This window comes from Microtus pennsylvanicus, chromosome 4 (genome assembly GCF_037038515.1).
Source record: "Microtus pennsylvanicus isolate mMicPen1 chromosome 4, mMicPen1.hap1, whole genome shotgun sequence".
Lineage (NCBI taxonomy): Eukaryota > Metazoa > Chordata > Mammalia > Rodentia > Cricetidae > Microtus > Microtus pennsylvanicus.
In genome coordinates, this window is record NC_134582.1 from 57,471,430 (window position 1) to 57,532,377 (window position 60,948).

At 43.0% G+C, this 60,948-nt stretch overlaps 4 protein-coding genes across 17 annotated transcripts; 2 read left to right on the forward strand and 2 right to left on the reverse strand.

Annotated features, from left to right (window-relative positions):
• Positions 1 to 1,065: 1,065 nt before the first annotated feature.
• Positions 1,066 to 14,009, forward strand: Znf24 (zinc finger protein 24). 5 transcript variants are annotated; one of them, XM_075969182.1, is made up of 4 exons: positions 1,066 to 1,314; positions 4,272 to 4,776; positions 5,429 to 5,573; positions 8,848 to 14,009. In XM_075969182.1, the coding sequence occupies exons 2-4, from the start codon at positions 4,357 to 4,359 to the stop codon at positions 9,384 to 9,386; spliced, it is 1,104 nt and encodes a 367-aa protein (XP_075825297.1). In that variant the 5' UTR covers positions 1,066 to 1,314; positions 4,272 to 4,356; the 3' UTR covers positions 9,387 to 14,009. The 5 variants fall into 5 exon arrangements, with proteins under 5 accessions (XP_075825297.1, XP_075825301.1, XP_075825300.1 ...); XM_075969186.1 differs by having other exon boundaries at positions 1,125 to 1,296; XM_075969185.1 differs by lacking the exon at positions 1,066 to 1,314 and adding an exon at positions 1,369 to 1,586.
• Positions 14,010 to 16,445: 2,436 nt separating this feature from the next.
• LOC142847906 (uncharacterized) lies at positions 16,446 to 29,305 on the reverse strand. Its single transcript, XM_075969171.1, has 3 exons — positions 29,069 to 29,305; positions 28,629 to 28,838; positions 16,446 to 20,655 (listed from the first exon to the last, which is right to left on the reverse strand). The coding sequence occupies exon 3, from the start codon at positions 20,653 to 20,655 to the stop codon at positions 19,054 to 19,056; it is 1,602 nt and encodes a 533-aa protein (XP_075825286.1). The 5' UTR covers positions 28,629 to 28,838; positions 29,069 to 29,305; the 3' UTR covers positions 16,446 to 19,053.
• A 2,746-nt stretch (positions 29,306 to 32,051) lies between these two features.
• On the forward strand, positions 32,052 to 48,732 carry Zscan30 (zinc finger and SCAN domain containing 30). 9 transcript variants are annotated; one of them, XM_075969180.1, is made up of 5 exons: positions 32,061 to 32,115; positions 38,276 to 38,698; positions 38,989 to 39,148; positions 40,307 to 40,375; positions 42,847 to 42,932. In XM_075969180.1, the coding sequence occupies exons 2-4, from the start codon at positions 38,294 to 38,296 to the stop codon at positions 40,369 to 40,371; spliced, it is 630 nt and encodes a 209-aa protein (XP_075825295.1). In that variant the 5' UTR covers positions 32,061 to 32,115; positions 38,276 to 38,293; the 3' UTR covers positions 40,372 to 40,375; positions 42,847 to 42,932. The 9 variants fall into 9 exon arrangements, 7 of the variants coding, with proteins under 7 accessions (XP_075825290.1, XP_075825296.1, XP_075825295.1 ...); XM_075969175.1 differs by lacking the exon at positions 40,307 to 40,375 and having other exon boundaries at positions 32,052 to 32,115; positions 42,847 to 48,732; XR_012910322.1 differs by lacking the exon at positions 40,307 to 40,375 and having other exon boundaries at positions 32,058 to 32,115; positions 38,276 to 38,705; positions 42,847 to 42,928.
• Positions 47,943 to 55,155, reverse strand: LOC142847907 (zinc finger protein 397-like). 2 transcript variants are annotated; one of them, XM_075969174.1, is made up of 4 exons: positions 54,949 to 55,155; positions 53,045 to 53,520; positions 52,698 to 52,839; positions 47,943 to 50,131 (listed from the first exon to the last, which is right to left on the reverse strand). In XM_075969174.1, exons 2-4 carry the CDS (start codon positions 53,456 to 53,458, stop codon positions 49,104 to 49,106), a joined length of 1,584 nt encoding a protein of 527 aa, XP_075825289.1. In that variant the 5' UTR covers positions 53,459 to 53,520; positions 54,949 to 55,155; the 3' UTR covers positions 47,943 to 49,103. The 2 variants fall into 2 exon arrangements, with proteins under 2 accessions (XP_075825289.1, XP_075825288.1); XM_075969173.1 differs by having other exon boundaries at positions 54,919 to 55,155.
• Between the last annotated feature and the right edge of the window lie 5,793 nt (positions 55,156 to 60,948).

A 60,948-nucleotide genomic window follows, 5' to 3' on the forward strand; every position in this document is an offset into this window, starting at 1 on the left:
TCCTGGCTTGAGGCAAAAGCGAGTGAACTGCTGGACAAAAGCCTCACAGTGAAGGAAGGCCTTAGCAGGGGCTGTGGGAAGGTGAGCGCTTGCTGTGTGGCCAGCTGCTTGTTTACTGCTCCCATTCACTACCCCAGCAGAGGCCAGGACACTTCGCAGAGGCCCTTTCCCGAATGAGACAATGATGCAAAGCTTGGGATCTTTTAAATGTTCTGCAAGGCTTTCCAAAACAGGGCTCTTTTGTGCCATTTCTGAGACTTAACATGTGATCTAGCAAAGGTCGCAATGTGACCAGCTCGCAATTCATTCACTTATTCAAAGAAAATGTACTGAGTTTTCTGTGTACCAGCTGGCATCCTGAGACTAGGTGGGGGTGGCTGTGGAAACCAGGACAGAGACGACTCAACCTTCACAGTACTTTCAAAGCAAAACTATGTAATGCGATCACTTCTAAGAATGCCCCTAAGCATGTGGGGACGAACATTGGCCAGAGAGGCTTAGGCTCCACAACAAGCCCGAGTCATAGTCAAAGGGGAAAAGCAAGCAACAGACTATAGTCGACCTACCGGGCAGTGAAACACATTTTGGTGTCATAGTTAAGGTAGCTGAGATACACTGGACTTTAAATTGGGGAATGAGGCGCTCCGATTGATTACACATGCAGCTGCTTTGTGGCATGAAATAAAAAGCATGCGTAGATTCTATAAATTTCCCGTGACTACTAGCCGAAGTTCGCAGCTAGTCTCATCTGTTTTTTTTGATAACTTGAGGTCATTTTTGTAACACAGCTAGTGGGAGACAACAGTTTAAGCCATGTTTAGGTGCAAACCTTCCTACTTTCGGCCCTGAAGCGGGAATAGTCAAAGTTCCTGCACTATAGGATGTGGGGGTAAAGAAGATTTACACAAGAGAGCAACTGTGCCTGGCACAACTGTGACAGGCTTTCAGAAATGTTCACTTCCCTTAGTTACTTCAGAGGGCTCCTACGAGGAGTATGGGACACTCGGGAAACTGCCGCCCACCTTCCTCTTGCTCCCCTTTCCTGCTCGTCGAGTGGAACAGAGAGCAGAGCCCACTCCGGCAGAGGCGCAAGGCCAAGCTCGGCTTCAATGCGGCCATTGTCATCAAGCCGCACCTCCCCCGCTTGCCGCGCGTCCCCATGGCAACTCGGGGCTTCGTCTGCCCCCCCAATACCCCCGCCCCCAGTCCTGCGGACCGGAAGCCGGGCGCGCCGGGGGCTTGTGGGAAGAGGCTGTGAGCGACGGCGCAGCGTCTGCCCGGGACGGCGAGGCTGCGGTGGGTCCCGAGCCAGAGGTCAGCGGCGTGCGGAGCAGGGTTCGAGCAGGGGCGCGGGGCGGGGCGGGGCGGGGCGGTCGGACAGCGACCGGCGTCCTTCGGCGTCTCGGGCGTGCGCGGAGAAGGCCGCGGCGGAAGGGCGGCGGCGGCGGCTTGCCGTACTTCGGGTGTCCGCAGAACCCCAGCGCCCCGTCCTCGCCGTCATGTCCTCCCCTCCCCCACCGACCGGTTTTGTTCTATTTCGAGGCTCTATCGACTCGCGGAGGGTTCTGGGAATCGCTCAAGCCGAGGTGGGATCCGGTCGTTCTCGCGCACGGCCTTCTGGGATTTGTAGTCCCGCCGGTGCAGGACGGAAGCGCCAGTCCTGGGTGGTGGGGTGTTGTGGGGCCTCTGCGGCCCTTCGCGGTGGTTGCTGGGAAGAGGACATCGGCCAGAGTTTCTGGGGCTGGCTGGGCTCGGCGCTGTGAGGCGGGAGGTCTTTGAAGACCAGGATCCCGCCAGGTGCTCAACGGCGTTCCTCCTCGTCCCACGAGCCTGGTGCAGTACAAAATAGGAGAAAAAGCAATTTTTCTATTGCGTAGAAATGTTTGAGCCGTTGATAGGGTCGGGTCCAGGAATAGGAACAAATAACTTGGATTTTGCTATCAGGCCATCATTCCACTCAAGAATATTTAACGGATCTATATGGTCTGTCTGTTTGATACGGTGTTTTCTGATTCTTTGTCTTCACCTTGACAGGTTTCAGTAAGGTTTTAAGTTTCTGTTTTTTATATTCTTGGCGCTGATAAATAAATAGTGGCTGTAAAGGTTATTCTTCCTCTATTTTGTTTTTTTTCAAGGCAGGGTTTCTCTGTGTAACTCTGGCTGTCCTGGAACTCGCTCTATAGACCACCAGGCTGGCTTCGAACAAGATCCACCTGCCTTTGCCTCCTTAGTGCTGGGATTAAAAGCGTGCGCCACCACTGCCTAGCTAAGCTTATTATTCGTAATGTGCTGTGAACCGTGACACTGGTATGATTTTGCAAGTACTAAAAGGATGAGAAAGTAGCTCACAGATTTCCCCAAAGGAAAAGCTAGGGGAAGCTATTTAAGGAAAAAGACTCCAGGCCACCGTGAGAAGTTGTGAGTGCTTTTTCCCATAGCATTTGCTGCAGGGGATGAACTGTCGCTGTAAGTTTAAGTGCATGTATGGTGTGGTGGGTGCCTAAATGCCATTTGCTTTTTATGTGAAATAGTTTCTTCCCCAGTGTTACGTGATCCGTTACTGACCTGTGTAAAAGTGAATCTGTGGCAAAAGCCAGTAACGCAGTTAGCTTTGCTGTGTAAATGAGGACAGTCTTGCTTCACCCAGGTGCTGGACACCAGAACCAGCTACAAGTGAACAGAACATTTTCACAAATATTTTGTTTAAGGCGTTCCTAAACAATAATTTTTTTTAACTTTAAAGAAATAATGTGTGTTCATGTGTGCGCATGTGTTTTCATTCTGAGCAGTAGCTCAGCAGCAGAGCAGATTTGCACGGTCTTGTATACAGTCTCTAACCACGGGGGTGGGTGCGGACAGTCGACCTGTTTCCTAATCCAGATTTGTGAAGACAAAAAGAAAAGTGGGTATGGGGCTTGCTCCAGCCTGAACGCCCGTGCTGGACCCCAGATTCTGCACAGAACGGAAACGAACCCTGCATGCTGTCCTCTGACTTCCACACCTGCCTGAGATGTACAAACACAAGATCAATGTCAAAAAATATTTTAAGTGTCCTACAGTTCTGAATATTTAGCTTTTTTTTTTGATTTTTTTTTTATATTTTTAAATAAAAAAAAATACACTCTTCTCCCCCTCCTCCCACCCCTCTCCCCTTCCCCCCACTCGTCTCCCCCTCCCTCTCCAGTCCAAAGAGCAGTCAGGGTTCCCTGCCCTGTGGTAAGTCCTAGGTCCTCTCCGCTCTGTCCATTTAGCTTTTATTTTATGTATATGTGTACCATGTGTTGCCTGGTGCCTAAGGAGGCCAGAAGAGAGTTCTGGGGTGCTGGAATCAAATCTGAGTCCTCTCCAAGGGCAATAAGCCTTCTTACTTGCTGAACCAATTCTTCAACCCCAAGAGTTCAGAACATCTGGAGAACACTGCAGTTGACGGAGTCTTACATGGGTTCTTTGGGCTATTAATTTACCTTCTGTTGACTTCATGTCACAGACTGGCAATCTTTTTTTGGAAAGGGCCAGATAGTAAATATTAAGTTGCTTTAGATCTTAGCTGAAATTGTCGAACCCTGTGAACTCTTGCATTATTGCCTGAACTATGATTAAATGTAATGATTTATAGATATAAATTTAAAAAATACAGGGCTGGAGAGATGGCTCAGTGGTTAAGAGCACTGACTGCTCTTCAAGAGGTCCCAAGTTCAATTCCCAGCACCCACATGGTAGCTCTCAGCTGCCTGTAACTCCAGTTCCAGAGAATTCAACATCCTCACACAGATACACATATAGGCAAAAACCAGTGCACATAAAATAAACCATTTTTTTATTTAAAGTATTTTTTTAATTTTATGTGTGTGTGTGTATATGTGTGTGTAGGCCTCCACATATCATGTCATACTTGTGGAGGCCAGAGAATAACAGAAGAAGTAAGTTCTCTCCTATGGAATGCTGGTTGTCAGAGTCAAGTCATCAGGCTCGGCAGCAGGTGCCTTTGCTAATGGAGTGACTTTGCTGGTCCTAGACAGATATATCATATTTTCCTATCATAAAATGTTTCTATGCCTTTTAGCATTTAATATTCTTACTATGGCTAGTGTAAGTTTTTACACTACCCTCACTATAGGCAGCAGGCTAGATTTGGCTACCTGTGGTAGCATTTCAGTCAATATAAACTATTGATTGAAATTTTTAATCCAGTAAAAACAATTTTTTTCTGCTGCTTTCAAATATCTTGGGGTATTCGGTAATTTGTGTGCCTTTTATTTCTTATCCCTTAGGAGTACCTTTGAGGAAAGCAGAGTATTTCTGTGAGTACGTTCTATATCCTGCCTCGGCTGCCTTTCCTTGAAGGATTGTAACAGGATGTCTGCACAGTCGGTGGAAGAAGATTCAATACTTATAATCCCAAATCCAGATGAAGAAGAAAAAATTCTGAGAGTGAAACTAGAGGAGGACCCTGATGGTGAGGAGGGATCGAGCGTTTCCTGGAATCATCTCCCTGACCCAGAGGTTTTCCGACAGCGGTTCAGGCAGTTTGGATACCAGGACTCACCAGGTCCCCGAGAGGCTGTGAGCCAGCTCCGAAAACTTTGCCGCCTGTGGCTCAGACCAGAGACACACACTAAGGAACAGATCCTGGAGCTGGTAGTGTTAGAGCAGTTTGTTGCCATCCTACCTAAGGAGCTGCAGACTTGGGTTCGAGAACATCACCCAGAGAATGGAGAGGAGGCAGTGACCGTTCTAGAGGACTTGGAGCGTGAACTTGATGATCCTGGACAGCCGGTGAGCATGTTTGCCTCATTTTTCCCAAGTCAGAAACACTCATATAGCAGTGGACAAACTGTGATTAACTTCATTTGACTAAGTTAAATTATGTCTGTGCCTCCCTCCTGTTCATTTGCCACTCTGCAATACCTGTGCTGCTCTGTAGTTGGAATTTTCTTTGTGCCGCCAAACAGCTCCCAAATGAAGACACGGAGACATTATTAATTATGAGTGTTCCACTAACTCTTTTAACTTAACCTGTTTCTGTTCATCTACGTTGTGCCACGGGGCTTTTTACTTTTCTTTTTATTCTGTGTGTCCTACTTTCTTGCTTCCTTCCTGTCTGGCTGACTGGCCCTTGGTGTTTCCCTATCGTTTCCTTTTCTTCTCTGAGCCTAAATCCCTCCTCCTACTTACTCTCCTGCCCAGAAGTTCCTTCTACCTATACCTCCTCCCTCGCTGTTGGCCATTCAGCTTTTTATTAAACCAGTCAGTGCCTTAAGCAGGCAGAGGAAAACAGCAGCACATCTTTACAGAGTTAAACAAATACAACACTGCATAGTTAAACACTGCTCTGCTGTCTAGAACTTTGTATTGCATTTTTTTGTGGTATCTCTTATGTGCTTAGTATCAAAATTCCTTCTCAACCAAACTAAAACCATGTTTTCAGGTTTCTCTCCGCCGGCGGAAACGGGAAGTGCTTGTAGAAGAGATGTCTCAAGAAGACGCTCAGGGATTACCAAGTTCGGAGCTTGATGCTGTGGAGAACCAGCTCAAGTGGGCATCCTGGGAACTCAGCTCTCTGAGGCACTGTGGTGAGGACCAGAACTCTATGGGGCCGGCCTTTCCCAGAGTGCTTTGCTTGTTTTTTGGAGAAACAGTTTTAAACTGCTGTTTAGAAATTGCCATGCTGTGAAGAGCCTGACTTTCCTGGTGGCTGACTCAATGGCCTCGGGAGTTTTTACTCCTCGGTTTTAGCATCTCTAGCTTTTCTTTCATGACGACTGCCCATACTGGGGCTTCGGCCTGCCTGACTCTGCGCCAGTGCCTGTGGACCATGTCTGATTCACACATGCCACTGCTTGTCTGCCGCCTGCCTTGTGCTCTCTTGTTCTTGGGCTCCTGCCTAACTGTATTAATACGGTGAACTTACTGGAAGTCTCCTTCAACCTTTTTATTTTATTACTTGAATTACTTTCTAAGATTTCAGCTATTTCTGGTTTTTTTTTGTCTCAATATTTTACCCCTTTTTAATTAAGAAACTTTCCCCCCATATTTTTTTAATATTTATTTATTATGTATACAATATTCTGTCTGTGTGTATGCCTGCAGGGCAGAAGAGGGCACCAGACCCGATTACAGATGGTTGTGAGCCACCATGTGGTTGCTGGGAATTGAACTCAGGACCTTTGGAAGGGCAGGCAGTGCTCTTAACCTCTGAGCCATCTCTCCAGCCCCCTTCCCCCCATATTTTAATTTATTTTATGTGTATGGGTGTTTTGCCCTCATGTGTGTCTGTAGCATGTGCATGCTAGGTGCCCTTGGAACTCAGAAGAGGAAGTCAGACCCCCTGGAGCTGGAGTTACAGATGGTTGTGAGCTGCCCCGTGGGTGCAGGGGATTAAACCTGGGTCCTCTGGAAGAGCAGACAGTGCTCAACCACTGGGCCATCTCTGCAGACCCCTTAAGAAACTTTTTAAAAAGATCTTTTAAATCAAAAGTATGTGTGCTTGTGTGTGAGGTTGTGCATGTGCGTGCAGGTCTCAGGGCAGGGGAGAGCACTGGATCCCTGGAGCTGTCGGTGGGTAATGAGCCCAGTGAGGGTGCAGGGAGCTGAACTCGGCTTTTTTGCAAGAACTGTATGTGCTTTTAAGCACTGAATCATCTCTGCAGCCCTCTAGAACTTAAAAAATAAAAATAAAAACCTCAGAAATGAGACGAGGGTAAACTCTTTACTTTTTCCTAAGTATTTATTCAAACTAGGCTCCCAAGCTATAATATGGCTTAAATGCAGAAATATCAAAGTATAATTGTTATAATTCAGATTTTTTTGTTTCCAATATCCTGGCAGTTAATGCTGTGTACTTGTTTATATGCCCTAGGATACTAAACTTGCTGTGTTGGCGTTTTGTTTGTAGGAAGTTTGTTTGAGTGTGCGTCAGTCTCTGAGGTAGATGGAGATAATGTTGGTTTGCCACACATGAGGACATGAGCAGGTTTTCTTCCTGTGTGAGGGGATGGTACTGTAAATCAGACCCAAGGCAGAGGTGCGATCCGCTCACTATTGTAGTTTTCCCTAGCTCGTGGGATGTTGTTCAGTGTGCTCTTCAGAGGTGTACTTTCATGGGTCAAAGCTGTTCCCTTCCTAAATTTTGGGATGGCTTTCCATGGTTGGCCTCATTTGAGCAGTCTAGCCGCTTTCACGTTCAGAGAGTTCCATTTATTTCATGTCACGGGTCCTCACTTGCCCTTCATACTTGACTTTCCAAGTAGCTAAGCCGCATTAACCCTTTGAGCCCTTGGGTCTCCCTCCCCCCTGCTTTCCCGCTTGACTTTCCCGTGGTGGCTCCATCTTCGGCCGCTCTCGAGTGCTGCTGCTCACCGTAGTCCCTGTTATGCTGTGTGGCCTAAGCTCCAGGGGACTGTGGGTGAGTCTTGCTCTCTCTGCCTGTGAGTAGGCAGTGCTGCCACTGTAAAACCAAGGCTTTTTTCTAGACACATCTAGATTTACAAGGAACAATGTTTCTGCCTGCTGTGACAAATAGCAAATTGGGGCGAGCTTCTTTAATGCAGACTTTTCATTATGCTGTGTTGAAGCTCTGAGTGTCGGCTTTAGTTAACACGGGCTGCCTCAGGTCATCCTTGGCTGTACTGAAGCTCTGAGTGTCGGCTTTAGTTAACACAGGCTGCCTCAGGTCATCCTTGGCTGTTTTTGGTTTTATTTATTCTGGGTTATTTTGTTTTGTTTTGTATTTTTGTTTGTTTTGAGTCTTTGTCTCTGCCTGGTCTGAAGACGCCTGCCTCCTCTGGGTGCTGGAGTCTAAGGAATGTGCCACCACACCCAGTTCTTGACTTCTTATCAGGACTCTGTTCTGCTTTGAGTTCAGTATTGATTGTGACACATTAATTTATTTCAGCAGCAGCTGTTGTTTGACACCTTCTTTTTGTTATTCCTTCATTTTGATATAATCTCTTAAAAACTGTTTCCTAGTGGCCATCATTTTTCCTCCCGCAGTTCCCTTCAGACCTAGCCATAGCAGTTTGATTTTTCACTTTTGTTTTTAACCTGTCACCTTTTTGACTATGTTCTATTTAGAAAGTATTACATGTATGTGTGTATGTATGTGTGTGTATGTATGTATATGTATGTACGTCATTTGTTCAGTTGCCCAGAGAGTTCAGAAGAGGAAGTTGGACCCCCTAGACCTGGAGTTGTGATGGTGGTTGTGAGCCTCCCAGTGTGGGTGCTGGAACTGAACTTGGGTCCTCTGAAGGGCCATGTGCTCCTCATGACTGAGCAATCTCTCTAGCCCCTATGTTAAATTTAGATAAAACCAGCGCACACCTTTAATCCCAGCACTTGGGAGATAGGGGCTGTTGGATCTGAGTTTGAGGCCACCCTGGTCTACAGAATGAATTTCAGGACAGTCAGGGATGCACAAAGAAACTCTGTCTTGAAAAATGAAAAAACAAACAAAATAAATAAAATAAACAAACCAGATCAGATAAGACCTTGTGTGTCTTTTTGTTGTCAGGCAGCGGCTCACTGGCCTCACCCCCCTTCCTTTATTGAGAATTGTCAGCCTCATATATTCATAGATGTGTACGGGTTTGTTTGTTTTAGTTCATGAACAACTTTTTGTTTTGTTTTGTTTGTTTGTTTTTTTGCCAGGCATGGTGGTGCATAATTTTAATGCCAACATTAGGAGGCAGAAATAGGCTGAATTAGTCTATACATAGCAAGTTCCAGGCTGGCCGTGGCTACATAGTGAGACCTTGTCTCAACAACAAATAACCATTTTTTTTCCCTTTCAAGTTCTTTTCTCTTCAAGTAGGAACTGAGTGATACTTGTATTTTCTTTTATTTCAGATGATGATGTCAGGACAGAAAATGGAGCGCTGGCTCCAAAGCAGGAGATTGCTTCCGCCGTGGGATCTCAGGAAGTTCCTGGCACTCTTAATATAGGTGTTCCTCAGATTTTTAAATATGGAGAAACCTGTTTACCCAAGGGCAGATTTGAAAGAAAGAGAAATCCCTCTCGAAAGAAACAGCACATATGTGACGAATGTGGAAAACACTTCAGCCAGGGCTCAGCCCTTATTCTTCACCAGAGAATCCACAGTGGGGAGAAGCCTTACGGATGTGTCGAGTGCGGAAAAGCCTTCAGCAGAAGCTCCATCCTTGTGCAGCACCAGCGAGTCCACACTGGGGAGAAACCTTACAAGTGTCTTGAGTGTGGGAAAGCCTTCAGCCAGAATTCTGGGCTCATTAATCATCAGCGAATCCACACTGGGGAGAAACCTTATGAATGTGTTCAGTGTGGAAAGTCCTATAGTCAGAGCTCAAACCTTTTTAGACATCAGAGACGACACAATGCAGAAAAACTTTTAAATGTTGTGAAAGTTTAAGAGATTAGGGGGAAACAATGAGCACTCAGGTCTTTTTCTTCAGAAATGAAGACAATTAAAAACATGAAGTGATAGAGAAAAGTTTTTTTTCCCTGTTGACTGAGAAAATCCACTGGGAGATACAAAAAAAAAAAATCTTCATCATTGTTATCTCGAAAGAAATGCTGTTAGGCCTAAAAACTGAAATTTTAAATAATTCAGGTATTAATACCTAAAATTTCCATGTGATATTTATATTCTCTTTTCTCCCAAGTAATGAGCTACCTAATTCTTTGTCCCTTTCTTAACAATTTCCTTTTTCAGACAAAGAGTTTATTTCTGTGTTGGTCATTGGAATGTTGTTTTATAAGGATACATACCTTTCTATTTTAAAAGGCAATGTAAGAATTGTAAAATCTAAAAGCCCATCATTTAAAAACATCTTTGAACATTTAGTTTCCTTTTGTTCAGTTTGAGTATATTTGGGGAAACTAGAAGATAAAGGCTAGTCAAAGCCTCAATGTTAAATGCGCCTTAAGATCTCAGATGAGTGATGGTGGCAGAATTTTAAAGAGTGAGGGAAAAACTGGACAAGTTACACACTGAAGTGTATCAGTTACATACAGGCATCTTTCCTTAGGAAAACTTCAACAACAAAAAAACTGATTTTATCTAAGTTGTGGGCATCTTACTAATGAAGAGAGTTTCCTATGTAAAAATAGCACTTGTAAAGTGAAGATAAATATTACACTAAGGAAGAATGCTGGTGTTGAAAGGCAGATGTAAAATTAGGCACTTAGATGATGTGGCTTTTAGAAAATCTCCAGTCTAACTCATTTTGCTCTCATCCTAGTTAAGGATATAGAAAACTCCTTGAGGGGAGGCCAACAATATCAGGTTTGCTCTTATTCCTTTGGTACAAAAGGGTTGAACACCAGGCTAACACAGCCCTGCATTTGGTACTGAACATTTTACCGACAATGCACTGTGCTAGGTACTGTGATCCTGCTGTCAGCAGGTAGTATTTGTTCCAATGAAAGTCACGGGGGTTTCCCGTCAGCATTCCAGGTCACTCTGAGATTCCCGGAGTTTAGTTCTCTCAGCAGTGTGTTGTGTTTGGAGGGAGGTCAGCTCAGAAAGCTAGCTAGTCAGCTCTTCGCACTTTTCAGAGGTGAGCTCAAGATACCCTCTATTAGTTTAAACAGTTTTGAATCTTAAAAATCCAAATGTAATTTCTAGTAGTATTGTAGTTATAACTACATGTTAAGTTGAATGGACCTTTAAAAATAAATAACTAGGCTATGAATAACTAGTTTTATTAACTGGCAGAATTGATTGAATTTTTTAATTTACAGTCTTAACACATTTTTTAAAAAACATTAAAAGTAATACATTTTAGTAGTAGGATTCTGTATACCTGGCTAGGAATCCAGGTACTGTGGCTCTACTGTTTAGTGGCAAACTCTGGAAGTTAAAGCATCGAGGATAAGAAAATGTGGGGTTTTTTTGTTTGTTTGTTTTTATGTGAGACAGGCGTCATTACATGGAAAATGATCCACAGGAGGACAAATATTTCCAGCAATTTGGGTTATATCTGGTACTTGGTTGAATTTTAAACTGAAAAGTGAGATTTTTGCGTGAGTTATTGAAAACAGTTCTAAATGCAGTACAGCTGGTGAATGAGGCAGAATGAAGCTTGTTCATAGATTTCGGATAACAATTCTGAAAAACGTGCTTTATAGATTAAGATTTATTGAAGTATAAATATGTAGTAATGCTATAATGTATTTTTAAGTTATACAAGAAAAGTAGGGACTTTTGTTTGGGTCTTTTCTCTGTGGCTGAGAGGAAACACGTTAATGTCCAATAAAGCTGTAAACGCCTCTGCTCTAAGGTAGCGACCTGGAATCGTGTTACTTATTTGTTTATGGCTGGTTCTTTCCCAGTAGGTTTTTGAGGTGGCACATTTGATGACTGCTGGGATGACAGAGTAGGTAATAAGGTGGAATGCCAGACTTACCAATTTTAGGGGTAGATTTGGTAATGTGGAAGCACAGAAAAGGCGGTACTAGAGTTGGCAGATAGGTGTTGTCTTTCCGGCTCTGACCCTTGTGTATCTGTTGGGAAGGAATTTCAGACAAAGGACTGGTCTAAAACCCCTCATGGTGTAAAGGAAAAGGAAAGCAGTGGGATGTATATTTAACTGGCTCTGGCTAGGCGTAAGTCTCCACTAGACAGATTAATTTACAGTAGCAGGTAGTGATTGCTGTCTTCAGAACTGTCCCCACACAGATCATCATAATTTGGGGGTACCCAGTCTAATGAAGTAGACATGAGCAGGTTAACATGTGAGCACTTCTGTGAAGACATGCACACTAATGGGCCCAACAGGGTGTCTGGTGATTTCATAGTAACAGATGTTTGACCGTTAGCAGCCTGTCTTAGATTCGTGTGAGCTTCGGGGAGGGTGCCTGTTCTGAGAGAATGTGCATGCTAAACATGCTTGGAGTACTTAATCATCTAGAGTTGTGGACTAGGAAAACAAGACCCAACAATCTCGGAACTTGTGGCTTGGAAATGGCCACTTAGAACTGCAACACAATCCTGTGGATTCCACAGGCCAGTTTGTTTGTTTGTTTGCTTATTCTGTCAAGAGTGATGGTCTTAGCAGGGTGGTGGTGCACACCTTTAGTTCCAGCACTCCAGAGGCAGAGGTAGGTGGTTGTTTGTGAGTTCAAGGCTAACTTAGTCTACAGCGTGAGTTCCAGGACAGCGAGGAGTAGGACTACACAGAGAAACCCTGTCTCAAAAAACCAAATTAAAAAAAAAAAAAAAGATGGCAGTACAAGTTTAATAAACTTGAAAGTTATTATATATACCCATTTAATTTTTCCACAACGCAGAAACAAAAGATGAAAAAAGACATCAGATTTAGCCAGAAATGGTAATCTATCTGGTTTATTGTCCTTCCAAATTTAGCTCTATACACGTTTAAGCAAACACCTTTAAAATAACAGTCTTGGATTGAGTACAGGCACCAACTAAAGTGCCTTACTCTGCTTTAATCCTCAACAGACCTGAGGTCGTTACATAGCTCCATCTACCATAGAGAGACTGGTTTTCCCTCCCCCACTGCTGTGGGCATTTTCCATAGTTATAGTATTCCTTTGCATTATTACACTCAGTCCATCTAACCCATCCCTACTGATGGGTTTGTAGGTTCTTTATGCATAACAGATACAGTTGCTATCCATAAACATAGATTCTACTACCTATGTAGTTCTCCTTATAACACAAATAACTAGAAATGAATTCATTGGGTCAGGAAGTACATATTTGACATTTTTGAGGAAATACAACTTTAAAAGTTGGACCAATAATTCCATTAATAGTAAGAATGCCTGTTTGCCTGCTCTCCTGACAGTACTGCAGCCTGAAAAGGTTTTGCTCATCTTACAGACCAGGTCTTTTTTTCATTTTCTTTTTTCTTTGTGTGTGTGCATGCATGTATGTGTGTGTGCACGCGTGCATGTGCGCCTTTATTAGTAAGAAGGAACATTTTTTTTTGTTCATTGGCTGTTTTATGTCCTGCTTTGGTCTTGTTCTTTTCTTCTTTTGTTCTAATTATGAAAGTATAAATGACTACATTAACATCATAAGAGAGACAAATGTAAGACCATTTTCCCAGGTCAGTTCCATTTCCAGTTTACATAAAGTACAGTTTGTGCACATTTCCATGTGAACATACAGAAATGTGGACACCCTTTAAATAACGGGATTATTAGGAATTTTAAGATATCTTTGTCTTAGATATTCTGGTCTTCAAACCTCTGGAAGGTGGCTGGCTGGCTGTAAGGCACTTGTTGCCTGACACTCCCCTCCATCTTCTGACAGATAGCTGTAGAGTCTTCACACTGTAGAGTACTCATTGCCCACAGAGCCGCCTTACCCACACTGGACAGCCCTTATCTGTTTGGGAAAAGGAGAGAGAGGAAACCTTCCTATTTGCATTTCCCTGACTAATAGTGAAGTTGGCCATTTATAATTTCCGGAGGATTGTTCATTCATGCTTCTATTGCCTTTGTACTGGGTTATGTGGGTATCTGTGTTTGTTCAGCATCTCTTTCCTCATTTATGGCAACAGTATCCCTATTTCTTGTGGTTAACCCATTCCATATGGCTTTGGTGAGCACATGACCAGGCTCGTCTCCTGAGCCACACTAGCCACAGTGATTAGACAGCGGGCATCAATCTGAAGCAGGCTAAGGAGAGAGCTCAAGAGAACAGCAACTCCTGGAAAGAAGGCTTTGGAGACACTGGAGACCCAAGGACGATGGGAGCCTGCATTTTTCCTATGTGGAGAAAGTCTGAGGAGAAACTCAGAGGCTAGCAGAGATGGTGAAAAACTAAGTTTTGATGTCATTTTTCTGGAGGCCCTAGATCCAGTTGTGCCTAAAGCCTGCCCTACCTCTGGACTTTAAAGTTTGTGAGCCAATAAAGTCCCTTTCTTGTTTAAGATAATTGTATTTGTCCTGATTAATATAGGGTATTTGTATTTTCTTGTTGATTTGTAGAAAACTTGTAGTTTTAATTCTAGACTCACACATTATATAAGTTAATAAAATTAGCAATGGCCTTTTATAATTTGGACTCTGTCAGCCTCTGCCATGTGTTACTTTACTCTCTCCCCTCCCCGATTCACACACCATTCCCATACTTGACATTCTAACAGTGGCTTTCATTAAGTCTGAACAACTTTTCATACATTGTCTCCAACAGATTGATTGGGTCCAGGTATGTTAAACCGCTGAATCTGTTAGGTGTCTATTGCAGTGATAGACACCATGACCGAAAGCAGCTGGGGGAGGAAAGAGTTTACTTCATCTTACAACTCTCAGGTTACTTGAGTTCCTGCCCAGACTTGACTTCTGTCTCTGAGTTCAGTCAGGGCGGGAACTCCAGACAGAAACTTGAAGAACTGATGTAGAGGCCATGGAGGAATGCTGGTTTGGCTTGTGCCTAATAGCATCTTGAACCTGCTTTCTTACAGCAACCAGGGCCACCAGCCTAGGGGTCACACAACCTGCAGTGAACTGGGCCCTCCCCATCTCTCATCAATCCAGAACATGCACCACATGCTCCACGGGCCAGCATGGTGGGGGCATTAGCTTGTGTCACACTGACGGCCAGCACACTGCTGTACCTAGCAAACATGGCTCAGGGCACTGCCTTCACACTTACTGCCTGTGGTCCTGGGAGCCCTGCACAATTACCTTAACCCAGCATGGGTTTTTGGGAGAAGGGCACTCTATTTTTAGGTCCATTGTCTTGAAGCTCTGTGAGCCCAATACCTAGTATGACGGAAAGAATCTTATGCAAGTTTATAGGACATTTTCTTGATCAATGTAGAAGAGCCCGGCTCATTGTGGGTGGTGTCACCCCTCATCAGGTGGTCCTGGATGATGTAAGAATGTGGCCTGAGCAAGCACTGAGCACGAGTAAGCATTCCTCCATGGTCTCTGCAGCAGTCCTGCCTCCGGGTTCCTGCCCAGCTTGAGTTCTTTCCATGATGAACTATGATGTGAAAGTCTAAATGAAGTAGACTGTTTACTCCCAAGTTGCTTTTGGTCGTGGTGTTTTATCACAGCAATAGAAACCCTAAGATGTGTGTGTGTGTGTGTGTGTGGTTTACACACTGTATGTAGTGGTTTGAAAGAAAAGGCCTTCATAGAGAGTGGCACTATTAGAATGTATGACCTTGGAGGAAGTGTAATGGTGGAAGAAGGTCATTGGTTAAATAAAGAAACTGCCTTGGCCCTGATAGGACAGAAAATTAGATAGGCAGAGTAAACAGAACAGAATGCTGGGAGGAAGAGGAAGTGAGCACAGATGCCATTTCCTCTCCTCTCTGGGGCAGACGCGATGAAGCTCTGACCCAGGATGGACATAGGCTAGAATCTTCCCGGTAAGTATACCTCGTGGTGCTACATATATGAATAGAAATGGGCCAAGCAGTGTTTATGTGAATACAGTTTGTGTGTTGTTATTTTGGGGCATAAGCTAGCTGGCGGCCAGGAGCAGGGTGGCAGGAACGCAGCCCATGTCTCCTACTACATACAGTGTGTCACTGTGTGTGTGTGTGTGGGGGGGTGAGGTCTTCAATGCTCAAGCTACACCCAATGCAACAGTTCAGTCCTCTTCCTGTTGCCTGTGGATCAAGTTATAGAACTCTTGGCTCCTTCTCCAGCACCATGTCTGCCTGCATGCTGCCATGTCCTGCCATAATAATGGACTAAACTTCTGAAACTGTAAGCCACCCCAATTAAATATTTTTTCTCTTTTCCTTTATAAGAGTTGGTGTGGTCATGGTATCTCTCCAGATCAATAAAATTCTAAGACTATAAATATGTGTGTGTGTATACATACACACACACACACACACACACACGTGGCTTTATGCAGATGAAGTCTATAGTGCTAGCATACTACTTGTGGACTCAAGTTTGAGGTAGTTTTTTATTTTATATATTTTCTACTGTATATTCTACATAAGATAATACATAAAAATGTGGTGCTGGTGGATGCCTTTAATCCCAGCACATCTTTTGAGTTTCAAGCCAGCTTGCTCTGCATAGACCCTGTTTCAAATAACAAAAGCCCTCAGACTATAAAGAAGCATTTAAGAAACTAAATGGTCTTTGTTTTCCACATTAGTCCTCGCCATCATGTTGCTCCTTTGCCTGGAACCTCCCATAGTCTCTCAGTGCATTCAGAAGTGAAACCTTGAACCCCTTTGCACACCCTCCAGAATGTGAATCACTGCCTTGTCTAGGATGCCAATTTCCCATGTATTAGTCACTGGTAGCCATCCGGGCCATCAGATTCCGTCTCCATACTCTCATTGCTTATGTTCAAGTAATCCTTACTTCACTGAACGATGGCCCCAGGATGAAGTGGTGCTGGCAATTAGAGAAGCTGAAGAGAAGACAGTTTTATCAGCTGTAAGTGAAAAAGTGGAAGGTTTTCATTTAAGGGAAGAAAAAAAACCTGACGATGTTCCAGTAAGAATGAATCTTGTGAAATTGTGAAGGGAAATTTTATTATTATTCTAACATCTCAAAATGCAAGTTGTAGACTTGGTGCACAGTAAGTGCTTAGATCAGGAAATGGTGTTAAGAATGCAGTACTGATTACGTGATACAGAGGGTCAAATCTTCCAAAGTGCACAGCAACCACAGCGAGGGACTACATACACTCTAGCTATGTAGCTGGTTGGTACCAGCTGATGCTTCAGTTGTCTCCATATCCATAAAGGACCCTTGTAACATGAGGGCCTGCTTGTTGGGATTTCTGTCCTGCTCGGTTCCCACAGTCTTTAGGTACCAAAAAAAATCACACAGAGTCTACATAGATATAAACTGATTGGCCCATTAGCTCAGGCTTCTTATTAGCTCTTATTACTTATATTAGCCAATTATTCTTATCTATGTTAGCCACATGGCTCGGTACCTTTTTCAACGGGGCAGGTCACATCCTGCTTCTTCGGTGTCTGCACAGAACTCGGGAGGAATGGGTTTTCTCCTTCCCAGAGTTCTCCTTTGACCCGCCTCTACTTCCTGTCCCACCTACACTGCCTGCCTGGCTACTGGCCAATCAGTGTTTATTTAAAACATAATTGACAGAATACAATTGTTCCACACCAGACCCTTCTCCTGCTCACAACCTAAAGTTGCATAAAGTCTGCAGTTCATCAGCAGGACACCACAAACACACATTTGTCTATTTCTTTTGCCTATATAATCTGCCCTTCTCTCATTCCATCTTGTCAGCCCATGCATTGCTGCAGCACCAGTACCAATAGCATCTCTTCAGGATGGTTTTGCATATTTATGATTTCAGGGGAGTATACACTGGCTGGTTTCCTTAGAACTGTTACCACTGAGAATGGCTGGTAACCAGTGCTGGGACCAGCTAGCTCCATCTCTTGGAAAAATTGCAAGAACTTCTGGTAGCTGATGGTTCTGGCTGGAAGAAGAGCAGCGAAGACACTAACACTAGGTAGGATTTGAGTCACTGGCACACAAAGTTTGGAACTGTTAGCTAGGAACTGAGAACCTCTATCACTAACACAAAGGGTCATGTACTTTTCCTATTCACAGTCTATCTGGACTTAGCAAGACTGTCAGCTGACTGGTGAAGTTCTATGCCTTATGGGCATAGCCCCCATGGATATCATGGAACTACAGTATTTACAGGACCACAATACCACAGCTCCATTTTGTTCAATGTTGGTCTGTATTATTGAAAATTAAACTAGCCTTGCTCTGTGCACCATAGGGATTCAGGCTCATGAGGAAATCAAAATTAGACCAATACCAACAAATCACGGAGACAAAGTGGCATGGAATTTATACTCAGTTTGTGCATAGGACCCAACTCTCCATCTCCAGAGGATATGTGTGACGTCAGCATTAATACCACTTTAATCACAGGATTTAAGGTTTCCTTGCATTCTCTGAAGTAATTTCTGATATGCACTTGGTAATTTAGACTCAATAAAGGTTTGAGTTAGCCGGGCGGTGCTGGCATACGCCTTTAATCCCAGCACTCGGGAGGCAGAGGCAGGCAGATCTCTGTGAGTTCGAGGCCAGCCTGGTCTACAAGAGGATCTCCAGGTCTCCAGGACAGGAACCAAAAGCTACGGAGAAACCCTGTCTCGAAAAACCAAAAATAAATAAATAAATAAATAAATAAAGGTTTGAGATTCTAAGATGAATATATTTTCCTCATAATTTTGATTGAGACTTTCCACATTTAGTTTTAAATATGGTAAGTTCCGCATTAATGTCTTATATTCTATAATGATATTGCTGTGAATTGTAAGAGATTTTCTTAGATTATAGACAGGGTAAGAATTTCTATTTTTTAAATGGAGCATGGGCTGGACATTGATTAAAACCTTTTTCACGTGTGGGATCAGAATCTGTGCACCAGACTTTCCCATAGCTGTCACATTCATGCAATTCTTCCTCCTCAGGAAGAATCTTTTTCTTCCTTTCTCCCTTCTTTTTCTTCCTTCCTACTTCTTCTTTTTCCATCCAAGGCAGGGTTTCTCTGTGTAGCCCTTGCTGTCCTGAAGTTTGCTATATAGATCTGCCTGACTTTGCCTCCTGAAGGCTGAAGTTAAAGGCATGGCTATCACCACCTGGCTAGAATGGGTTTTCTTAAAGTTACCATGATCACGTTTGTTAAAACGTCTGCTACCCCGAACTGAGGGTGGTTTCCCTTCTATGTGCATCCTTTGATATTCAGTGAGACTGGTCACAGTTCCGAAAGGTTTCCTGTAAACAGACGTTTCCTGTCCCAACTCCTGGGTCCTAAATAACCGACTCAGAGGCTGGATATGAATTATAAATGCTTGGCCAAAAGCTTAGGCTTGCTACTAGCTCTTACACTTAAATTAACCCATTACTATTAATCTATGTATTGCCACATCGCTCATGGCTTTACCTGTCCTCTAGCATGTCTTACTTCCTAGGCAGCTAGGACGTCTGCCTGACTCCACCCTCGCTCTTCCCATTATTCTGGTTGGCTTTCCCACCTAACTTCCGGTCTGGCTACCGGCCTGTCTTGAGAGTACACATACTCAGTGTACAGAAGGGTCATTCCCAGCAATTTCCCACGGGTATTATTTTTGCGGTTTTTCCCCAACGTGTATTCTCTGATGGTTAAAGAGATCAACGCTCCTATTAAAGCTTCTGCCGCACTTAGCACATGGGTAGGGTTTCTCTCCAGTGTGGCTTCTCCGGTGTTTGATACGGCCTGAATTCTGACGGAAACATCGGGTGCACAGTGAGCACTCAGAGGGTTTTTTTCTTGTGTATATTCTACGGTGAAGGATGAGGTCAGAACTCTGACTAAAGGCTTTGCCGCAACTATCACAGTGGTAGGACTTTTCACCCGAATGCATTCTCCGATGTTTCGTGAGGTCTGTGCTTTGACTGAAGCTTTTATCGCACAGATCGCATGTATATGGTTTCTCGCCAGTATGTGTTCTTTGATGCTTTACGAGGTCTGAACGGCGACTGAAACTCTTGGCACAGTCACTGCAGGGATAGGGTTTTTCCCCGGTGTGGATTCTCTGGTGGAGAACAAGGTTGGAGCTCTGACTGAAGGCCTTCCCACACTTACATTCATAGGGCTTCTCCCCAGTGTGGACTCTGTGATGTTTAATAAGATCCGACCTCCTACTGAACGTTTTACTGCACTGACCACACGGGTACGGCTTCTCTCCAGTGTGAATTCGCTGATGGTTAAGGAGATCTGAAAACCTACTGAAGGTTTTGGTACACTGGTTACATAGGTAGGGTTTCTCTCCGGTATGAATTCTCTGATGCAGAATAAGGACCGAGCTCTGATTAAAAGCCTTTCCACATTCGTTACATTTATATGGCTTCTCTCCAGTGTGAATCCTTCTGTGTTTAATAAGGTCTGAATTCTGACTGAAACTTTTGCTACACTGATTACATGGATATGGTTTCTCCCCAGAGTGGATTCGCTGATGGAGAATAAGATCAGAGCTCTGACTAAAGGCCTTCTTACAAGCTTTACACTTATATGGTTTCTCCCCAGTGTGGGTTCGCTGATGTTTTATAAGATCAGAGCTCTGGCTGAAATGTTTATAACACTGGCTACACATATAAGGCTTCTCTCCAGTGTGGATCCTCTGATGTTTGACCATATCTGAGTGCTGGCTAAAGCTTTTGCTACAATGACCGCATGGGTAGGGTTTTTCTCCTGTGTGGATTCTCTGGTGTATGATGAGATCCGAGCTCTGGCTGAAGGCCTTCCCACATTCCTTACATTTGTAAGGCTTTTCCCCAGTGTGGACTCTTTGATGTTTGACAAGGTCTGAGCTCCGACTAAAGCTTTTAATACACCAATTGCATGGATAGGGTTTCTCTCCAGTATGAATTCTCTGATGTAGAGTCAGGGCTGAGGGCGAACGAAAGCCCTTTCCACATTCATCGCATTCGTGTGGTCTGTCCCAGTGAGTTTTTTGGTGTCTAACGAGACCCGTTTTACAAGCAAAGTGCTGGCCACATTCATCACAGGTATACTGTCTTCTTCTTAAGCGGGGTTTTTCATTCAATTCGTCCCCCAATTCACGGAATTCTTTGCCTCTGGAATTCGGGAGAACATCCTCCTTGAGGCTGCCAGGTTCTTCAGTGTTTCCTGTCATTTTCCTCCTTTGAAGCTGGCTCTCCAATCTTGATCTTGGTCTCACCATCTGGAAAAGTAAACAAAATCCCAATGGAAAATGTGCTCCATGTTGCAGATAAGTTCCAGATGCTGCAAATCAATGTTTGTCTATAGATGTTACCAGGAGAGGGGAGGATGTGGTACAAGGTGATCCTTGCAGTTAAGGTGGGGGACTGCAAATGAGCTGAGAGGCTTCCCACACTAAAGAAGACTGAGGAAAACTGGAAGAATCAATAAGTAATAATGGATCCCATTTTGTGGAATGGACTTATCAGATACAAAAGTATGATTTTCACAGATGACCTGGGAAAACTGAAATTGATTCACTATGATAATAAAAGTGTGATTAGGTGAGAGCTAATAACTTGCTAATATACTTAAAGCAAGCAGTATAAAAAGCATAGGAAACAGAAGTGGGTTGGGTTTTACCTAGCAATGCTCAGGTATTTATTACTAAAGAAAAATAATAAGAGAGAAATAAAAACTGTTCAATTCCTTTGCATCTACCCTTAAGAAACAGTAAAAAAAGTTATCACACACAGAAATGCACTGTATTCTAAATACTTTCTACAAAAAGTCACAAGCAGGATCAGTTCAAGACAGCAGTTTAAAATTGAATTTTCATACAACAACATCTATTGCAAAATAACTCTGGTATTTTTTTTTATTATGATCTCCAGCTGGAGCTACATTTGGCATCACAAACAAGAGGGCCGGAGTAGTAAGATGGTCAAGTTCTTTCTACTTTTTCAATCTGCATGCCTTAATGAGAGTAACAAGGAATCAATTTTGATGTAAAGACTGATTTCATTTTTTAATTGTGTGTGCCAGTACACTTAAAAATTATGTATGCTTTTGTGTGGTTCTTTATGCCATGTGTAGCATGAATAATAAAAACCCAGGGACAGATACTGGGGTTCAACATGAAGATCAGAAAAGCAAACATCCAACCACTACAGAGACCTTTTACCTCTACCAAATCTTCAGACCACAATGGCGGGATCCTGTCTCCACGAATCCTCAGATTCCACACCACTGAGTTCCTGTCCTTTCCCTTTATGTTCCTCTCTCTGCCCAGCCATATCACTCCTGTCTCCACCCCCAGAGTGCTGGGATTAAAGGATAAATTGTGGAAGGTAGCTGGTTCTCTCCTTCTATCGTGTGGGTCCTGGGGCTCACACTTAGGTTGGCAGGCTGGATGCTAAGTGCTAAGTGTTTTCGGCCTCTGAGTCATCTCACTGTCCCCCAAAATGACTAAAGAAATTACATGTTTGCTATTTTTGCTTTTGTTTGAGATACGCTGTAGCCCAGTTTGGCCTGCAACTCATGGTAATCCTTCTGTCTCAACTCTTGAGTGCTGAGAAGACAGATGCTAGCTACTGCACCTGGCTCTACCCCACCTCCTTTATTTTTGTTTGTAGTGTAGCCTTTGGATGGCTTTGAAGTCACTTTGTAGCTTAAGATGGCTTTGGACTCAGGGTAGTCCTCCTGACTCACCAGTGCTGGCATTACAACAGGTGCATGCTACCATACCTAGCTGGGTTGCTACTTTTGTGGTGTAGGAGGTTCTTCTGTTCATGTGTTGCTTTTATTGGTTAATGAATTAAGAAACTGCTTTGGGCCTTATAGGGCAGAACTTAAGTAGGCAGAGAAGACAGAACTGAATGCTGGGAAGAAGGACAGAGTGGGAGACACCATGGATCTTCTGGCTGAGATGGTCGCTGGTTAGAATCTTGCCAGTAAGCCATGGCACGTGGCAAAACATAGATTAATGGAGATGGGTTAAACTAATATGTAAGAGTTAGCCAATAAGAAGTTAGAGCTAATGGCCAAGCAGTGTTTTAATTAATACAGATTCTGTGTAATTATTTCAGGTGTAAGCTAGTCAGGGGGCCAGGACAAACAAAGGGCCCACCCCCTCTCTTCACAACACTCTTGAGTGAACCTTGACTTTATAGGCACCAATGGAGACTTCTTGATTACAGAATACTAAATGGCTACACATTACAAACTTCTTATTATGTACTAGATGATTTCAGAACAGGTTTACAGAAGGGTCTGAAAACTTTCACTCATCTTCCCACTCGGGATGGTCTCAGACACTGGTCAAAGCAAATTCTCCCACAGGCAGAACTTTAGAAATAAAATTACCGTCTGTCTACTATTTATGAAAGGAAATAGTCTAGGATATAAGCCTAGATTGACTCATGGCTAATGACAAATCACTTATCAAATACATGGAAAGAACAAGATTGGAATGCTAGAAAGAAAGTAGAACCCTGGGAGAAACATTGGGATAGACCTTCCGGAATGGGCTCAGTATGCACATATATTGTGTTCTTTGTACATTTTCAGCAAAGGTAACCAGCAAACAAGCCTCTCAACCTGCAAGACAAGAACATCCACAGAACTATGTCAATCAGCCTCTATTCCAGCTGGCATGGCTGACTGATGTATAGAATGGTCACGGCAGCAAGGATGACGGCTATACATAGCTACAAACATAGGGATCTCCTCTCTCCAAGGGGGCATGCCTATTATCAATTCCGTATGCCTGAATATTCAACAACCAGAGTGAACAGTGCAATCAGTCAGGTTTCTGAAGGCAGATTCATTGTACAGGACCAGTTTTGTCATGAAATTTGTTTTCACACTGCAGATACAGAGCTGTATTTATTTATGGTAATTCTGTTTGTTATCATGCTAGCCTATATAATACAACCTCGAAAAAAGTAATCTAAGAAAATAAGTAGAGCAGTAACCTCAAATACCTGGAGCTCATGGGTCTTATGTATGTTCCACTGAGAAGGATGCAGACTTGGGATGATGAGGGAATGTTCTAAAGGCTACACTAGGAAAGTTCTCATAGAGGACATACTATGTGCCCTATGCCAAAGAACAAAAAAAAAAAAAGGCTGTCTATTTTTTTTTTAAAAAATGGTCAAGCACATATGCATTACAGGAACTGAGAGTTGGAGGAGCTGTTTTAGTTAGGGTTATTATTGCTGTGATGAAACACCATGACCAAAAGCAACTGGGGGAAAAGAGGTTTTATTTGGCTTACAGATCCAGAGACACAGTTCATTGAGGGAAGCTAATGCAGGACCTCACACAGGGCAGGAACCTGGAGGAGGAGCTCATGTCAAGGCTATGGAGGGCTGCTACTTGCTGGCTTGCTCATCATGGCTTGCTCAGCCTGCTTTCTTATAGCAGCAAGGAGTACCAGCCCAGGAGTGGCACTACCCACAATGAGCTGGGCCCTCCCCCATCAATCACTAATTAAGAAAATGCCCTACATGCCTACTTACAGCCCAGTCTTATGGATGCATTTTCTCAACTGAGGTTCCTTCCTCTCAGATGACTTTAGCTTGTGTCAAGTTGAACTAGCCAGCACAGGAGTCATGAGAATAATTCCTCCTCTATATGAGAAATATATTACACACACACACACACACACACACACACACACACACACGTACACGTGCATGTGTGTGTGTGCAATGGTGTATTTTATGATTATGGAGGCCAGAGAACAACCTATGGGAGCCAGTTCTCTTCTTCCACACATGTGGGTCCTGGGGATTGAACTCAGTAAATACCTTAACCATTTACTGCCAGGCCATCTCACTGTCCCCCATTATACACCTGACCATCCACTTAGGCTAGTTTTGCTTCCTATCCCCAATCCTGGGCCTGGTAAGTTTGAAGTTATAGCGCTCAACGGAGAGATGCTTCTACTATGGAACACGGTCAGGATTGCCAGTAAATTTGCCTCTTGGTCATTTCAGGCTCTTCATACTATAGACACTGTGGTCATAATGACTGGTCACAATTCCAAGGAATATGTTGTTGTGTTTCAGAAGCAGAATATGTTGCTGCTCTATGCCATAAGCAAGGACTCTAGAGAATTCTTTGGGGGTACCTCTTCTCTCAAGTTTAACTTTAGGCCCACACAATGGCACTCTGAAGAGCCTGTAGGATAAAAGCCCCGCCCAAGACTTAAATAATGTAAGAAAATGAGTTTATAATATATGAACTAGATAAAGAACTCTGAGCTATAATTAAGGATTTAAGATTACAGCTATGCATTAACCTAATTGTAAAAGTTGATAACACGGGAAATCCAAGACAAGTAAAGTTGGTTGTTATAGTGTTCTCTTAAAGACAGGTTGGACAGGCTGAATACACAGTACAATAGCAGTCTCAAGTGACCTCAAGGTGTGAGGCCACTTATTAACTCTGGCTGTGAGGTCTCGCAAAAGTTCTAATCACTTAGAATGTAAGAGATTTTAATAGCATTACATCACCACATGTAGGGGATTACCACATGGAGGGGATCACCCTGATTAATCAGTATCTAAGAAGCAGCAAGGCACCTGAAGATGAGAATTCACCTTCTCTGCTTCTGGATGGCACACTGATGTGACCAATGCCTCGGGTTCCTGTTGGTGAGATTTTCACCAAGGTGGGCTGCACTGCTGAGCTGTAAGCTGGGATAAGTCCATTCTCCCTTAAGTCGTCTTTGTCAGGGTACTTTGTCACGGCCATGGGAAAAACGAACTACTGAATTTATTCCGATACAAATAGCGTCCACTTGTCTTCGCTAGGGTTACCTTGGCTTTGAGGAAACACCATAACCAAAACAACTCATGGAGGAAAGGGTTTATTCCACTCGCAGTTCCATAAAACAGCCAGCATCAAAAGTAGTGAGGGCAGGAACCCGGAGGCAGGAGCTGATGCAGAGGCTGTGGGGGTGCAGTGCTGTGTCCTGGCTCCACTCCACTTTCGCTGCTCCTCTTGGTGGTTATTTTTCTGCTGCAACTGGGCTGGGTGCTCACCAACAGCCTCTCAGGCTCTCTTTGTGAAGCCTCAACTTCTCTGCCTGACCCCTTCAATTCCGAGCCTTCAACTGATACTGAGGTGTGCACCTGCACCAATGGCCTCTCCTGACCTCTCCCAGTGCCAAGCCTCAGCTGCTCTTCATGCCTTCAAAACCAGAACCTCCTGGGTGACTCTGAGATCCCCAAGTCCAGCCGCCAGCACATGGCACAGCTTTGACTGCTTCTGAAACACAGCCTCTGTGGGCTGACCCTAAGGAAACACTTTCCAGGAGATTTCATCTCAATGATGCTAGTCTTTTCTTAATCACCATCAATTTCTTAGCTCCAGCTAACCAACATCAATTGTCCCAACAAAGCAAAGGTTTCTGAGGTGATTTGAATGTAATTGGTCCCATAAGCTCCTAGGGAGTGGCACTATTGGGAGGTGTGGCTTTGTTGGAACAGGTATGACCTTGCTGGAGGAAGTGTGTCACTGTGGGGGCAGGCTTTGAGGTTTCCTATGCTCAAGATACCAACCACTGTTGGAGACCAGTTCCTGTTGCCTTTTGATCAAGATGTAGGACTCTCAGCTCCAGAACCATATCTGCCTGCATGCTGACATACTCCCCACTATGATGATAATGGACTGAACCTCTAAACTGTAAGCCAGCCACCAAAATCAAACATTTCCTTTATAAGAATTGCCATGGTGATGGTGTCTCTTCACAGCAATAGAAACCCAATAACGACAGGGCTGGAGAGATGGCTCTGAGGTTAAGAGCACTAGCTACTCTTCCAGAGGTCCTGAGTTCAATTCCCAGCAACCACATGGTAGCTCACAGCCATCTGTAATAAGATCTTTTACCCTCTTCTGGCGTGAAGACATACATGCAGGCAGAATACCGTATACATAATAAATAAATACATTTTTAAAAAAAGAAAGAAAGAAACCCTAACGACAGGTTCACTTCAGAGGTACCAGTCTTTTAACATGGTGACTCTCTCCTTCTCTCTCTCTTGGTTTTCTGAAACAGGGCTTCTTTGTGTAACAGCTCTGGGTTTCCTGAAACTTGCCCTGTAGACCAGGCTAACCTCAGATTCACAGAGATCCACCTGCTGTTGCCTCCCGAGGGCTGGGATTAAGAGCCTGCACCACTGCCATCTAGCTTTATGGCTGACTCTTCAGCCCCAGCTGCTCAGAATGACAGAATCTTAATTCAAAACGGCAAATGGCTGTGAATAGAGTCCTTATACTTCCCTGTGAAACTACACAAGCCAGGCCTCCATCTGCCCTCAATATTCTTATCTTCCAAGACCCTACAAAATAGCTCACCAAGCACTGAACACCGAATGGTTTTTCTTTACAGAACCCTCCCCAAAACATGGTGAGGTCTGTCACAGCAATACCCCACGATCCTGCGTGGGTGGACAGTGTTTCCCCAAGCAGATGTGGGTTAGGAAATGAAAATCCTCCTGAATTAGTGTCAGGTCCTAAAACAACACAGGGCGTTGCCGTTGCTCCTGGCTGCCCACCAGAACCCAATGGTATGACTCTATTAAACACAACTCATTCCGGCTGCAGAACATAGAGAAATCAAGCTGGAGCTGACCTGAAAGTATTCTTTCTGCAGGCCAGATTTCATAGGGCGTGGAAGTTGTATGGGCCACGGGCAGAGAAAACCCATTAATGCCCACTTATAATTCTGCCGGTGGTGGTCTAATGAGAATGGCTCCTACAGGCGCAAAGTTTTGAATGCTTGGTCCCCCGTTGGTGGAATTGTTTGAGGATGATTAGGAGGTATGGCTTTTTGGAGAATGTATGTCACTGGGGGTAGGCTTCTTTGAAGTTTTCAAAGCCCATGCCATTCCCAGTTAGCTCTCTCCGCCTGCCTGCTGCCATACTCTGACATGATGGTCATGGACATTTACTCTCTGAAATTGTAAGTGAGCCCCCAACAAACTCTTCTCTATATTGCCTTGTTCATGTCATCTTAGCACAGCAATAGGAAATTAAGACCCCGACTAGCAGACAAGATGTGCCTGTGTGTACGATAACGGCACGAAGGTTATGGGGGTGTCTTAGTCACTGTTCTAATGCTACAGACTCCATGACCGTGACAACTCTTATAGAAGAAAGCATTTAACTGGGGCTTGCTTACAGTTTCAGAGGGTTAGTCCACTATCATCATGGCAGACATGGTGCTGGAGGAGTAGCTGAGAGTTCTACATACAGATTCACAGGGAGCAGGGGGAGAGTAACACTAGCTTAGGCTTTTGAAACATCAAAGCCCACGCCCAGTGACACATTTTCTCCAACAAGACCATACCTCCCGATCCTTCTCAAGTAGTGAGAAGCATTGAAATATATGAACCTATCAGAGCCATTCTTCGTCAAATCACCACAGGGAGTAATAACTGCTTTTGGATTGGATTTGAACCTGATCATTCCCAGCACTGTAAATCTGGTTAAAAGCCAAGGTCCTAGTGGAGAACTCACTGCTGGTGCCTTGCTAAATGGAAAGGCTGTCAAACCGCCTTCTAAATATTTAAGTTTATGTACCTAGGTTAGTGCTGCCCTCAACCTTGGCCAGAGAAGCTTCTTTCTCTCTGTAGTGGTCAGCAGTCAATGCAGAGACTGATAGCTGGTCAAAGTACTGAGCACAGTGACTAGTAAGTGCTAAGTCCTAAATGGGGCATCTATTGTAACCGGCCTTCTCCCTAGACGCAGGGGACACCGCAGAAGAGAGCGCAGAAAGGCTGGATGAGCTGAAGACGGGGAGGGATTCAGTGGACCACTAATTTTCAGACACGACACTGAACGCATTGCAGTTATGATTATCTGTACAAGATCAAGACAGTAAGGTATCCCAACATTCCTCCAGGCAGCTTGGTGGGGGGAGGGGGCGACACGACATGAAGGGTCTCTGGGTAACTGGTAGGGGGATTGGGAGTGAATGTGATCAAAATGCATTGTTTACACGCATGACATTGTGAAAGAATTAATAAAAATCTATTTTTAAAAAGAAGAGGCGATTGAATAAAAGCTGTATCTCTAGAATTCAAAACAAAGCCGTATGACTTGGCTTGGAGCACAAAAGACATGGTACGGCTTGCCAGAGAGGGTGTAGACAATGGAGACCACTGGTACCACGGAAGGAACATGCAACGCACCGCTCCTCACCTTACAGAGGGTGACGCTCTTGAGAGTCACAGCTGAACTGGATCTCCATAGGCACAACCGGACACCTCAGGAAACGAGTGGAGAATTACCATTTCTTCTGTAAGATCTTCTTGTCCACACAAGTGACTGACGCCTGCAGGCGATGTGGTAGCCCTGAGTTCAGATTAGAACCACTGTACAGAGGAGATGTCATTTCTGAGACTAGGGCTTCTAGATACAGAACAAAGAGAAGGAGAAAAACCTTATTTAGCTTCCAGGAGCCTTTCCTCTTAGAGAAGGCTTCCTTTCCGATCGTGCAGGAAGCGGGAATTAACCCTCTTTAATTCAATCCCCCTTACAAGATGCGGCGCTCAAACAAGACTGGAAATTAAAAATACTAAACTAGGGGTGTGACTGGAATAAGTGCAGGGAGGGGTTTAGTGTTCGCGTCCAACACTCACAAGGCAGCTATCTCTTTTCCAGCTCCGCAGGCTGATTACGGGGGAGGGGGGTTCATCCACTTCGTGATTCCACTAGCACCCCAACATTTCGGACGTTCATGCAGTTGAATAAAGGCTCAGTGAGCACAGACTAGCTATCCAGAACAGTAGGCCATGAAACCGCTCGGTCCCCGTGTCCAAGACGCCGCTCTGACTCTCCTGTGCTGGAGAGACTGCCTGTCAACCACCCCTACAATCTCTCCGCGTTTCGGATGCTCCCTCAGCCGGCCGCTCTAGGAATCTGGGAGGATCACAACTCTATTGTGCATCCTCACTCCCGCACAGCAGCGTGAATTAGGAGTTCTTGCAGTACACGACTGCAGCTCCCAGCTTTAGCCTAAGGCACTGGCTTGTCCTTTGCTGCGGTTAGTGATTCTTTAGGTGAATGTCAGGATCCATCATCTTTCATAAAAACTTTATAAAGTCAGGTATTTTTCTGACCAGATAACTCTCGTGATCCATTTCTCTTCTGCATCTGCCTCTGCCCCCGCCCCACCCACCCCACCTTAATCCCTTTCCTAAGTTTATTCCTCGGTTTTCCTCCCACCCTCCTCCCTGCCATCCATCCATACAGGGGACTGAACATGCTAGTTAAACATTCTACTACTGAACTGTATCCGCAGCTGTCTTTTGCACACTCCCCACCCCGCCTGTTTCAGTTAGAGTTTCTATTGCTGAAAAGAAACATCATGACCAAAAAGCAAGTTGGGGAGGAACAGGTTTAATTGGCTTAAAATTCATATAACTGTTCATTATTGAAGGAAGTCAGGACAGGAACTCAAACAGGGCAGGATCCTGGAGGCAGGAGCTGATGCAGAGGTCATGGAAGGGTTCTGCTTACTGGCTTGCTGTCCATGGCTTGCTCAACCTGCTTTCTTATAGAACCCAGGACCATCAGCCCAGGGGTCGTTCTTATAGAACCTATGGAACCACCCACAATGACTGGGTGCTCCCCCATCAATAACTAATTAAGAAAACGTCCTACAACTTGTCTTATGGAGGCATTTTTCTCTGTTAAGTTTCCTTTCTTTCAGATAACACTAGGTTATTGACATATGCCCAGCCACTACACTCCACCCCCCTTATGAAGCCAAGGTGCAGGCCTTGGATTTTCAACCCTTCTGCGTGAGCCTACTGTGTTGCTGAGATTTCAGACATGTCACTTCTTATTTTCTCTCTATAAAAATGACATTATTTATTTAGTGTGTATGTGTCTTTGCACATGGAGGCCAGAGGAAAAACTGCATTACTTGGCTGTTTCCTTCCCATTTCGTTGAGTTGCAGGACAGGAACTCAGGTCATTAGCTGCGCCAGCAAGTGCTTTATCCACGAAGGCATCTTGCAGTCCTCTTGTGTGGTGGTGCTCTTTTGAAATAGGGTCTAGCTATACAGCTCTGGCTGACCTGGGACTCCTGGTTGTCTTCCTGCCTTAGGTTCCTGAGTGATGAGATTTTAGGTGTGCACTCCCCACCACCCCGTTTTTCATCGTGAAATGACTTTCTTTATTGATATAGCATCGTTGCCCAGCCAGTAGAAGCACAATAGTAGTAGTGTGTATGTGTTGTATGTATATCCTTAAGGAAAATTGACTTACACAAATATATTTGTGTAACTGGCCAGGTAGTCTTGCAGTGCTCATGTGCTCATGTGACTAGGAGTCTAATGCTGGAATTTGATATTGACAAAGCAGAAAGGAGCAGGAGCAAAGTGGGAGAAAGCAGAGTCAAGCTAGGAGCCACAGGTGTAAGCAGAGACTCATGGTCATGGAATGAAGCCTTGGGTTAATATTATTATTACTGGGTTTTATTTTTGAGACGGAGTCTCTATTATGTAGCTTTGACTCTTCTAGAAATCACTATTATAAATCAGAACTCACAAAGATCCCCCTGCCTCTGCCTTCTAAGTGCTGAGATTAAAGTGCCACAATGCCTTGATAACATTGGAATTTTTTAGGACTATGTGAATTTATTTGTTCAGTGACTATTGCTATATCAGACACTGTGCTACAACAGACACACAGGATCTAGAATGGTCTTCAAAAACCTGAGCCCTCTCAACTTGAAGATTCATGGAAAAGCGAGGAGACGCATGCAGACTCTTGTGTCATGACCACAGAATTATGTATTGTACAAAGCTCAGTGAATAGCAGAACTGGGCAACAGACCCGGGGTCAGAGAAAACAGCAGAACATTCTTCTTTTTGATGTTTGTAATCGTCCCCTCCCCAATCTATTTGTACAGAGACATGGTTTCTCTGTGTAACATTCCTGGCTGTCCTGGAACTCACTTTGTAGACCAGGCTGTCCTTGAACTCGAGATCCATCGAACTCTGCCTCCTGGGATTAAAGTCATGCACCACCACTGCCTGCTGTAATCTTGATTTTAAGAAAACATAAACCATACATGCATAGAAATGACTAGCTTTGTTAGAAGACTATATGTAGTTCACCATAGAGTCCTGAAAGAACGTGAGTGCTGGTTTCTGAAGGGTATTTCAGAACCTGCATAACTTAGGTATTCTATCAGGCTCAACACCTGTATTTTGATTTACACCTTTTTTGGCTCTCAGGAAAGCTTTGTCTTTAAACAATGATCTTAATAAAGTTGGGAAAGAATAATCATCAACAGGGAGTCCTTTGCGGCCAGACCAACTTGAGGGGAAAGTACACATAATTTAATCATCAGTAGCTTCATGTGGCCAATGTTGTCCATATTGGATAGTACTGATATTGAGCATTTCTTGAAAACCTGATATTCCCTTCCACGCACTGATTTGATTCAGCTCTCAAGATCTGGTTCACTGTAAAATTTCTTTGCAATTTTATCATGTATTCAGTCACTCTTTTCCCAGTACACCCCTCCCTAACAGACTCCCCAAAGAGCACGGCGGCCACAGAATAGTAGTCCTCCGGGGTTCCTAGAGGGACCCTCTCGCCCCCACTTCCGGGGGGAGTGCTTCTAGTGGCTTCCCCGCTTCCCCGGGCGGTTCGGGCTACCTGCGGAGCCGAGGTGAGTGCCAAGGTGCAGCCCCTCGGCTTTGATGCCTTCCAGCCCCTTCTGTTCGGGCCGCCATCCTCCCGTACACCCTCTCTTCTACCCCTCGTCCCGCGCCCGTTTCAGGGAGAGCATGGAGCTGTGTCAGGCCTCTTCTAGGTCCGCAGGTCGCCTGTCTCTCATCTGGCACCTCTGCTTGCCGCGCGCTCCCAGTTGCGGTTCTTTTACACCGATTGCTCTCCCACTTACCAGCGCCTCTTGCTTGTGGGTGCTGCCAGGTCTTTGCTTGAGAACAAAGCTGGTTCCAGGGCCGGATCTCAGTCATGGTCTTGGCTTTCCTTTATTAAACACTCTGAGAGCACCAGCTTCTCTCTAGGTTATTATTATAAAATTGGTGACAGGGTCTCACTTGTTGCCCAGGCTGGCCCTGAGCTCACTCTAGCCCAGGATGACCTTGAATTTGGCGAAGTCCTGCCTCAGCCTCCCCCACAGAGCCCACAGTCCTGTGCTACCAGGTCTGGCTTTCTGTAATTGTATTCACTATTAGATACAAGTGTACTTCTGTTTAACACATGCCGCCCCTTCTTACCCCGCTGTTGAGTTCTGTAAGGCAGGGTAATGTCCTCATGACTGTCCAGCCCCTAATAGAGTGTCTGCACACAATAAATATTAACAAGTTTGTGAAAACCAGGCTCTCTGGTGAGCACCCTGACTTAGTAACGCTGATGTGAGCAGCATTCAGCAGAGGCAGCATCAAGAATGTGGACTCCAGAGTCAGGCCTGTAGTCCCAGCTCTCAGATGGTGGAGGCAGGGGGACCACATTGTTAAAGGCCAGCTCAAAGTAAAAAACAAAACAACAACAACAAAAACCAAACTCAACAAAAGCAAACTCAATGAAACAGCAGTCCAGATTACCTCCCAAGCCCCATGGGTGGGGCAGCTTGGGTATACTGTTTCTCTTAGCACAGTTGAATTTACACTATAGCATGCTGCGAAGACAAAGCGTGTTGAGACATTTAAAATGGGCTGATAAAGCTGGGATCTACTACGAAGGCCCAGTGTGTTGTTAAGTATTAAATGATCAAGCAGGAACATTCTAACATGTTACTTTCAGGACAGATGCTTTAATAGTTGGTTACAGCCTTCCCTGCCAGGAGAGGATTGCCCAGAAGGGTCCTGGGGGTTTCCTCTTGGTTAGACTGATGGCTAGTTGGGGGCCTGGATTTGCCTTCCAGGCAGGGCTTGGACCCAAGCTCAGTGCCTCCCACCTCCTTCACCATTTCCTGGGTGACACCTGAATCAGGTTTTCTGATCAGAATGGTTACTTTATATCCTCATGGACAAGCTTGCTTCCCCAGTTAGTATGCTAAGAAGTGGGGGTGTGGCCCTGAAACACTGCAGTGCCTCTCTAGACTTGCCCTCTGTGAGAGGATGGGAGAATCAAGAACCTGGGCTTTTTTATTGATGTCCTTTTGGTAAATTTCCCAGTGAGGCCTATTTTGTAACTCACTCCTTGTGGAATGGGATCTGCCTCTTGCCTTGAGTATCTTACTGGGCCACTTTTAAAATGTGGTTTTATTGTTATTCAGGTGTGGTGAGACAGAGAACAGGAGGTGATTGAGTTGGAAAGGCTAGATTTGTTCCTACAGTCCTCAGGAGATGGGCCCTGTTTTGACACGAAAGCTCCCAGTCAGGAGGCAGGAAAAGCAAGGGGAAATGGTAAGAATCTTGACTTACCATGGCAGTGGCGGAGCAGCAGAAGCACATTTTGTGTTTGCTTGTTTGAGTCACTTCAGCGCACCCTGGGAGGTGGAGATTTTCACGCTTGTTTGCTGCTGACCTTGAAGTGGTTAGGATAGGAGAGTGGTCCTGAGGGTGAGAGCCTTCCTGAGACCTTGGGATGAGGGGATTCTGGATCTGTTGGTTCCCAGAGAAAGGATGCTCACACCGAGTTGCTGCCTGCTGTGAGAACTGGGAGGAGGACTATTTGTGTGAAAGTGTGTTTAACATACCAGCAGCCTGAGCTCCTATTGCACCTTGTTCTTTCCAGGAGAGGGAATGCAATCTCAGAAAAGGTCAGCTGCTGAGTAAAATCTCACCATGATTACTAGACAGAGTATGATTGTCTGACTCCAACATTGGTGCTTTTGTGAGCTAAATCACTTACCTGCAATCTGCCAAGTGCTCTGGAAACGTTTCCCAGTTTGTATTAGGTACCTGACAGTGTTTACCAGTGCTTCTTTGAAATTCATTTTTGATCATGCTGACATTCACGTGAGCGCGTACACATACGGACATGCGCATGCACACACACATTTGTAGGTTCAGTTATATATGTATTTGTGGTGTATAGTTTCATTTATTTTTGGGTTGAGTGATTTTTGGCTCACAATGGTGAGCCAGAACAATATAGATTGTTGTAGAGTCATAGACAAGACCAGTAGTCCCATTAAAGCGTTTGTATTATGTGTATCTGTGTGCATTTATGTACACCATGTGCAGGGGAGTCCCTGGAACTGGAGTTAAGGTGGTTGTGAGCCCCTATGTGGTTACTGGGAACTGAACCTGGGTTCTCTGTAAGAGCAGTAAGTGTGCTTAACCACTGAACCATCTCCAGCAAACCCTCCCCACCCCAATAAAGTGTTTTTTTTTTTTTCAAAAAGTGAAGTAGTTTGAACCTTGTCTCTTACAACTCCTTGACTGAATCAGAGTTCTCAGCACTGACATCTCAGGATCCTTTGTAGATGGTGTACTTACTGGGATCTGATTTAGGTGCATCTGACTGAGCTAGAAGTCACCCCATTCCAATCCCCAGTGAGTGACATGAGGACATTAAAAACTGTCCCAGGGCAAGGAACATATGTAGCATCCTTACTAGAAATATATCTAGTCTTACTAGTAGTATATTTAGCTGCCAGCCAGAACTGATTGCTAGCTAGTGAGTGATGCACCGTGAAAACCAGTCTGGCCCATAATGGTCTTTTTGTTTGTTTGTTTTATTTTGTCTTTTAGATTCTTTTATTTTTCATTTATTTACATGTTCTGTGTACTAAGTATTTGCAGAGCCCTTGGAAGCCAGAAGTGGACATTGAATCCTCTGGAACTGAATTTACAGAATGCTCTCAGCTGCCCTGTAGGTGCTGGACTTGATCCCAGCTCCTTTGGGGGAACAGTTAGTGCTCTTAACTGCTGAGCCATTTCTCCTGCTTCCCAAGAACAGTCTTGATATCACATTAGGTATCAAAAGTCAAAACTGACAGCTGACCCTGATCAGTAAACACTGCTGTGAACAAAAGTTGGCCAGAGGAATATAATATTTTCAATTTGCAAAGATCACTCTGGTTACAGTGTGGATAACAGGCTGGTGGGGACTGAGTGAGTTTGGGCCCAGCAGGTGGTTAAGTTGTGTGGTTTCACACATGGAATAGCATTGGGGTGATAACTAGATTTGGAAGGGCAGACTCCAGAAGTAGGAAGTAAAAACAGCAGGAAAGAGTTCGAGAGGACTGCTGAGGTGTCAGCTACTGGCCGCACAGCCAGGTGGATATTCCTGTCTCCTGAACACAGGGTTTTCTGTTATTTTGTTTTGCTTTTCCCCCAAGACAGGGTTTCTCTGCATAGCCCTGGCTGTCCTTGAACTCTCTCTGTAGATCAGGCTGGCCTCAAACTCACAGAGATCTACCTGCTTCTGCCTCCTGAGTACTGGGTTTAAAGGCGTGCACCACCACTGCCTGACCTGAATCCTGGTTTAAGCTGGCAAAAATCAGCTTGGTGGTTACCCCGTGACTTTTTGAAGTATAATACTATGACTTATGCTGCATCTAAAGTCCTTTCGAGAGTTTCATGAAAATTCATGATGAGAATGAGCAACTGTAGGCAACTAGGTCTCGGAGATCAGGTAGAAGTTGTAGACTAACTGATGGATATTAACGGAAAGTGAGGGTATGGAATCTTGGGGGACAGGGGACGTGAAGAGAGACAGAAAAGGGAAATGCTAGGGCTAATTTTATGGGGAACACTGGAAAGGAACTGGAGGATAATCATAACATATTCTTTATGATTATAAATGCTTCTCAGCCACCCTCTGTGTCTTCTGTGCCATCTTGTCTTTCCACCCTCTTTGAGATAAGGTATCACTATGAGGCCCTGAAATTTCTTAAATCCTGATTGACTTAGTAAGAAAAGAAGTAGCTATTATTTCTCTCATACTAAAATTTAAGAGTTTGGGAGGTGTTTAAGAGGCAGAGGTAAGGAGGATTGTGGGTTTTGAGAATAGCCCTAGCTACATGGTAAAACCCTGTCTCTAAAATATATAAAAATATATGTGTGTGTATTTATATTTGTGTGTATGTGTATACACACAAACACACACACACATATATATACACTTACACTGTATATATGTATATATTTATTTATATGGTATGCATGTACATGTTATTTATCCCTGGGTTTATGTGTATGTGTGCATGTTGTTTGTCCCTGGCTATTTCTGAAGCATCTGTTAATATCTGTCACAGCACAGAGGAAATGTTGCTTTGAAGGTATCTCAGACCTAATTTTCTTACTGAATAGTTCAATATATGGCACAATCATCTTCCAGCCACTAGAAGTGCCCAGAAACCCGAATTCTGTCTTTAGATTCTCAGTAGGTTAGAACTCACTATGTAGCCTGAGCTACCTGGGATTCAGTCTTCTTGCCTCAGGCTAGTAAATGGTGGGATTACAGGCTTGAGACACTATACCTGGTCTTGACCCCTCTATCTTCCAAACCTTTACCAAGTAGGTCTCTAAGTCTTGTTCAGTTTCTGTATCTTGGGTCCTATTCCTCAAGCCATTACAGTCTCTCACCTGAATGACTGTGGACCCACCTCTTCTGCATACCACTCTGCCTGGGAGACAGACCTTCCAGCCATGCTGTGGCTTTGGCTCAGACCATGGGTGGTTTGGCTGTTCTGCTATAGGTATGTTTTCTCTTAGTATCCATTAGTGTTCCAGGGTCTGGCATAGACTTTTAAATGTGGGTGCATAGAAATACCTGGGACATTTAATAAAGCCATATTCCTGGAGATTTTGACTGGATCTGTCATAGGATTCATCTTCCGTGGCTAATTGAGCTATACCTGGAGGTGACAGCCATCGGTCTGCTGGCCCTAAACCACCGTCAGCTTCTGAGAGGCCATGTCCTCTCACACCATTTGTGTCACTCAGATCACACTCCTCTGAGCTCCCTGCCTCTTCTGGCCCCTCTCTCTGGTATTAGTCGTTGGTCTTTTCCTTGTGTTTACTCTCCTCTGATTTATCATGCTGTTTACCTGTTGTTACTTCACACTGAACTAGGCCGCCATTGGAAGAAAACTTTAATGTGAGACTTGTTTAGCAGTCTGCATAGCACACAGTAGATTTTTAAGTATTTGTGAAATAATGAAGGGAATTTTCTGATGTGACTTTCAGTGAGGAACAGTCTTCCCTTCTTTGTGCATTCCTGTGACCCCATCCAAACATTTTTGCCGTCATTACTAATTTGCAAGAACAACCAAGACTGGTTTGGGCAATCCATTCCAGAATAAAAACAGCTAGTGATTGAATGTCAGGCAAATTCAAGATATTTGACTTCATCTGTAAAACATGGGGTGGTATTTACTGCACAGAGGTATTGTTGAAATCCAATAAAATAGCTCTTGTAAGCTGCCTGGCCCATGACCAGTGCTACATTTGAGTTCCTGTCTTTTGGGAGACTGTGACAGGGCTAAATACTTTGCATGCAAAGTCCAGCTCTGCTGTTCATTAGCTGTGTGCCTGGGTCATCTTATGATCCTCGGAAGCCTCATTCGGAGAATGGACAAATCATGATTGTCCTTAAGGAGCACTATTATCCCTAATGTTATTACTGAAGGTCACTTGATTGTAGCTATACTAAAATTTCGTCTCATGTTCTGAAAACAGTCTTGAATAATCTAAAGATTATCATTTGTATGGAAGTACCGTACCCTTTTAGCCCGTTTTCTACACAGGCACAGTAACCAGAGAGTTGCATTCCTTAGCTCTGCGGGCCAGTCTCTCTGCTCTCAGTGGTGTATACCAAGTGGCTGTCCTCCATAAACATGTAGTTACATTCTGAGCACATACTTTCTCTGTGTAACGTGAACACTGTCCACCTCCTCTCTGCCTCAGCTAGGTAGTCTTTTCAGGATGTTCAGAGAGGCCACAGCCTTGGCCTGTCCTGCTCCAGAAGGACAAAATGGACTCAGCTTTGTGAAAGTTGAAGAAGAAAATGTTTGGAGACAGGACCTCAGTCTTCAGGGAAACCTCCAGAGCCAGGAGGTTTTCCGCCAGCAGTTTAGACAGTTTGGCTACTCTGACTTCACTGGGCCTCGGGAGGCTCTGAACCAACTGCAGAAGCTTTGTCAGCAGTGGCTGAGGCCAGAGGAGCGCTCCAAGGAGCAGATCCTGGAGCTGTTGGTGCTGGAGCAGTTTGTGGCCATCCTGCCTATGGAGCTGCAGGCCTGGGTGCAGGAGCGCAGACCTGGAAACGGAGAGGAGGCTGTTACTCTGCTGGAGGAGCTGGAGAGAGAATTTGATGAACCTAAACAGCAGGTAAGAGGTAAGGGTTTTTTTTTTTTTTGTTGTTGTTGTTGTTGGTTTTGATCTATTGTGGTTATTAGAAAAGCCATTATGAGTAGCACTGACTCGGCTCTCGGGATCTTAGCCAGTTTCTGCCTCTCGGTAAATAAATTATTCACCCATTAGTTCAAGTCATGGGGTCTGTGGTGGTGATGTTGTTTTCCTAGTCATCTGAAGAGTTTTCTGGCTTTTCTGTCTTGTCCATCGCTGTTGGTGATTCTCCTGTATATCATGAGTCACAGTGCTGGTATTTGTTATTCTAGGACACAGCTCTTGGCCAAGAAATGACACCCATGGGAACACAGAAACCTCTGAGTAGCCCGCTGCCGTCCTTGGAGGACCATTGCAGGAGTGAACCCCAGGAGCCTCAGGTTTTCCATGAGAGAATTGGGGCAACCCTACCATTTAGGGTTGAGGATGAAGGTGAGCACTATCAAATGTGCCAAGACTTTCTTTATGACTGTCATCTGTGCTGTCACTAAGTATTGTGGAAAATCATGCTGACTTTGAAGTATTCTTCTATTGGCTCAGCCTAGAATCTGAAATTTCAATATAATTTTTAAAACTTGGATTAATAATTAAAGTCTTTCATAAGATTTTCTGATGCCATATTCCAAGACTAATGGTGTTTTCAAAAGTATTTTTGTCACACTTATAAGGAAGTTTCAAAGAAGGGAAAGGGAAAATGTAATGTTAAAAATTGTCAGCTGCAAGCCAGATGTTGTGGCATACACCTATAATACCAGTACCGACTTGAAAGGCTGAGAGGTAGGAGGGCTGCGTGACCCAGGCCAGCCTGGACTACACAACGAGATGGTCTCAAGAAGAAAAGTAGCAGAGCATTGATGACTGTGTAGTCTCACTAAAAGTCACACTCTAGAACGTACAGGGCTAAGGTGGGAAGACCTCGGAACACATACGCGAGAGGTGCCATGTGTCATCTGCTCCTGCGAGGGCTGACCTCTGATCTTGTTAGAGAGGTACAGTCACAGACAGACGAAGACGTGTGCTCTGAAATGCTCAGCAGGCTAGATCCAGCACAGCCACCTTTAGGGTACTAAAAGCCTGCCAGGAAATTTGACTTAGTATAAAATTTGCTGGGAAGCTGCCAAAGTGGACAGCTTCTTTGAAATTTATTCTAGTGTTTGTTGTTTGGTGTCCTAAATGCTGTAGGAATAAAGAGAAAGATCTTCCTCACTGTCCCTCTAACTCACTCAACTGATAAAACACACATGCTAGCATATGCCAGTATTATGGATAGGACAATGATAGATTTGAAATGAGGAGGCAATAAATCAAAGTATCACAGATGCCAAGGATTAGAGCCGAAAGGACTTTTAAGTTATTGACAACGTCTCTATAGACATCAGCCATCCCAGTGGCTAATGCCTGTCACATCTGCTTCTGATTTCATTTTCACCAAGCAATCTTGTTACAGTCCCACGAAGCTTAATTATTAAGAGAATGCCTTAGTCAAATCTATGTAATTTACATTATTCTTATTACAGTTGTACTATATAGTTACAAGAGGTTGGCTAGTATGAGCCTGCCCTAAGAGGTCAATCTGTTGTATGTTGATAGAATTAGATATAGGAGGACAGAAGCCTGAAGGCCTGACCTTAGACCTTGGCAGTTCACCAAAGTAATCACGTAAGTTATCTACTGAGGTTAATTTAGAAACACCCACTCAACCTTACACATTCAAATGCATTTTAAAAAATGATCTTATCATATTGCCTTACAGAGAACTATCTACTAATAGCTAATAATACCTAATTGTCTGTGTTAGTTTCTTGTTGTTTGATAAAGATTTTATTTATTTATTTATTTATTTGAGACATGGTTTCTCTGTGTAACCTTGGCTGTCCTGTAACTCACTCTATAGAACAGGCAGGCCTCAAACTCAGATTCACCTGCCTCTGCCTCCCAAGTGCTGGGATTAAAGATGTGTACCACCATAGCCTGGCATCTGTATTAGTTTTTAATCAATATAATGAGATACCTGAAGCAGTTAACATAAAGAAAAATGGTTTATTTGTTCGTACATTTGGAGATTTAGGGCTGTGTTACCTTCATTGGCTCATTTCTGGTTAGGGTCCTTTCTGTAACATCATATCATGACGTTGGTTATGAGAGTACAGACAAACGTGTGATCACATAAAAGCGACAGCAGAGACACCAACTCAAGGTTATGTTCAGGCTTTTAGAACAGTCCTTGCAAGAACTAACCAGTTCTCAGTTTCCGTGGGAAACATCTTAATCCTTTTTGAGAGCATTACGGTTGATTGGGATATCCTAGGAGGCCTGCCCTCGTAAAGGCTCCATCAGTTGCTACATCACTATGCTGGGGACCAAACTCCCAACAGAGAAGCCTTAGAGAACAAACAGCATGCAAACCCTAAGAATGTCTAAATCCTCCTCCCCCACCTCCCTTTCTATCGCTGTCTTGGTTTTTTGAGAGTCTTGCTACATAGCCTTGACTGTCCTGAACCTGATACTCAACATGTAGACAAGGCCTGTGCCTCTGCCTCCTGAGTGTTGGGATTAAAGGTGTACGCCACACTTGGCCCTCTACTTGGTTTTATTAAGGTCTTGACAGATTCTGATTTCCTTTAATGTATCATTGGTTGAAGCTCTAGCTCTTACTTAGTACCTTAGGGTATGACTGTACTTTTTGGACATGAGGTTACTGTGTTCCTTATCCATTATGCCTGCTGTCTTTTTGGGAACAGGGAAAAAATTGTTTTTCTGATTTATGCAAACTTTCTCTGGTCCCATCATTTCACTTAATACTTACTTTTATTGTTTTGTTTTCAAGACAGGGTCTCACTAAGTAGCTCTGGCTGTCTTGGAATACACTGTGTCAACCAACCAGAATGGCCTGAAACTCACAGAAATCCACCCGTCTCTGCTTCTTGAATACTGGGACTAAAGGCATGCACCACTATGCCCAACAAGTGCACTATTTTTATGCCTTGATTATATACTAGTGCTTTGTTGGGCATTTTATTTGTTTTTTTTTTTTTTTTTGAGATAGGGTCTCAGTATAGAACCCTGGCTGGCCTGGAACTCAGTATGTAAATGAGGCTGGCCTCAAACTTAAAGATCTATTTGTCTTTGTCTCCTGAGTACTGGGATTTAAGGTGTGTGCCACCACCTAGCCTTTTTCCATTAAGATAAGCACCACTTTGAATAAGTGTCACTATAACTGTATTTCTTCCTAAATGCTTTGTCTTTTTCTATTGCTTATATTGATTTGCCCTATTAGGAACTTGCCAGAATTTGCAAGTGCTATCTTGCCTTCTATTCCCTGCCCACCTCCCTGTGTCCAATACTTATCTATCCCCCAACATTTTATAGTATCACATGCTCTCCTACTTTGTTAGATGTACTGCTGATCTACAACTCTTAAGTCATCTTATTCCTGATTCTGTATAACCTCTTCTCCTTTTTCATGTTATCTAACCTAGAATCATCTCTTCCCTTTCTGGTTTATGACTGGTATTACTGTTTGTCACCTCTAAGTATTGTTTTCTTGTTCAATTGTCAATGTCTCCAATACTTACTTATATTCTTTGTCCATTTTACTCTCGAGTTCTGTTTAGGGAATTCTCATTTTCCCACCCGTATCCCTCTCCCCAGTCCTGGAGATTAAACCCAGGGCCTTGTGTTTGCAAGCACTCTAAAGTCACTGAGCTGTATGTCCAGCCCTGGTATTTTTTTTTAAACGTATGAGTGTTTGCCTGCATGTTTGCATATGCACTACCTGCATGCCTGGTCCCCACAGAGGCCAGAAGAGGGTGTTGTATCTCCTGGAACTGGAGTTAGAGATGGTTATGAGCCACCAGGTGGGTGCTGGGAACTGAACCAGGGTCCTCTGCAAGAGTATGCCCTCTTAAATCACCAAACCAGCCAGGTTTTTGTGAGTTCAAGGCCAGCCTGGTCTACAGAGTTAGTTCTAGGACAGCTAGGACTGTTACACAGAGAAACCCTGTTTTGAAGAAAAAAAAAAATCACCATGCCATCTCTTGAGAACCAGCACTTACCCTTTTCCTTTATTTATTGTTCCTCCTATAGTGTTTTTAACATAAAAGAATAACACACCCTATTCACATTTTTAGATAGCAAGATGGTGACTGACAAAGTACTAACAGCAAAGCAAGAAATTATTGAATGTGTTACATCAGTGGCCATGGCATCTCCAGGAAGACTTCCTAGGGAATCTTCTCCAGTACAGATAGTTGAAGAAACTATGGGATATCTGGACAACAATAAGCAAAGAGGAAGTGATGATGCAAGCAACAAAACAAGTCCACTTTCTTCCCAGGAAAGCTATTTCAGTCTGGCAAGCTTTAACAAGAAACCCCCCACAGAACAGAATACCTTCAAGTGTCATGAAGGTGAAGGAATTCTCAGTCTAAACTTACACGGTACTGCGCAGTCCAGAACTCACACAGGGAAACTGCTCTATGAGTGTTTGGATTGTGGGAAAGCTTTTTGCCATAGGTCAAAGCTGATTAGACATCAAAGAAGTCATACTGGAGAGAGACCTTATGCATGTAAAGAATGTGGAAAAGCCTTTGGTTTCAGAGCAGATCTTGTTAGACATCAGAGAATTCACAGTGGTGAAAAACCCTATGAATGTTGTGACTGTGGGAAAGCTTTCAGGGGTAGCTCAGGGCTCATTAGGCACAGGAGAATTCATACTGGAGAGAAACCTTACGGTTGTGAAGAGTGTGGGAAAGCCTTCAGCCAGAGCTCCACTCTTATTCAGCATAAGAAGATTCACAGTGGAGACAAAGGCTATGCATGTACTGAATGTGGTAAGGCTTTTAGGAGAAGTTCTGTTCTTAGGGAACACGAAAGAATCCATACTGGTGAGAAACCTTATGAATGTAATGAATGTGAAAAGTCCTTTAATCAAAGCTCAGCCCTCACCCAGCACCAGAGAACCCACTCTGGGGAAAAACCTTATGAATGCTATGAATGTAGGAAAATATTTAGGCATAGGTCAGGCCTTATGCAGCATCAGAGAGCACACACCAGAGTTCAGCTCTGTGGGTAAGAGTTATGTAATTGTGAAATCCAAGGAATTCACTTTGAAGGAGAGATTCCACAAAATTTAGAAGTTTCCAGACAGCAAGACTTTTTCTTTCCAGCCTAGTTAAGTTCTCTTAAGAGACCCACACAAACAGCTTACATATTGGAAGAGTTTTATCTAGATCTTGTCTACAGAGACTTTTAAAAAGACGGACCCACTCTGAATGAGGACTCTCACCAGTATGTTCTTCACCCATTCCCTACCACAGATAGAACTGTCATTAAGCACCTCCATGTGAGTCCATGACCGTGGATCCTGCACGATCTCCTTCTAAATGCAAAGGTCACTGTCCAGCCAAAGAGGACAGTGCAGTGTCTGGCAGGAGTGCATTTTTCAGTTCCTGAAGTCTGAAATGTTGAATTGAGGCCTTGAAATGTCATGTCCTGGGTCAGTTTAATATCTGAGGAATGGAAGCTGTCTGCCCCATTGCCAGTTCTTTCAACCCTGAGCTTCCTGATGTAGTCTACTTCCTTATTGGTATCTCCTGGGCCTAACCATTGGGAGAACAGACTTGATCATTGCCCCCTCAAAATTTAGGGCTAATGGAATATACAAATTTATTAATCAAGTAATTCTGGTAAGAGTGTGTCAATAACCGCCAGATAAATGTAGGGTTCTGTTGGAAGATATCCAGAGATGCTTTACCTGATTTACAAATTAACTAAATATTTCCTTGGGTGTGATATCTCATTTGAGACCTAAAATACAGAAGTTAGCCAGGCTAATGGCAGAAGAACAGAGGCAGAGTTTATATAATACATACATGGAATGATGAGAAGAGAGGATCTGGAGACATTCCTGTTTCTTCGATTCCTGCTGGAATTTTCTGATTCCAGTTCAGAAGCCAGGTTGGTTTTTTTTGCTGTTTGTAATAGCCTGAGTTGGATAACCTGTTTCAGATCACGAGACTTTTATGATCTGGAAGTATTCAGTTAGTGTAACTAGTGTTTCTGGTGTACACCAAGGAAACAGCATACACTGGAAGCTGAGGGACACTGGAGTCTGGAGTCCGTCTCAGCATTAGGCTTGCAGATGATAAGCCACTTGAGGGAAATACATATTGAGTCAATCTCTCAGACTCTTCAAAACTTTAATTTGGCAGTTTTAATTAACCCACGATTGCTGATGGTAATTTTTACTTAGGAAAATGCACCATTTTTGAAGACTTGGTAATAGCTATTGTGAATAGAGGAGATAAAAATGGATATGGTTCTCACTTCCAAAGGATGTGCAGTTATGTAAGATCTGACTTAAAGAGATAATTCAAATGGACCGTGAATTGCCTTTCTTATAGATGACAAGTGTTTTAAGTATCATTTAACCCTTTTTCTAATTGCAAGCATTGAGAAGTATAACTCATCCATAATGGTGTTACCCATAGCAAGATTAACTTTTGAACTACTTCCTGTTTTTCTGTATTTCTAATATTTCTGGTAAAAATCTCTAGTATAATTTTCTAATTTTAATATTTTTATGTTCAATATGCACTCCAGTTGCTTAGTATCAGCATGCAATGGAATGTATTGTAATAAAACTGAAATTTTAAAATTTTGCTTTTAAATCATTCAGGTAAAAACACTGTATGAGTGGAGTTAGGCTGGAGGGTAGGAAGGAGTGTAGAAAAAAGGGAAGTAGCACAGTTAATTTCTAGTTCCTGAATTAAATGAAATAGCATGAAGCTGTGATAGCCAGACTTTTGAGTTGCTGGAGTACTGGAGTGAAAAATCAAGACCCTTTTAAATTCATACATATACTAAATCCACCAAGATAGCCTCCCTCAGCAGTGCTAAGTGCTGAGAAAGACCTTTGGTCTGACATCAAATTATGTGCATGTGAATGCAAATGCCTATAGAGGCCAGAAACGGGCACTGGATCCCTTTGGAGTAGAGTTACAGGAGGTAAACCACCCAGTGTGGGTGCTGGGCATGGAACTCTGGTCCCCTACAAAAGCAGTTCCTGCTCTAAGCCATCTCTCTAGTCCCATGTTTTGGGTAATTTTGAGATGGTTTCATATGAAGCTTATGGCCGAGATGTGACTTCCTCTTCAGCGGTTCACAAACAGAAGTAGGTTAGTAGGTCACTGTCAAATGACTTGGAAACTCAGTCCTCTCAGATACAGTTGCAGGCTGTGGCATGAGGGAGGAAGGTAAGTTCCATGTGAGGCGAGCACTGCTTTACAGGCTGCTCCTGGAGCAAGAGGAAGAGCAGAGCAGAGAGAAGGGCACTGGCTGTTTTCCTTTCAGCTGCTGTTGGTGTCCATAAAGCATAAAGACCGACATTGACTGTAAAATCATCTTCAGCTCCTCTAACATGAGAATACAGATGAGCTAACTTGTTTATGTCTGCTGAACTCATGGGAAAGCACTAATGACAGGAGTTCTGAAATACTTACCACTTGCTTCTCTGAGCCATAAATCATCATGCATGAAAGTTAACTTGCACAGGAATTTAGAATTTGAAGGGGATTCCTTCAATATTATGAAAGTATATCTGCACTGATTTCATCAACAATGAAAGATCAGAGTTAAGTTAGTTAAAACTTGAGACATGGATGTCTTAGAAGGCAAGTACTTATTTTCACTATTTTGGGCTTTTGTTCACTACCTGCTCGCCTAGGGCTACGGATCTAGGAATTAAGCCTGGGGCCTTAAACATGGTAAATTTATGCTTTACAACTGAACTATATTCTCTTGCCCCTCCCTCTATAAGCAGTGCTAGATTTTGCAGTAAAACTTTAAATACAAAAATAGCACATTACCTGTAACTTCACCACCCAGAAGTAACCATCTTGGCATTGTATGTCTGTTATTTTTAATGCGTAATGTTTTACATGGGTTCATGTTGTATATAGTGTATTTAATATCTCATGAATGTTTCACATGTTTTAACAGCTTGTAAGGCTGCATATTCATGGTTTCTTAAGTATATTTCTGGGTAGAGTGTCAAGGTCCAATGCAGTGCTGAAGGGTTTTGGTACTGATTGCCAGAGGTAATGTATTCACAGCTCATTAGCAGCAAGAGTCCTAATGTTCAAATCCTTGTTAATTTTATATGGAAAATAAATACCACCTTCACTCCTACTCCAACATGACTGTAACTCCCATGACTGGACATATGTGTATTGTTCACTAGCACATCTGTGATTTAAATGTTAGTGGGACTTTTTCATGGATTGTATAAAGTACATATAAAATTGTAGTTCTGAGTTAAAACTCTGGACCTTTTAGCTATAACCTCCATTTCCCATGTGTACAATATGATTTGTACTAATGACTAACATACGCAAAACCCTTGACAAATACCCGTTACATCTCCTTCTGATCCTATGTAAGAGATCTAGGGTATCTCCCTTTTTTAACATTATCTACTGAACATCTACATTAGGCATTTAGTTTGTTATTTTTATTGGTTAGTACATACTCACCTATAAATGTCCAAGACACCATTACTTTTGTATCCTTGTAAAAATTATTTTTCTGTTTCTACATAGATTTGATTTTGTTAAGGTATATTATTCCTCCAAACTATTAGGTCTTTGAATTGACTGTTTCTACCCAGTGTTTTTGAGATGGTCCCATCATGTAGCTCAAACTGACCAGGTATGCCTTTTGTCTCACTGTTGAGACTGCAGGGATGACAAGGCTTTTTGAGTTGATTAGCTTTCCACGTTGTACCATGCACCAGCATTAGGATACTCTTCCTGTGGGGCTCCTCAGAAGAGGGCAAGGCCCAACAAAATCAGGGTCTTCACTGCTCTAGCATTGCCCTTAAAATGTTCAGGATACTGCTAAATATTGCTGACATAAGACAAAATATGTACCAAAGACCCAGAAATGGAGAATTTTTGAGCACCTGCACAAGGCAGATTGTGCTCAGGTGGAGAAATGGCAGCATTACAAACAGTTGCTATGGCATCTTTTAATACAGCAACTCCAATATTAAGAGCCCAAAGAGTCTGCATCTAAGCTGTTCTTATATAATGGACTCCTCCCACTCTGTAGTTTAAACATTGTCTCAGGTTGTGCTGGGAAACTGATTAGCCCTTACCATTAGGCCACACTGACCAAGGACTCTAGGATTTTACGAGTTTATTCATAGAAACTTCATAGGCTCATATGCAGTGCTTGAGAGTCTGGCTGTAATCCTGTCTCACAGAAAGGATGCCAATTTTGAACTCAATAGGTAATGTTCCATATTTTGTTCCTGGTGATAAACAAAACAATCTCTTTCATTGTAACCTGGCCTATCTTCCTTCCTAGTTAACTCATTTTTCATGTCATTTCAATATCCTTTATCCAGAGTTCTTCACAAGAGGGAAATGGGGAAAGTGCAGGGCAGTGGTGAATACGCCTTTACTCCTAGCACATGTCATTTCAATATCCTTTATCCAGAGTTCTTCACAAGAGGGAAATGGGGAAAGTGCAGGGCAGTGGTGAATACGCCTTTACTCCTAGCACTTGGTGTACAGTGGCAGGCAGATTTCTGAGTTCAAGGCCAGTCAGCATGGTCTACAGAGTTCCAGGACAGCCAAGGCTACACAGATAAACCCGAACTCCACCCCCAAAGGCTGTAATAGTGACCATACTAAAGTGTCATTACCTGACTGGTAATGGCCATTAGACTGTAGAAATATCTTTTTTCATTTTATTTCTAGTCACTGGCACAAAGCCGGTATAAAAAAATAACAGAACTGACCACTTGCCTAGCATGCGAGGCCCTAAGTTCAGTACCCAGTACATGGGTGGGGAATGGACAGGGCCCTCAGGTTGTCTAAAGTAATTTGTATCTTTTTCTTCTCAAGCTCAGTTTGAGCCTGGCTTGGGATCAACAAATCATCAATGAAATTGTTTGCTCACTTTTCTTGTTGACTGGCTACTGTTGAGTAAAAAACTTTTGAATTTCTTAAGCAGTCTCTCATGTCATTCATATTATCTGGTACAGACAATCAGATGTACTGACAGACAGGATGAAGCCTTTTCCCATGACGTTCTCATAGAAAATGAGGTCTCAATATTACATTACTTTTTTTTTTATTTTCCTGAGTATTCCTAATGTTAAGAGCAAAGCTCAAAGGAATGGTCCTTTATCTTGCTCTGGTCAATCACAAGAAGTTTTAAAGAAAATTCGCAGTGGTATCGGGAAGTGCTACACATAGCAAGTTAGACTGACTAAAGACCGTTTGTTTTTTTTAAAACTACCTTTGTGGAATCCTGCTCCAAAGTCAACGTTCTGGCTAATATAGAGAAAAATAAACTATTTATGAATCATTGTATTAAGTTACTTAACAGTGTGTACTCTCTGATGGCGCATCAACACTGATCTGTGCCTAAAAGCCTTCCCACATTCATTACATATATAAGCTTCATCCCCAGAATGGATTCTCTGGTGCTGAACAAGGGCTGAGCTCCTTTTGAAGGTCTTGCCACAGTCATTACACCGATAGGGTTCCTCTCCGCTGTGAATTCTCTGGTGTCTGATGAGGTTTGAGTTCAGACTGAAGGCCTTTCCACACTCCCTACATTCATAGGGTTTCTCTCCGCTGTGTATCCTCTGATGGGTGATCAGTTCTGAGCTCTGCTTGAAAGCTTTTCCACATTGACTGCACTCGTAGGGTCTCTCTCCTGTGTGAATTCGCTGGTGTCTAATAAGCTTTGAGCTCTGGCTGAAGGTTTTCCCGCACTCGTTACACTCATAGGGCTTCTCTCCAGTGTGAATTCTCTGATGTATAATTAGGTAAGAGCTCTGACTGAACGCTTTGCCACACTCATTACATTTACAAGCTTTCTCACCTGTATGGATTTTCCGATGTCTAGTGAGGGCTGAGCTCTGATTGAAGGCTTTTCCACATTCATTACATTCGTATGCTTTTTCACCACTATGGATTTTCTGATGAATAATGAGATATGACCTCAAACTAAAGGCCTTCCCACACTGGCTGCATTTATAGGGCTTTTCTCCAGTATGGATCCTCTGATGCTGTGTCAGAGAGAAATGCTGTTTAAAGCTGTGCCCACATACATCACATCTGTAAGGTCTCTCTTCTGGAGAAACTTTCTGACATGTTACAGAGTTGGTACTTAGAATTAAGCATCTTTGAGATTCATCATGATGCTCTCTCTTTGCTAAGGATTTGTGTGTGAAGATCACTTGACTAAAACTACCCCTATGGAGAGGGGAATTTCTCTGCTGCCACTCTGAATTGCTTTTGTGCTCACTAACACCTCTAAATGAAGGATCCCAAGAGAGTCCTGGTGATTTTTCTTCTGAAATGTCCTCTTTTGCTGTTGTTTCATTATTCTTAGAATCTGACATGGTAAAATCAAAACAAAACAAAATAAAATTAGTAAGACTCCAGAATTTACATTGGTTCTTCAAAACTCTCAAGTCTTTCTGTGTTCCACAGGTTAGCCTGATACTTCTTGTCTCAAAGGATTCTTCCTACCCAACTTTCCAAGTCGTTGGGATTATGTCATCTCCATATGGCTAACTTACTTTTTATGTAAGGGAAAATAGACCCTTCTAGGGTCCACTTAGAAAGATGTCACTGTCCCCTAGGATCTTTTCTCTTTTCCAGTGCTGAAGTCTACATCTATCTTCCCTTACCTTTCACCTTTCCTTTCTTTTAAGACATCAACTAGACAATTGCTCATTACTTTTCTACTATTTTCAGTCTCTTTCTAAATTGACTTCCTGTAATGATTAGTTTTTAATTATCAACCCAACACAATCTAGGGTCACCAGGGAAGAATGTCTCAGTGAGGCTGTCTGGATCAGGTTGGCTTGTGGGCGTGTCTGGGAGAGGGAAACTGTCTTCTGTTAATTGATGTGAAAAGGCCCAGCACACTGTGGACTATATCATTTCTGGATGTGGGTCCTGGACTGTGTAAGAGTAGAGAAAAGAGTATAGTAGCAGGCATGCATGTTTTCATCCTTCTCTGCTCTTTACTGTGGATGTAACTCGCTGCTTCACGTTCTTGCTGTTTTAACTGTCCTTCAACAATGAAATGTAATCTGTAATCATGAGGTAAAACAAACCATTTTCCCCTTAAGTTGCTTTAGCCAGGATATCTTACCATAAAACTCAAAAGAAACCTAAGACAATCCCACTTACCAGCTTACATGCAGGTCACTTCCACCCTCCTTAAAAACCAAGCTCTCTGCCTATGTATCTGCTGAACAGCCTCACATTTACAGTGAAATTTCTTGAAACGGTTTGTCTAGAATCATCCCATTCTGCAGTCTGGTTTCTAGTCTGCCTTTCTCTTCAACTCTACTGTTCCTTGGCAGAACTCTTGCCAAGGTCACCGCTTTTATAACTGTATAAATTGAAGGGGTACTTTTGGATCTTAGTCTTTTTGTAGCACGATACTGAGAGCCATACCTCTCATTGTTCTGTTTCCTCTTGAGATAGGGTTTCTTTCCCTGTCCAGAGCAGGCTGGCCTCAAACCAAGGGCAAGCCTATAGCCATCTAAAGGCTGGAATTAGAAATGAGAGTGCCCTCTTTCTCTCCCTGTTGTTTTAGATTTTAGGGCTAGTCACTTAAAAACTACACTCCTTCAGAGTCTACACTGGGTTTTCTGTATCTTCACTGTTGAAACTTTACCCTGGATTTCAATTAGTACTTGCACTTAAGCTTATGTCTTCTCAGATCTTCAATTCTACCTGGAGACTGTCATATTGAAGTTTTGCTTATATTTATACCCAAATACACCATATCAAATACATCAGTTTTTTTTAACAAACAGTACCATTATTAACCAAGTCGTTCAAGACTGAAACTTTATCACATTCAGATTATTCTCATTCATGATCTGCTTTTAATGATGCGCATCTACTGTAATGCACTTTCAATGCTGAGGAATAAGATTCAGCTTTAATCTTCTTTATGCCTCAGAGTAGCACAGGTTTCCTCATTCACTATAGCCTCTTGGATGCCAAGTGTCTAATAAGCTTCTAGTCTTGTTTTTCTCAAATCATTTCTCTACTCTGCAGCTGAGTTCTGAACTACACTTTCTTATCCACTACCCTTTAGCTGCACCCCTTTACACATAGGATCTGGACCAGTGTAACATAAAGGATGTAATAACTGTGCCTCGTTTTCTCCTTCAGATTTTCTTTCATTATACCTTCCTTTATCAATTCTCCAGTCAAATTAAAGTACTTATAATTTCCATAACGGTTTGTATTCTCACTTTAATGGCTTTAATTACCTATTTACCTGGTTTTCTTTACTCTAGTTCAAATTACAGCTTAGATGTTTCTTCTTCCAGAAAGTATTCCTTGAATATTTAATTTTTTAAAAGATTTATTTTATTATTTTATGTATATGGGTGTTTTGCTGGTATGTATGTTATGTACCAAGTACACATATGATGCCAGAGGGGTCAGTAAAGGGTGTCGGATCTGGAGTTATAGACGGTTGTAAGCTGCCATGAACCCATGTCCCCTGCAAGAGCAGCCAACTCTCCAGCCCTTCCTGACTCTCACATTAGGTCTGGACCACTTTATGTGCTGCCACAGTACCCACACAGTGCCTACGTGCATTCCATAATTTACTGCACTAGGCTGCATCTGCTTTTCTCTGTGGGAACCACTCACGAAGGCCTCAAAGTTACTTGAATAGAAACTTATCGACTACAGTATTAGACATTTTTAGCAGTCTTCAAAGTTACAAAACAATGAAGTGAATCAATGTCAGGGTCATACAAGGAAGATGACTGTAATTCATGAGGGTCACAGCTGCTGGAGTGAGCACCTCTGGTTTTCATTAATACAAGTGATATTCACATGCAACAAGTTTATAAATGCAAGCCTGCATTTTCAAAACCAGAGGCCTAACTTACATAAATCTAAGGATTTTCTATTCTTACCACTTTTAGAGGAAGGGCAAGGTTTCCAATATTTTAGCTGTGTCTTCAGAGGCCGGACTTGGATGCTTGTTGAATCCTGGGATTCTCTAAGATATGTCAAATCTTTCCATGACACTGATGGTCCTTGTGGACTATCTGGGACCTGAAACCAGTAAAATATGATTAGTAAAAACCTTGAACAGGTTAATGAGGTTCCTGTCACAGATGAAGGATGGGTGGTAGAGATAGGTATGTGCTACTGTTATATTAAGGTTGTGATTCCTGAGAGATATTTTAACCAGATAAGATACTACATAATCGAGGTTGTATCCCCACCCCCCAACAAGACATCATATCTCTGTTCCCACCTGCTGCCCTGGATCATCAAACTCTTTCTCCAGATCCTCCAGCAGACTCACAGCTTCCTCACCACTTCCTGGGCCATGCTGCTGGACCCATCCCCTCAGCTCCTCAGGTAAGATGCTCAGGAACTGCTCCAGCACTAGCAGCTCGAGGATCTGCTCCTTTGTGTGCAGCTCTGGCATCAGCCACTGATGGCAAAGCTCCTGGAGTCGGCACAGCGCCTCTCGGGGCCCGGGTGTTTCATGATAGCAAAACTTTCTGAACTGCTGGCGAAACAATTCTTGGCAAGATTGGGTGCTTCCATTCTGTTTACAGTTCTGACTCCAAGAAAAGCTATCTTCTATTTTTACTAGTATTAATTCTTCTTCTTGATGATCCTGAGGTTTTAAAGTTGAAATTGCTCTGGATTCCATAGCCATTCTGGGCTGAAATAGCTTACAGAAACCTTAGTATAACTGAGCTTTGTGCGTGAGAGAAGATCCTACAAGATATGAAAACACTATTAACTTATAGCATAGAAAGAAAAATCTCTAAAAACTTGTAATATTGAAAGGTAACAGGCTTAAACTAAATAACTTGACAAAGAATTAAGATCAAAGCTCTACTGTGTGGAACTCATAATTACAGAAAAAATGTTTAGAAGTGTAAGAATGCAATATTAATATGAATTACATTGTGAGATTATTTCCTTTTCAGTCATGTTTCTGATTAAATTCTTTACTCCATATATAAAGTAGAACTTTTTTCAGTGCTGGGAATGAACTCACAGTCTTATGAATGGCAGGCAAACACTTTGCTACTAAGCCACATCCTTGTCCCCCTTTGACAGTGCTGGGACTTGAACCCAGGCCCTTCGTCATGCGAGACAGCATTCTATCACAGGGCTACATCCCCAGCCACAGAAAATTTTCAGATTCAGAAACCTAAGAATAATAATACTTTGTCAAATTTTTCCCCCTGTTTTTGAGACAGGGTCTATGTAGTCTTAGAACCTGCTATGTACACTGGGGTGGTCTTGAACTCACAGATCCTTCTGCCTCTGCAGTGCTACGATTAAAGGCATGTAACATTATGTCCAGCGTTTGGCAGAACAGAATGCTAGCCTAATTTTCTTTTTAGTTGTTTTTTTTTATAGCACGTAGTGTTAGTTTACATTTAAGGTAGTAACATTTAAAAATTTGCACTAAACATGAGTTTGTTTAAATAAAATATTGCTGTATACTCGCCGTTTGGTCCTGCTAGTATACTGAAGTTTTCAGCGAATAGGAGGCACTTACTGTGTGGGGGCGTTGTTTTGAACTAGTATTATGGGAAGGTTTGGCTTATGAATGAATTTAGTGAGGAATTCAGTAACTGTAAAATACTTGGCTTGGGTTTTAAAAAAAACATGCTATTATGGATGCAAAAAGTCAATTTAGGTTCTCAAAAGCTGAGTATTCAGAATCCAATAGAAATATGGTAGTAATCACGTCCTAGATGTGGGGATATGGAGCGAACATGACACGATGTTTGGAGCGGGTATATGCAGAGATCTGTATGTCCTTTAATTGTTAAAAACCCGGCCCTGAGCCCCCTCCCCACCGGGACGGAGGCGGCGAGTGCACCGTCCCGTGTCCCAGCTTACACATCAACCCAGCCCCGTGCCCACCAGAGAACCCGACCCCTGACAAGGAGCCCAAGTCACACCACTGCAGTCCCCTACGGGTAACGGAGCACGGGCCACCCGTTAACTCAGCCTGAAACTCTCCTGGCCCTCACTGTCTGCAGCGCCCTTCACGCCCAAGGCTCTCTCATGGCACCTCGGTTCCGTGGGCAGAGACCCCGGGCACCGAAGACAGCGCCGCTCGCCGACCAGGCTAAGCAAACACCCGCCACAAACCTGGCTTCCTCGGCAGCCCGCGGCTCTCACCCTGCTATTCGCTTCCGGGTTACAGCACAGCGTCAGCGCGGGCCTTAGGGGCACCACCGAGCTGTCCCGCGGAAAGCGGCGGTCAAGGGCCTCGACGGGACGGGCCACCGCCTCTGCTCAGACCCGGCGCCCGTGCGGGAGCAGCCACGGCGGTGCACAGCAGCCACAAAGACCCGCGGCGCGTCCCCGCCCCTTCCGCTCGCGCGGGGCTGCTCCGTCTGTCCCGCCCCTTCCGCTCGCGCGCAGGCCCCTCCCACATGGGGTCTTTCTCCCGCCTCCACCTGCCAGCTCCATTGTCCCGTCAGTCCCTTCTCTTTCTCCCGGTTTCCCAGCTCCTTATTCATGTTTTCCTTCTACGACAGCGGTTTTTCGTGATCTCTGACAAGAGTGAACTTATGAGTGAATGCACCAGCAAGCAGTAGCAGTCGATGCCTCGTCCCCTGTGCAGCCCTAGTCACTGCACAAAGCCAAGCTGCGGTGCCTTGGGCGCTCCTGTCTGCTTCAAACAGACTCGGGTTCAAAGTCGGGGTTTCCTCCTTTTTTTTTTTTTAATGTTTATTGTTTATGTTTATAAATGTTTTTCCTGCACGTTTATTTGTACCATGCATTGCAGGCAGAGGCCAGAGGAGGGCGTTGAGGCCACAGACCACCAAAGTCTATTAAACCAGAAGCAAACTTTATTCCAGGAAAAAAATTAAAAAAAAATAATTCTCCATGGGGCCCCAAAAGCTTATCAGCAAGCTGTGACCACAGCCAGAGATGGGCTTGTAAGGCTGTGGCCATGGGCTGTTTCCGAACTCCCCTGTTTATAGCAAGAAGCAAGCATTAGGCATGAACAAAAGAATTTTTACAAACTTGAGGTAAAACTCAGATACAAATTGCCTTTTTTTCTATTTCCATTAACAGGGTTTTTCAGTTAAACTAGTGTTTGTATTTAGCCCATTGTTTCTCTCTGGCACTTTCTGCTGGTGTTTCCCAAAGCTCTGCACTCCCCTGATACTGCTGGTTTTGGGTAGCAGGGAAGGGTATGGGAAAATGTACAACCAAAAAGTCACGTCCATCCCATCATTTAAAGGTTAACTCAGCTCACATCAGTTGCTGGTCATGAGTGGCCGGGAGGTTATCTAAAAGCTGACCCTCAGTTAGCAGAGATCTCTCAGTTTGCAGAGGGCAGCTTCAGCCTTGCAGAGCTATGGGTTGTAAAACAAAGTAACTCACTGTTAATAGTTAATCTTTAAGCTGCTGAGAAAGCTGCTGACAGCCTACTCTCATTCTCCTAGGCTTACAACTTTATATTTCTTTGTTTCTGCATTCTTATTTCTGGAATCTACATTTCTATATTCTTATATTTGGACTCTTCAGGATAGCATCAAAGCCTATAGCTGAGCTTTCTCCTCTGGCCTATAAGCTGATTCTGATGTCTCCACACAATAAAATGTGTCTTGGTGTTCAATACTTTCTTTCTTCTGTTACTATAAAAACTTCATGAAACTGCTTCCACATTGGAACATCTAATTTGGGGTGGCCCAAATCTGCATCCCCTGACCACAACCACTTATAGTTCGCTCCCAAATAAACTATCTCTTATCCCCTTTGTGATTTTCTGTCAGAATTATATTGCTTGGTGTTTGTTGTCTATTGCAGGATAACATACCACTTTAAAGGCGTAGATATTGCAGCAAATGTCTTGTTGCTCACAGATCCATGGCAAGGAATGCAAGCAGTGTTTAGCAGAGATTGCTGGGCCTTGCTTTGTGATGTCAGTTCTGGTGCTTGAATGAGGATTGGAAGGCCTAAGTGGCTTCACTTACACTCCTGGGCTTGGTGCTACCTTTCTGCTAGAGCAACCTGCTCTTCTCCACTCAAGAATGTCACCTTGTATTTAGTCTCATCCATCATTAGGATGGTCAGCCGGAACATTCTTACATGGTGTCGGGTTTCCACAAGAGTGAAAGAGAAAGGAAAACCTAGACCTGGAACTATTACCCACAGAATGGCTATCTCGGTTTCTTTAATGAACCCATCATCTACGATTAAAAGGTTTCATTTTGATATTAAAAGACCTTTGATCCAAAGCCATTATTTTTCAGACTAAATCTGACAGGAATGTAATATAAAGCCTTAGCCTTATGAAGGCTGCTAACATATAACAGACTGTTAAGAAGTACAAGTTCAGAGTCATCTTAGAAATGATCAAGCTCTTTGGTTATAGTCATGCTAAATAGTGATGTGGTTAATTGCAGGGAGAAGCTTTACCTGGTCCCTTGTGTGCTAAGGCAAATAATTGGTGTCAAAGATGTCTGCTCAGATATACCTAATAGACAGAATCTGTAGAAAATGGCATTTAAGATGTTTTACTAAAAAGCTTTTTGTAATAGAGAGACATGCCAGCTCCAGACAGTTCCCCTATTTCATCCAAAGAAGACAGATCGGGACAGAAGAATCTCTGAAGGCGTAAGTCACAAACAATGCCACACCAGTTTGGAATTATGATTAATAGGGTGGTATTTATTTAAAGGGGAAAAAACTTACAGATCACTGTCAGCCCTCTGCGTAACCAGGAAGGAAGTCAAGTCACCGGCGGAGCAGGAAGTGAAGAGAGGGAGGAGAGGGAAGTGGCCGCTTTTTTAAAGGGAGAGAGACCACGCCCCAAGGGGCTGGTATCTCAGCAGCAATAGGCTGGAGGAGTGGGAGGACCTCCCGTAACACCTCCCCCTTTTGTTTAAATAAGAGAGTTCTAAACCTACTATGAAATTATATACAATAAGTACAAATATCCTATTCTAACTAGCTTAGGTCTTGTATAATAAATAACTTGGCCAAGTCATGAGAGAAAGGTAACTACATCTATATAGTCTTCAACCCCATCAAAGATCTGAGAAGGGAAATAATGTTACTTGGTTAATTAGGAAGTTCAATAAAACAACTTCCAAAACATGCAACAAATCACAGAGACAACTAGCTACCTAGGCAATCACCCAAAGTCACATTAGCAGCGTTGAAGCAACCAACTTTGGCTAAGGCCTAACATAACTGACACACCATTTTCAAAGGCAAGCAACTTTTCAAAACTATCTTACCCTGTCTTGGCAGGATAAGACAGTCCTGTTTTATCCATTGATGCATGCTCTGTATCTTTGTCGGTGGTTGAGGTACGGGCATTTCTTTGCCCCAAGGCCAGTTCTGCTAAAAAGAAAGGCTCCAGGTGGAGTGTCTTTGGTGCTCAACATTCTCTCGGGAATAGAGTAGTGTTGCCAGGAGCAATTGTGTCTCACTACCACAAAACTCTGAGTTAGATTAAAGGCCATTTTCTACAGCTCTTTGAAGAAGTTGAAGATTATCTATCTATACTGAGTATAATCTCTATATATCTAAAGAACCTGATTAGTCTAATTATAAATGACAAACTTAGATGACTATTAGTCTATATAATTCTCAATATCTATCTAACTTAAAGATTAAGACAATAAACAACTGTGAAACAAATGAGGACAATGACCTCCAAATATAAACAATGTACAAATATACGTTGCAGTAGGTAAATATATATCAATACACAAACATTATATAAGTATCTTAATCAGAGGTAGAAATGTACACAGCAATATGGTAAATATATACAATACAATATATGTCAATACATAAAAATGTTTTAAACAAGGTAGAAAAATGCATGCATACAATAGTCACTATAATTTAACTTTGTATCAATATACAAGAATCTATACCAATATATTTGTCTAAAAACAGTAACTCACAATTACAAATCTATTATCCCATCATCCCTCTTTTTTTTTTTTTTTTCAAAATGACCCCTGAGCTTATAAAATTCCTCCCCCAACCCTCAATCGTATACTAATTATAATCAACCCCTAAATGATGTCCCTAAACCCAAGGGCAAACTTTACTGGGAGAGGGGACGTCGTCCTCTAGAATTACTTCCAGCTGTCATGGGGGCGACGTTCTTTCTGGGGGATCCTGTGAAAGTAAAATGATGGTTAAATTTCAAGATCAAGTCTTTTAATATTGCCAATAGTCTCTGAGTATTTTGTGCAGGTCTGGCCAAAATGTTGTATAAGATGTGCACCATTTCAGCTAACCAAGTTGGAACTGTCTTGTGCAGCTGGTACCCAAAGCAGGTCTTGTTGTAGCGCTATCAGTATCATGACGTCATATCAACCAGGTGGAGTTGTTGTTATGGGGCCCCATCTTCTTCCTGGAAACTTCAAATGTCACTTCAGGAAAAACTCATTGTTCATTATGAAAAACTTAAGCATTAATCATATAGACACACACACACACACACACACACATATATATATATATATATATATATATATTCAATGAAAGACATGATAGATATATTCAATGAAAAGTATGATAGATATGAAGAAAAGCAAAGATGTTTTCTAAACTCATATTTCTTTCTGTCCCACATCATGGCTCTTGACATGAGACAGAAACTCCAGAAACTCTGGGTTTTTCTCTTACTAACAGGCTTGGAATTGGAGAGGGACTGAGCCAGAGTCCAACTTCAAAACCAGCTTTATAAATTTAGAAATATGGTTTAATATTACTTACACAACCCATTCAGTTTTCTTGATATTTCCTATCGGGCAGGTATTTTTCCATCTGTCAGTATCCAAACATCCAGGGTCCCTTGAATTTCTCAAAGATGAGTGTTTTCCTGTGGAGATAAGAACAGAACCCTGCCCCCATTCTATATGTTTTTCTTACCACCTGTATGAATATCATCATTGTGGATGAGTTGTCATTTCTCCTTTCCAAGAGGTTTCTCTTCTTCAAATCGAAACTTTATTAATTTTGATGGTATCCACAATTTTTCTTCTCCTGTGGAAACAAGAGCAAAACCCCTTCCCCAACGTAGCACATCTCCTGGCTTCCACTGAGAGGTCAGCACATCTTTGAAATAAATCGGTTGATTTAGTTCAGCAGACTTTTCCATTATCCAATGTCTCTCTGCTGCTGTCGTTCCTTTCTCATTAGCGTTAAGAAAATTCAAGGTTAATAAAGCATTATGTAATCTATTTCTGGGGGTATTTTCGGTCCCTTTCTGTTTGTTCAGCATATCCTTTATAGTACGATTTGATCTTTCTATAACTGCCTGACCTGTAGGATTATTTGGTATACCTGTAATGTGTTTTATATTATAATAATCAAAAAAGCGTTTCATTTTCTTAGATACATATGCTGGACCATTATCTGTCTTTATTTGCGCAGGTATACCCATGATGGCCATAACTTCCAATAAATGTGTGATTACTGAATCAGCCTTTTCTGAGCTCAGGGCAGTAGCCCATTGAAAACCTGAATACGTGTCTATGGTGTGGTGTACATATTTTAATTTACCAAATTCCATAAAGTGGAACACATCCATCTGCCAGATTTCATTTCTCTTAGTGCCCTTTGGGTTACTCCCTGCAGGCAACGGTGTTTGATTATAGAAAGAACAAGTAGGACATCTCTTTATAATGTCCTTAGCTTGTTGCCAAGTAATGGAAAATTCTTTCTTTAGGCCTTTACTATTGACATGATGCTTCTTATGAAATTCTGAGGCCTGCAACACACTTCCAATCAATAATTGATCAATCTCAGCGTTGCCTTGGGCTAGAGGACCAGGCAGACCTGTATGGGACCGGATGTGTGTTATGTACATCGGACAAAGCCTGTTCCTGATTATGTCTTGTACCTGGATAAACAATGAAGTCAACTCTGTGTCATCTGGTATAAATTCAGCGGTTTCAATATGCAAGATAACTCTTTCTGCATATTGTGAATCTGTAACTATATTAAGAGGTTCTTTAAAATCCCTTAGCACCATAAGAATGGCATATAATTCTGCCTTCTGGACAGAATTATAAGGGCTTTGTTCCACCTTACTCAATTCATCTGACTTGTAACCTGCTTTCCCTGATTTATTTGCATCAGTATAGAACGTACGGGCTCCAGTTATTGGAGCATCACGTACAATTCTAGGAA

Bases quoted from the DNA above. Each gene is read 5' to 3' on its own strand.
- LOC142847907 (XM_075969174.1), bottom strand. From the start codon at position 53,458: ATGGCTATGGAATCCAGAGCAATTTCAACTTTAAAACCTCAGGATCAT. The intron at 52,840-53,044 runs GTGGGAACAGAG...TACTGGTTTCAG, and splicing joins TTGATGATCCAGGGCAGCAG to GTCCCAGATAGTCCACAAGG. The intron at 50,132-52,697 runs GTAAGAATAGAA...TTACCATGTCAG, and splicing joins TTGCCCTTCCTCTAAAAGTG to ATTCTAAGAATAATGAAACA.
- Zscan30 (XM_075969175.1), top strand. From the start codon at position 38,294: ATGTTCAGAGAGGCCACAGCCTTGGCCTGTCCTGCTCCAGAAGGACAA. The intron at 38,699-38,988 runs GTAAGAGGTAAG...TTGTTATTCTAG, and splicing joins TTGATGAACCTAAACAGCAG to GACACAGCTCTTGGCCAAGA. The intron at 39,149-42,846 runs GTGAGCACTATC...TCACATTTTTAG, and splicing joins ATTTAGGGTTGAGGATGAAG to ATAGCAAGATGGTGACTGAC.
- Znf24 (XM_075969182.1), top strand. From the start codon at position 4,357: ATGTCTGCACAGTCGGTGGAAGAAGATTCAATACTTATAATCCCAAAT. The intron at 4,777-5,428 runs GTGAGCATGTTT...CCATGTTTTCAG, and splicing joins TTGATGATCCTGGACAGCCG to GTTTCTCTCCGCCGGCGGAA. The intron at 5,574-8,847 runs GTGAGGACCAGA...CTTTTATTTCAG, and splicing joins CAGCTCTCTGAGGCACTGTG to ATGATGATGTCAGGACAGAA.
- LOC142847906 (XM_075969171.1), bottom strand. From the start codon at position 20,655: ATGGTGAGACCAAGATCAAGATTGGAGAGCCAGCTTCAAAGGAGGAAA.